Source organism: Primulina tabacum, chromosome 16 (assembly GCF_025594145.1).
Source record: "Primulina tabacum isolate GXHZ01 chromosome 16, ASM2559414v2, whole genome shotgun sequence".
Taxonomy (NCBI): Eukaryota; Viridiplantae; Streptophyta; class Magnoliopsida; order Lamiales; family Gesneriaceae; genus Primulina; species Primulina tabacum.
The window spans coordinates 8,629,224-8,701,312 of NC_134565.1; the positions used below are offsets into that span (position 1 = coordinate 8,629,224).

The 72,089-nt window shown below is 37.3% G+C and overlaps 2 protein-coding genes and 1 long non-coding RNA gene across 4 annotated transcripts; 1 reads left to right on the forward strand and 2 right to left on the reverse strand.

The window, feature by feature from the left end:
- Window positions 1–25,574: 25,574 nt before the first annotated feature.
- LOC142529840 (protein NRT1/ PTR FAMILY 2.11-like) lies at window positions 25,575–28,157 on the forward strand. The gene is given in 5 exon segments (XM_075635497.1): window positions 25,575–25,824; window positions 26,001–26,218; window positions 26,498–27,057; window positions 27,128–27,653; window positions 27,655–28,157. Coding segments are annotated over 5 exon segments (1,755 nt in total). The 5' UTR covers window positions 25,575–25,748; the 3' UTR covers window positions 28,030–28,157.
- A 780-nt stretch (window positions 28,158–28,937) lies between these two features.
- On the reverse strand, window positions 28,938–32,022 carry LOC142530173 (uncharacterized). Of its 2 annotated transcripts, none has more exons than XR_012816048.1 (3): window positions 31,827–32,022; window positions 30,527–31,675; window positions 28,938–30,378 (listed from the first exon to the last, which is right to left on the reverse strand). It is a non-coding gene; the product is annotated as an uncharacterized LOC142530173 (long non-coding RNA). The 2 variants fall into 2 exon arrangements; XR_012816047.1 differs by having other exon boundaries at window positions 28,939–30,913; window positions 31,291–31,675.
- Window positions 32,023–50,757: 18,735 nt separating this feature from the next.
- Window positions 50,758–51,279, reverse strand: LOC142528332 (uncharacterized). Its single transcript, XM_075633375.1, has one exon. The coding sequence runs from the start codon at window positions 51,277–51,279 to the stop codon at window positions 50,758–50,760; it is 522 nt and encodes a 173-aa protein (XP_075489490.1).
- Between the last annotated feature and the right edge of the window lie 20,810 nt (window positions 51,280–72,089).

Genomic DNA, 72,089 nt, shown 5'->3' on the forward strand with positions numbered 1-72,089 from the left:
TACAATGAGCTTCTTTAAGGATGGCTGTACGCAATTCAGGAATATCTGGGACAACCAATCTATCATTCAACCGAAGAGAATCATCTGAGTGAATTGAGAAACCAGATTGGTGTCCTTGAGATACTAACTCATAAGATTTCAGAACTCGATCATCAGTTTTCTGAGCTGACTTTACAATCTGAATCAACTTTGGCTCAACAGAAATCTGAGATACACAAACAGCATTACCTTGGATTTGAAAATCCAACCCAGAGGTGCAAATATCCTCTCGTAACTTAGAAACATGAATCGAGGATAAATTAACGTCAACAACCTTACGACTCAAAGCATCGGCAATGACATTCACTTTTCCCGGATGATACTGGATCTCACAATCATAATCTTTCAAAAGATCCATCCAACGTCTCTGTCTCATATTCAGATCTGACTGAGAGAACAGATACTTCAAACTCTTGTGATCAGAATAGATTACAAATTGCTCCCCAAACAAATAATGTCTCCAAATCTTGAGAGCAAAAACGATAGAAGCTAACTCCAAGTCATGAACAGGATACTTAGACTCAGGCGGTTTCAACTGACGAGAACCATAGGCCACAACTCTGCCATGCTGCATCATAACACAACCTAGACCACGATTAGATGCATCCGTGCAAACCACAAATCCTCCAGAACCACTTGGAATGGTAAGAACTGGTGCAGAAGTCAATCTCTTCTTCAACTCGACAAAACTTGACTCACATTCATCAGACCAAATGAACCTCTGATTTTTCTGAGTCAGTTGAGTGATAGGTCTAGCAATCTTTGAGAAATTTTCGATAAATCTCCGGTAATAACCAGCTAAACCCATGAAACTACGAATCTCTGGCACATTGGTCGGTCGTGCCCAGTTCAGAACTGCTTCCACTTTACTTGGATCGACAGAAATACCATGTTGAGATATGACATGGCCTAGAAACACAACTCTATCTAACCAAAACTCACACTTGGATAGCTTGGCGTACAACTGCTTCTTTTGAAGAATTCGAAGAACTAATCTCAAGTGTTTGGCATGCTCTTCCTCGGACTTGGAATAAACAAGAATATCATCGATGAATACAATCACAAAATGATCGAGATATTTACGAAATACTCAATTTATCAAGTCCATAAATACAGCAGGAGCATTGGTCAAACCAAAAAGGCATAACCAAAAATTCGAAGTGTCCGTATCTCGTGCGAAAAGCTGTTTTCGGCACATCTTCTTGTCTAACTCTCACTTGATGGTACCCTGAACGAAGATCAATCTTAGAATACACCAAAGTACCTTGCAACTGATCAAATAAGTCATCAATCCTAGGGAGTGGATATTTATTCTTGACAGTAAACTTATTCAGTTGCCGATAATCAATACACATCCTCATCGTTCCATCTTTCTTCTTGACAAATAGAATCGGTGCACTCCATGGTGAAGAACTCGGACGAATATAACCTTTACTCAACAAATCCTGCAATTGTTCTTTCAGTTCTTTCAGCTCAACAGGGGCTAAACGATATGGTGCTCGAGATATGGGTTCAGTTCCTGGCATTAATTCAATACTGAACTCAACTTTTCGTTCTGGTGGAAAACCAGGAATCTCTTCTGGAAACACATCAGGAAACTCACGGACTACAGGAATATCAGAAATTCGTCGCTCATCTTGCGATAGATCCACAGCATAAACCAGAAAACCTTCATGACCAGAATCTAACAATCGATTTATTTCAATGGCAGAAACTAGAGGAATCTTGGCTTGAGAACCACGACCATAGAAATTCCATTTAGGAGCAAAGCTAGGTCTGAAACGAACTATTCCTCGATAACAGTCAACAGTGGCACGATTTGCAGTCAAAACATCCATACCAACGATGCAATCAAAGTCATGCATAGGTAGAACTATGAGATTCAGATATAGAACATTTTCATCGTGAAACACCGCATTGAACACCACATTATCAGTGATAATCCTTTTGCCCATCGGAGTAACAACAGATAGATTGGAATTCATACTAGTGGTGCGAAGATCATGCGAAACAAAGAATGCATGAGAAACAAAGGAATGAGATGCTCCAGTATCAAATAACACTCGTGCTATAAAACCACATAGAGTACAATTACCCGTAATGACAGTACCTGGAGCTGCCTGAGCCTCATCCTCAGTCAAGGCAAATACATGAACAGATGACTGATTTTGTTGACCACCTTGCCCTCTGCTCTGATGCGAAGGGCGACTAGGCTGATGAGAGGACTGGGACACTGTTGGAATTCTATTACTTTGAGCTCCACTACTTGCCTGAGCTGATTTCCCCGTCTTACTAGGACAGACTCTAGCAAAATGGCCAGGCCGACCACAAACATTACAAAACCCTTGAACTCCAACACACTGATTACTGGAATGCTTGCCTCCACAGTGATCACAGTAAGGTCCACTATAGCAATATCCCCCACGGTTCCCCGAACTCCCTGAACTCGAAGAACTAGAACCAGGCTTCTTAAATTGTTTCCCACGTGGACGAAGAGATACAGAACCAGATGAACTGAATTGTTGTGTCCCCGACTGATAATGTTGGGTAGGAGCTCGATTGCCACTCCTCTTAAAACTAGCTTCAGCCCTTTTTACTATTTCCACTGCTTCAAGATAATTCAGTGGCTTACCGGTAGAAACAAAAAGGTGCAGATGATCGTTCAATCCTTCAATAAAACTCTCAACAACAGCAACCTGACTTGCAGCAACATGAGGAGCATATCTCAGCATAGCATAAAAAGAATCTGCATACTCCGCAACTGACATATCGCCTTGTTTCAAGTTATGAAACTCAGAAGCCTTAGAACTGTAGAATGATGGAGGACAATAACTCTCCTTAAACTTCAGCTTGAATATATCCCATGATGGAATGATCCTCTGAGCATCTAAAGTCATCAATGTAGTAGACCACCACATTTTTGCACGATCTTTCAACTGATGCACAGCTAATCTCAATCGACACTCTGGAGGATACTCAATCAAATCGAACAATTCCTCAATCTCAGAAATCCATAACTAAGCTTTCTCAGCTCCCTCCGAACCACTGAATCGAGGAGGATGCATAGAATGGAAACGCGCGACTAACTCATCCATCCTAAGATGCTCTAACTGATCAGCAGCTTGCTCCACAAAAGTATCATCAACAACCCGGACACGAGGTCTACCACGCCCACGACCTCGACCTCGAGCTAGAGGAATCTCATCAACAGGAATTTATCCACCTCCCTCCATTCGATACGATAAAACACCAAAACAATTAGAATGGAAGTAAACAGATCATATAATCACATAAAAATTCTGTCAAGTAGCATACACAGGCGCAACAACCATTTTAGTGCCAAGACTCGAGTGTCCTAGACTCTAGCTCGAGCGTATTCCAGTTTACGCTCTGATACCAAGATGTGAGGCTCAGTTACTCTAATGACAATTAATGATCAAACAATAATGGTTTGATTTAGATTTGCAGCGGAAGAGTGGTGGGCCCATAACCCACAGGTCCCAGGATCGAAACCTGGCTCTGATACCAAGATGTGAGGCTCAGTTACTCTAATGACAATTAATGATCAAACAATAATGGTTTGATTTAGATTTGCAGTGGAAATGGTTTAAAATAATTTAAAACGGACCTCAGGGCCTAGAAAAAATTTCGGCATGACCTCCCCGTAAGTAGGACATCCCAAAAACTCAAGCAGCATTTTATATCAAAATATACTCCAACTAGAGTCATTAAAACAAAACCAAAGTCAACAACCTATAGCCGCACTGGTCAGGACTAAACAGAATTTAAAACTTACCAAATACTCGCCAGATCATTAAAATCACAGAGTCGCCTCAGAACATAACCAGAACAACCAAATATCAACACAGATACACGGGGCATCTCCCCGGCAAATAAACTACAATACAAGACTGAACAAACTCAAGACATACATATAGACCAACTGGGAGACTCCACTGAACAGAACCAAGCAATCCAACCTCAATCCCGAGCTCCACTGGCGGAACCTCGGCCTGATGCTGCAAAACGACTCGGGAGATCTGCCATGGTGCCCAATAGCAACCACATCAGCCCCCCCAGTAAACAACTGAGGTTAGGATTCTGGTATGAAACAGTTCAACAATAACAACAATAAACATAAATCATGCATAATCATATAATAAAATGTAATATGCAATGCATGAAAGGCTCAACGAATAACCACGATAACAGGAACGATAACAACTGGAATAATGCTCGAGCAACAACATAGGGGAGCTACATCGTCATGCAGCTAAACCGCCCTGCCTAGTATGCGAGGTATGCCAAGCTGTGCTGAATAACACCCCTGACTCGGCCTCCATACAGCTGATACGATATAACAGGATGGCACAACAAAACTAACTAGATGACACAATCCCAGCGCTCACCTCAAAAGGCTGCACTAACCACGGGATTGTTCAATCACATCTACGGTCTCATGTGTATAGGCCTATCAGCCACACAATGATCCCGAGATAAACAACAGTACCAGATAACAACGGATATCAACAATGGGCTAACAAGAACGATAGGGCTCAACATGAATGTCATAACAGTATGTCCGATGCTAAATGCCAATAATATGTCACAATAATAAACATATATCACAACAAAGGCATTTAACAATTTCCAACAGCCAACAAGTCATACACCCGATCAATGTAAGTGTGAATGGCAATTAAACATAATTTATGTTTTATCGTCGTATGTTAGCGAGCTGTAACATACCTATACCAACTTGACAATTCAATAACAACTTCACTTCAAGACCCTTGGCCTAAACAAAGCAAACCGATCATGAACTACATTCCATACCAATGTCCAATTTGGCACAAAAGAGCATAAAATTCGTATCTCGCTCAATATTAACTCAAATCAATATCCGCCAATTGGAAATGAAAGATAACTTGAATATCTAACTTTTTCTAGAAGAAACTATTTCCAGAATCCTAATAGATAAATCCCAGAATTATCAAGAAGACACTGCCACTCAACATATTTTCGGGCAGAATCCCGTACTGAGCAATTTCGGCAAAATGAGCATAACTTTCTCAATTCTTAATGGAATTTAACGAATCCTATATCATTACGAAGATAACACATAGCTCTACAACTTTCTTTTGAATCACAAGTCCAGAATCCTAGCGCATAATTGACAAAAACTCAAAATATAATAGGTGTCCTGCACAGCACCATTTCAGAATTCGATTTGACACATTTTGGTAGAAAAATCATAACAATTCCATTTCTTATCCAAATTCAATGATTCTAGCGGCTATAGAAAGCTAACAAACAGAGCTACAAGTTTTTTTCAAGTCATTTCTACAAATTCAAGTTGTAAAAATCGCAACAACACCAAAACTCTCACCCCATAACCAGAAGAATTCGCGCAGAAACAGAGCATCGGAAGAGCAGCTTCGATCTACCCGAATCCTTGCTCAAACTTCGTGATTTCTGACTTGAATCGAAGCCTAGGATGTTAGGAAGACACCACTTCAGACCTATTGAGATTTGGACGCCGAACGGAGGAGATATCGCGACTTTTCTGCGGCTGCTCCAAGGGTTGCGAAAATTGGTTTCCTTTTTCTTCCTTTCTCTATTTCTCTCGTTTTTTTCTTCTTTTATTTTGAAATTTATGTGTATGTATATGTATATTTATATATTGTATATTTGGTTACTCAAATAGTAATTCAAGCCCATTTATCCCGGTCTGAATTTATTTTGCTCTCGTGTGTTATTTAAACTCTATATGTATTTTTTTATATCGTTTTAACTCCGATATTCTAAAATACATTAACACACTTCTAGAATTTATTTGGCATAAATAATTATTTTAATTTACAACTCAATAATTATTCTAATTATGCCAAATTACCGGATAATTAATTACAGGGCCTTACAACAACCATATCACTCATCCACCAAACCCATCTCAGATAAGAACGATGAAGAAAAGTTAGAAGAAGAAGAGAAAATTCAATTTTGGGGCTAGTGATGAAGATCGTTGTTTTCAGTTCTGATTAATATTTTATATCCGCTGCATCTGTTCAGACATTGTATTTCTGGTTTTACATTTCCGCTGTAAAACATTATTAATTGAGTTGTATCAGACATTGAATATTCAGTATTATGAATAAAAGACTGGTTTCTGAATTCTGTACTTTTGAAACTTGTTGTTCTCGAATGTGAATTTGTGAGCAACACCGGTGTCAACCAACCCCCGTCCCGGGGCGTGACAAAAGATCTATGTCATTGATACTTCAACAAAGCCGACAAATAGTTGAAGCATATCAAAGTAATAATGTGATGCGATGAAGAAGAAGGTTCATCCAAAGAAATTGTGAAGTTGGCCATACGAGGCTCTTCAATTATTATTTCTCCACAAACTTGGTGTATCAAGATCACATATTTTGAAGACGATTTTGCATGCGAAGAGAGTTATTCTTTCGCATAGTTAATGCACTTGAGAGTTGTTCATTGTATCTTCAGCAAAGGGACGATGCTGCGAAAAGAAAAATCTTTTCACTACCACAAAATTGTATGGTTGCAATTCGTCAATTGGCTTATGTAGTCTTCACTGACCATCCTGAAGAATACCTATGCATGGGTGAATCAACTATCATCGAATGTCTTTTCAAGTTCTGTAAATATGTGGTTGAACTATTTCCTGATTTATATTTTAGAAGGACGAATGCTGATGATATTCAACATCTTCCTCAAATGCATGATGAGAGGCATGACTTCCATGGAATGTTGGGCAGCCTTGATTGTATGCATTGGAAATGCAAAAATTGCACAGTTGCTTGGAAATGCCAGTTTACAAGAGTCCATGTGTCATTGACAATCATGCTTGAAGTGGTCGCGTCTCAAGTCTTGTTGATATGACATGCATTCTTTGGTATCTCTGGATCACGTAATGATATTAACATGTTGAATGAATCTCATATATTTCAATAATGTCTTGCAATGAAATGCCCTGAAGATTAATTTCACTGAACGAAACTCAATATATGAATGATAATTCTAACATATGGAATATATCAGAATGAGCTACTTTCGTGAAGGCTTTTTCTTGTCTAGAGGATTCCATGAGGATGTTTTTTAAGGAAAGACAAGAGACTGCAAGAAAATAAGTTGAACGGTTGGGGTGTTCCAAGCTCGATAGAAAATTGTAAGAGTTCCAGCTCGTTATTGATATATAAAAAGTAAAAATATATTATGTTAGCATGCATTATTTTACAGATGATTGTTGAAGATGAGAGGGGTCAAAAGACAAATTGATACAATGATGAAGGTGGCGAACCCGCACAACCCATCCAAGGCTCAAACCGAGGATTTCATTATTATCTCCACAAAAATTCTGAAATACGTGACAGTCACGTGCATCATCAACTTCGTGCCGACTTATTTGAATATATTTGATCACAATACAACAACAATCCTTGAATTAATATTTTAAAATTTCTCTATACGTTTAATTTATGTTGTTTTTTTTTTTAAATTTTATGCAAGTGTAATTTATTTTTATATGTCGTATTCCTTCATTTCAAATCTATAATAAAATTTTAATTTTAAATAAATTACACTCATAAAATAAGATAAAATAATTTTATGTAATAAAAATATTTAAAAATAATTTTATCAATAATAATCGTTACATTGTGTAAATAAATTTGAAATTGTATTTATGTAAATTAATATAAGAATAAATATAAATGAATGGACAACGAAACCCACGACTAATGAATGTTAATGTTAAAATGAATATGAGAGAATAAATGTGTTAATATAATGTGTATGTTGCATGTGAATCCCATGATTTTTTCAAATGGATCTTTTATTAATCATATTTTATATAGTAATTGACCCCCTCAAACCATACAAAATAAATGGGGTGGGGGATCACCATTTGTTAAGATAAAAGTGGAATTAAATTGTAATTTGCAATATAACAATATAGTATAGTAGACTTTCACTTTATTTAATTGAAAAGCTATTCAAATTATATCATTTTTACGTACATGCATCTTAAATCAATGAAGCTCAACTTTACGTAAAATTTCTCATTTCGAAATATATTTTCTTTGTTACTCCTATTGTCATTTTTTCCACTCCAATACTTTTAAATATTGAAAAATAAAAACTAAAGAACTATTAAAAAAACGTGATGCCTGAGCTGTTATACGGTTTAAAATATTTGAGTTTAATCTACAGTTACCACTAGCTATAGCTTTTTTAAAAGCAGTAAATATTCGATCCTACAAAAATATATATATAAAGAGAAATTAGTTTGGTTTGCCAAAATTTGGCCTAAAAAACGAATTTATTTATTAAATGAAAAGTTATATCAGTAGTAAATAATATTTATTTATTTTTTTAAAACTATTGCATGTGCATAAGAAATGAATTAATAAAGTAAGTATTGATAAGCCTTTTGGAAAAATATAAGTAGTAAATGTTATTTTCGTATAATTTCAATTTAATAATGATCGCTACAGTTTGCTTCCTAAAATTTTAATATAACAATAACAACCATTAAATAAACATTTGTCGTGACGAAAACTACTTAGCAACCGATTGAACAATATTGTTTAATTACTTTCATGAAATAGGATATTTTATTTAAGGTTTATATCACGAGTTAACATATTTTATGCTCTAAAAGCAATGGAAATTGTCCAAAAACATCTTTAAATTTTGGGAAAATTATAAAATTTGCCGCCTTAATCTGTTATCTTTTGTAATTTTTGCAAATTTAATTATTTATCTGACGTAACGTTGATATGATATCGACATGACGCTGATGTTAGCAGTGCTATATTAACAATCTAGATGAAAAAAATATCAAAAGTAAAAAAAAATATAAGACTAAGTATTAAATTTGACAAAAATCAAACATATATTACCAAAAATAAAATTTTTCTCTAAATTCTAGTGTTGTATCCTAAATTTTTCAAACAGTTTATTTTAAAGTGTCCGTGGAGGCATAAGACATCTAATATTTGTTAAAATTATAATATAGAAATTAAAGATAAATCTTTCAATAGATGATCAACACTCCGATTCCCATATTTTCATGTGGTTCACAATCGAGTCAAAGCTCGTGACCTAATAATAATCGACTTGTCGTTAATGAAAAAAATAAAAATAAAAACAAAACAAAAAGCACTATCGCAAAAAAAAAAAAAAAGAAAAAAGAAAAAAGAAAAAAGAAGAACGTACCATGAATGTACTCGTATCGTACGCGAGTATGTATAACAAAATATTTAAAAATTATGACTAAAATATAATATATTGATTCAAAAAAAAATCCACTACATTTAAAATTAAAAAAAATTCGTTTTTTCAAAAATATATTAAAAAAATTCGAAAAAATAAACATTAAATTGTCATTATATACAAGATATTATTATTATTATTATTATCAATTAAAGAGATCGGATTATAGATCAGATTTGGAGTCCAATCAATCACCATCACCCACGTTAGGGATGACGCATAATAAAATGAAGTTGGAGCAATTCGTTATGTATATCTATATTTAAAAATATCTAATTATTTTAAATTTAATTAAATCAAAATTAATTGATATATATATATATATATATGCTGCTCACTAATTATAGCAACTTTTGTACTCACCAATGAGGTGACACTCATCCATTGAATATAATTTTATCACATCCAATAAGTAAGTTCCAACACATTGATGGACACAGTTTATAGTCAGAATAACAAAATGTATAAATATATACAGACACAATATAAATATAAATCTAAATTAACTGTTATTTTTTAATTTTATAAATTTAATTTAAATCGATATTAATTGATGTATTATTGTGGTATCGAATTAATTTTGTTAAGAAAACCAAACATGCACGCCAATTGAATTTGGATTTTCCAAATGCTTAATTAATATTAGCGATCATTGCACGCATTTCATGTATACATGTGTCTTTTTGTGTTATTTTAAATTTAATGTTTTCTAATAAGAACTTTTAATTATTAGAAAACATGAACGTTAACATCCTTTAAAAATTTAAAAGTTTAAATAAATATTAAAGAAAATATTTTAGTAGTTTTAAGAAATTTTGAAAAGTGAATATAATAGTTATAAATAAATACTAAAATTTACTAAAATAGATTTTTAGAATATTCTTTATTAAACGAAAATAAAGTACTTTTAAAATTTTAGAGTGCTGTTGTTGGTATTTTTAAAATTAACATGACAAAGAAGTTAGTTATTTTGGGTGCCTCAAACTTATATATATATATTATGTAAAACAAGGTTATCATATTGGAAATTGAATTAATTATTAAATTTGGTATAAAAATTTATATTATTTTAGGAATAACGTATGCGATAAAATAGAGTTCTTCTTAGAGATGCTAGACAAACCTATCGAAATATTTAGTTGGCAGATGGATGGTTGCATCCAAATGAGAAATGACTTGTTTGGCACATTACAAATTTAACACGCTTCTAAATTATATTCTCCAGTCCAATTTTGAGTAACAAGGCGTTTTCCTATTGCCTAATCATCGTCACGAGTCCACAGCCATGGAAATATATATATAGGTTTAATTAATATGAGTGCCACTAGGCCAATAAGTCTGAGGTGAAATCGATAACTTTTTTTTTTTTTCTTTTAAATTGGGATACATGATCGTTACAATTGGATCTCGAATTCGATGTTTCATTATAAATTTAAGATTTTGGTACTAGATAAGCTAATAATTGGCGAAAGAGGACTTGTGTCTATAGATTAGAGTATTGCTCACATACTTTCATGAGAGTACATTAGAGAAAATTTAGGTAACATTCGGAGTAGTGATGATGAAACGAGAATCTCTCACTATCATTGATTTCATTGGTTAAAATAAATATATCTATACTATGTTTATAATAATAATTATATATAATTGTTGTCCATAAATCATAATTTGTAATTAAAAAATAAGCTTTAGTAGTTATTTTTGAGATGTTTGGATATGAAATTTGAAAGTAATGAATGAGAAATCTCGACGCCCTCTCACCTATTTATTTTTGGTTTCATGTCCTTGTTTGGCAGATAGACTCGAAGGATCAAGTCCTGTTGGAGAATTCATCCCACAAATTCAAGTTATCACGAACAAGAACCCCAAATGATTGTTAATTTTATGAGGGAAAATATAATTTTTAGTAGCACCGTATACAAGTTTGAATGAAAAATTGAAAAATTATATTTTTGTATGCGAATTTGGTCATCATTATTATGAAAATAGAGTTTTAGTCATATATCTTTTGATTTCTAGCAATTTTAGTTTTTTTTTTTTACAATTTTATTCATTTTTTTTAAAAAGTGCAAATGTGGTACTGCACATGTCAATATCTTATTGGCGTTACATCAGCGCCAATTGAGAAAAAGTCTAAAATTGAAAAATAAAGATAATGAATTAAAGTTGAAATTTGATAACATAGACTACAAAAATCACAAATATAAAAATATATATAACCAAAATTGCAATTTTTCACATCTTTACATATTTTCTTAACATCTCATTTCTCGATGTCGTAACTAGGAGTGCAAGTGAGTCGAGCTATTTGTGAGTACCTCGTGAACAAATCGGTCAAATTTCGGCTCGAGATTAATTTGACTGATCTCGAGCTTCAATTATTTGTACTCGAGTATAAATACATATACATATAAATATAAATAATTTTTAGAAGTATAAAAAGTAAAGGATATTTTTGTCAATATATATCCAAACCCGAGCTCATGATCTAGAATTCAGAATTTTGGATTTTTCGAGTAACTCGATATATCCACGAGTCGAGCTCGAACTAAATTTTTTTTAATTGAGTCGAGCTCAATTCGGCACGTATGCACCCCTAATATAATTCACACAAACACACAAATTATCCATTTTAGTTTCAAAGGCAGAGAAATAAATTTAACCTTTAAAAAAATTAAATATAGTTTGATGAATTTTATTACTCATCTACATTCCAAAAATCGAATAAAAAACATATTGTAACATTTTAAATTTTGGAGATTTAACGAGGCTGCTGATCCAATAGATAATTATAGAGCATGATCTAACTGAATTCAAGAAAGACAATTGAATATTCATGAGAAGAAATTTTCTAAGAAGTCAAATTGATTATAAAGCCAAACTGATAAAGTATAAGAAGGATACTGATAACCAATCTTTAAGTCGATCAATCGGTCCAAATTCAAATATTCCCTGAATAAAGGTAAAATCAGTGATAAAAAATCAAAGCCCAGCAGAAATAGAGTATCAAGTTTTCCATAACAACAATCATTGAATCTTAACAGAATGTCAGGTTCCTGTGCACTACCAGGACATATTAGAAAGGAAGATGATATGACAACAACGACATATGTATTGAAAAAAGATATATTATTTTGAAAAGATTATCATTGCAAATTAAGTTAAAAATACGTCTGTTCAACAAGCTCTGAAAGTTACATAGTCACGCAATCAATATATGAAATTTTGAAAGCCAACCGATCTTTTATGAAAAATCTCTCTACGACCCAAATTGAAAAGCCAACATAGATTGATAAGTTATTTTCTGATCATTGTAGGGATCAAAATTTGTGCTTAAAATTTTCTTGTGAAATCTGCATAATCGAGAGTAAAAAGTCTTATTACTCAACTAATTTCATATTGAAATTCATTAAAGTTAGGCAGTTTTAAGACCTGCCGAAGTTGGTGATTTCAAATTACTTGATTTTATCAAAGTTTTTTAGTGCAATCCTTCCGTGAGGAATAAGGGTGACGTAGGAGTATTGAAGTCTTCGGACATCCAAAAAAACTTTGTGGCAATTTACTTATCAATTTAACTTCCTTAAATACTATTCAGTAGAACCCAACTGATTTTATTTCTTGATAAGACATTAGTTTGAACAGTCTCAGTCAATCTATTTTTGTACAGTTCATATTTATTGACTTACTAAGAACCCAACTTACAAGAATAAAATTTCAGTGTTGCTAACCCAATCAAAATAATTTTTTGAGATGAATTTATTCACCTTCTTTTAAATTTATTCTCGATTTTAACAAATGATATCAGAGCGGGTTTGTTCCTGTATTTGAACACAATATTCAAAATGGTCTCATTCAGCAAAATCATAATGTTCTCTAAAAAAATATTTTGATGATTGGAAGATCAAGATGCATGCTTATCTAGCTGCACAAGATGATGATATGTAGTATGTCATCATAGACGGACCAACGAAGATCATGAAAGCAAACATTGCCATTGCCATTTCTGATGTTGCTCCTCGGATGACCGAGAAACCGAGAATGGAATGGATTAGAGATGACAAGAAAAAAGAAAATTTGGACAATGTTGCCAAGGACATACTATACAAGACATTGGACAAAAATACTTTCATCAAAATCAAAATGCGTCTCACTGCTAAAGATATTTGACATAAACTGATGCAATTATGAGAAGAAAATTATCAAAAAAGAAAAAGAAAAGGAAACCAATTGTTTGTGGCAATCCAAAAATTTGACAGTATCAAGATAAAGGTTGGAGAATCCATGTCGGACTTCAGTGAAAGAGTGAGCAATATTACTATTAAATTAACTACTCTTGGAAAGGAATATGACAATAGAGAAATAGTCATGAATGTTATGACGGTACTTCAAAGAGAATGTGTTATCAAAATAATTTCTATGCGAAAATCAAAGGACCTTGACAAGATTGAACTCTACGATCTATTTTCAGATCTCAAAGCATATGAATCAAATTAGAAAAAAGAACTGATGGTAAATCTTCAACCAAACTTACAAAAGCTCCGACTACAGCAACTACTGAACAAAGTGCCTTGAAAGAGAATTCAGCTGAGCAGTGATGCAATTTCGCTGTTTGTAAATAAATTTGGGAAGTTCTTAAAGAAGAATCAGGGTAACTTTCAAAGCCCAAGCAGTCGCAATCATCACAAGACAATGCGTATTTCAACTGTCGAAAATTGGGCATTTCATAGCCAACTGTCCCAAGGCAAAGAAGGATAACATGAGGTCATTTAGAAAGAAAAGAAATCAGAAAGTTCTTGTGGTTGAAGACAGCAAAGCCAAGTGGGCTGACTCTGAGACTGACTCATCCGAGTCAGACCGCTCCACCATTGAAAGTGATGAAGAGGTGGTACCGTGCCTCATGGCTGATGCTGAACTCTAATCTACTTATGATGAGGTATTTGACAATAACTCAAATTATTTTACACGAGAAGATCTCATCACTGACCTCAATGATATGGTAATAGAGTACAAGAAACTTTCTGAATCATTTGAGGAAGTGAAAGCAAAGAAAACAAGCCTAACTGACAATGATGCTGAACCTAATTGAGAATAGTCAGGAGAAGTATTATGTCTTAAGGCAGAAATTGCAAAGCTGAATACTAAGAATGCAAGAGTACTGAATGAGCATCAACAGCTTATTTCTGAGAAAAAGAAACTAGCCAAACTGATTAACATTTGGAATAAGTCATTAGTAGGTCCTGAGAAAATGCAAGAGTTGCAGAAGCACTCAGGAGACAAAACTGGTCTCAGCTTTAGCAGTAATGATAGAATCCTATTGACTTTAGTACAATCAAAACTGAACATGTGCAAAGGAAATATATTCACTTTGCAAAGTCCAGTACATATATGAACATTAGAAGCCGACAAATCAAGTTGAGAAACATGTCGAACTGATGAATAAAGGTAAAAAGTTTGGTATTCGATATACACGAGAGAGTTCATTTGTCAATTTCAACTAGTTTGATCGCATATTCAGTCAGGAAAGACACAACCCAAGAATTTCTAAGCCCTATCGATACTGTTAGTATCAAGCGCTTACCATTAGGTAAAATTCTATGGCTGTTAGCCAAGACACAACTTTATTTTCTTATAGTTATTGCAGCGCAGAGTGCACCTGCTTGGGTGCTAATAGGTCGGGTTGTTAGGCCCATGAGTTTGGGGAGGTGCCTATCTATTTGCTGATGTTGTCTCATATCCTTTAGAGATCAGTCTTACCCTTTTCCTACCGTCGGCTCATGTCCCTAGCAGAGACAATATTATACGTTAAGATTTGGTGTCACACTTTTATGGCCCACTTAGCCAACCAGATCAAGCAGCGCAACGGCAGCAGCTTGATGCATGATAACTTCCCAGAGGTCATTCATCACGGTACTATTCTTATTCATGCACATTTAACCCAACATCCCCCCCCCCTCCCCTCAAGAAGTATAGAAATATGCTTCTCGGGAGACTTGAACCACGACCTCACTCCGATACCAATTGTTAGGAGCAAATGCTTACACTAGGCCAAATGTTATAGTTGTTAACCAAGGTGCAACTATATGTTCTCATACTTGTGGCAACGCAGAGTGCACCTAATTGGGTGCTAATGGGTCGCGCTGTTAGGCGAATGAGTCCCGGGAGATGTGTGTCTATCTGCTGATGCTGTCTCATATCTCTTAGAGATCAGTCTTACCCTTTCCCTAGCGTCGGCTCTGTCCCTATCTAAGACAGTATTACCCGTTAAGATCTGGTGTCACTGTTTTACAGCCCACTTAGCCAAATAGATCAAACTGCGCAACTTCAGCAATTTGATGCATGAGAACATTTCAGGAGGTTGCCCATCTAAGTATTATTCTCACTCATGCACGCTTAGCCCAACAGATACATAAATACAAGCATGTTCAAAAGAGATAAAAGAAGACCAATGATGACAAAAAGTCTAAACAACATTTTGTTTCCAACAATTACATAGCATTACATACACACCAAGCACTGTATACACATGTTTCTGCACAACGCTTTTAGAACAAACGACGAAGTCAGGTTGTCAAACTGATCCAAATATGGGTTCCTAATGTATTAATCCCATTTGGACCCAAATATGATTGGGTACCGGTTGATTAAATTTGCAAATGCATATCAATGAACGATAAGAACTTAAGAATTTAGTTTGGTACCTAGATGGTGGATGTTCTAGGAACATGATAGATCAAGCCAAACTACTATCCGACTTAATCCAATGTGAAGAGCCCAATACCACTATAACATCCCAGATTCGACGATTGTCCTCACTGTACCAAGACGGGTCTTTTCAACGTACTTATGTCCTCACTCACATGAACCCTGGGAAACTTCACAGGGGTTCATCCATCCAAAAATTGTCCAAAGTCAAGCACACTTAACTTTGGAGTTCTTATGTGATGAGCTACCGAAAAGAAGATGCACCTTCTTGATATGAGTAGTACATATCAAATCTTTTAAGCCCTCCTCAAATGCATAGTCCCATACTTGAACAGTTTTGGAATACCTCTCCTTCCGGTGTAAGATCAGTTCATTCATGTTCCCTCCGCCTAGAAGCCTGCCAGGAGGTGCTCATTGTCCGTGCAACCTCATGGCACCGGCGATCACCCCCCACCCTCTTCGGCCCGGGCCTCACATGTCCACCAGATTCCGCTTGGTTCGTCCCCGAACCACACCGTACTCGGAGAGGTCGGCTCTGATACCAACTGTAGTACCCCAGATTTGACGATTGTCCTCATTGTATCAAGACGGGTCTTTCCAGCGTGCTTATGCCCTCACTCACACGCACCTTGGGAAACTTCTTAGGGGGTCACCCATCCCAAAATTGTCTAAAGTGAAGCACACTTAACTTTGGAGTTCTTATGTGATGAGCTACCGAAAAGAAGTTGCATCTTTTATTCGGGAGCTCATCACATAGGAACTCCAAAGTTAACCGTGCTTGACTTGGGAAAATTTTGGGATGGGTGACCCCCTGGGAAATTTCCTATGTGCATGTGAGTGAGGATATAAGTACGCTGAAAAGATCCGTCTTGGTACAGTGAGGACAGTCGTCGAATCTGGGCGTTAGATATTCATTAATCACCTAAATCGGAAATCTCATATAAGTCGGCTATAAAAAAGAATGAAGAGTAGATGAATCAGAATGATCTAAACCAAGCTGACATAAACCAGACTGATGATATCCAAGCTGATGATAATCGAGGTGATAATAGCCAAACTTTTGAAAACCTGGCTCAAGGTAACAAGACCAAATAGAACTTAACTGATCATAATCCAATTAATACTGACAACAATCCACTTGGAACAAGCTAAAATTGGAGTAAGATTTATTCACCTTCACTAGTGGTTGGTAAACCCTTGTGCACATCTCATAAACATACAAAAAGTGATTAATGAATCTTGCATGATGTCTTTATTTCACAATTAGAACATCAATGAAACTTTATTATATAACAACTGGATTGAAGTTATGCATGATGAATTAAATCAATTTGACAGAAACATGGTTTGGTACTTGGTACTGAGATCATCTCATCATACAGTAATTGGAACCCGGTGGGTTTACATGAACAAACTGGATAAAAATGGTATTGTAATCAGATACAAATCAATACTGGTCGCACAAGGTTTCATACAAGAAGATGGAATTGACTTTGATGAGTCCTTTACACCGGTAAAGAGATTAGAAGCTATTCAAAATTTTCTTGCTTATATTGCTTATACAAAATTTAGAGTGTTTCAGATGGATGTGAATAATGCCTTCCTAAATGGACTATTCCATGAATGAATATATGTGGAACAACCTCTAGGTTTTGTTAATCATATTTTTCCCGATCATATGTTTAAATTAAACAAAGCATTGTATGGATTAAAACAAGCATCACATTCTTTGTATGAAACTCTTTCACAATTTTATTTGATCATGAATTTACAATAAGCTCCGTAGATAAAAAATTCTTCACATTTATTAAAATTTAATTTAAATCCATTAATCAAAGCTCTGCGATAAATTTGCTATTATGATGTAGGATAAGTTCTAGATGAGCATGATGGGTGAACTTAATTTATTTCTCGTACTGCAAGTTAAGCAGTTGGATACTGGAATCTTTGTCAGTAAGACAAAGTAATCGAAAAAAATAATTAAGAAATTCGGAATGAAATCTTGCTCAGCAGCAGAAACCCCCATGAGCTTATCAGTTAAGCTTGATAAAGATGAAGGAGAAATATAAGTTGAAGTAACATTGTATCGAGGTTTGATAGGTTCTTTATGGTACCTAACTACCAGTCAACCTGATATCATGTTTGTAGATTGTGTGCACATTTTCAGTATGGTCCAAAACAATATCATTACCCAGCTGCAAAAAACTTCTTAAATTTCTTAAAGGAACTCAAAATGTTGGATTATGGTATGCTAAAAACTCATCGTTCAATCTAGTTGGATATTTTGATGCAGACTATGTAGTATGTAAACTTGATAGGAAGGGTAAAAGCAGATCATGTTAGTTTCTCGTAGATCGACTATTTTTTTGGTTCAGTAAAAAGCAAACATCAATTGCTACTTCTACAGCAGAAGATGAATACCTAGTTGCTGAAAGCTGCTGTGCCCAAGTGCTATGGATTCAACAACTGAAAGATAATGAAATTGATTCCAAAGAATCACAAGTGCGATAGGCATTACGTACAATTCAGTTTTGCACTCTCGGAGTAATCATATTAACATTATTCATTATTTCATTCGAGATCATGTATTGAGGAATGGCATTAGATTGGAGTACGTCTCAACTGAACAACAAACATCAAATATCTTTATCAAACCTCTTAGGGGATAAGTTTTTTTATTTCATAAATATTTTAAAAGTTATTGATCTATCATGAATTCATGATTTTATTTGGAATACCGAATCATGAAATTCTACCAATAAGACAGTTGTCAGTTAATTTGATTATTAAACTAAACAGTTAGCCTCACGACCTAATTGATGGCAATAGTCTATGTCTGATTGATATTATCATTTAGTAGTGAATTTAATGATTTATTTAAATTTATTTTATTAATCATTAAGGGCGACTAAATTACTCAATTAATATTGTTATAGCTCCAAAATCTCAACAGAAGCATGAGACGTGCGCTGTCTATTACCAGGTCAAAAGTCGCACATGTTAAATCAATGTCCCTAAATTTTTCAGTTTGTCTTTGCATCTTCTTACTCAAAGCATATCTGCTCTCAAAATTTTTTTCTCTCTTTCACTTCGAAAATTGTCTAATTTTTATCTGTAAGATCTTATTTCAAAAATGGCCGCTCCAGCAACTCTTCTTATATCATGAATGCTCTCACAATCGATTTCGAATTAATTTATTCCGTGGAAGATGCTGCTGTCTCAAAAATCTTCAAGGTTGTTGAGTCATTTGGGCTCAAAAATTTTCTTAGTTCATCCTTGGACATCTACGTGGATGAGCTAAAAGGTTTCTATACAAGAGAGATAAAAACTGTAGTCGTTAATAAATTACAGCCTTCCAAATAGGAACTGGCCAATCCATGGTCATTGAAGATGGAAAGATAACGATGCCTCTAAGAGGGGACAGTCAGTTGATCGAGCAAGATTACTTTTTATACCACGATTCAGTTTCCCATTGAAGGATTAACTGACTTTTATAAAGTGCCTCAGTAAACATTTGAGGACATGAAACTGAAGTTCTTCGCTTCCAGTGGTCCTATCAAGACGTATGTGAAGAAAAAGAAGATGAAGTTGGAGTATCAAATTCTGGCTGATATGGTGGCCAAGTCAATTCTGGCAAAGTCATGCTCATTTGATGCATACACTACATAAAACTTTTTGGTGATGATAACCATTTCCGCAAGACTCAAAATTAATCAGTCAGTCATTTTATTCCAGATTTTGAAGAAAATTATTCAAATAAGAACAATCAGTCAAATTCTCCATCCCCTTGAGCAGATTGTTTGAAGACGCAGGAGCCTTGCTGAGCAACTCCGTAACTGTGCACAAGTTCTAGACTCTCACTACACCAAAAATTCTCTCTCTTAGAAGCTAAAGACACGCATTTAATATATCTACTACTAGGATGATGGTAATCAAGAAGAAAATCGAAGATGAACTGTCTACTACAAATAAACTACAAGCAAAGAAGGGAAGCAAGGAAACTGGATCCAAGCCCAAGAGGAATCTGATTATGCAATCTAGCGACTCTGAGGTAGCAATTCTTTTTCCTCATTCGAAAAAGTCTAGAACAACAAACATCATACACGTGCCTACACCAATAAAGGCATTACTTATCTCTTAGGTGCAAGCGGTCAAGGTCACTGAAGACCAGAGCTACTGAAGAGCCAATAGAAAAACTGAAACTGTTAGCTTTAGCAGCTCCAGCCAGAAAAATCAGCATGCCAACAGCTCTCCTTCCTTCAAGACCAACAAAAGAAGTAATCATTAGAGAACCATACAATTCACTAGGTCAAGATTGGTTTCAACCTTCTCCTCAGCCTTAGGAAAAGGAAAAGAGAAGTTCACCAAAGTTCAAGTCTCGGAATCATTATCACCAGTACATACACAAATAGATCTACAAACGGATGAGGTTAATGAATTCGTTGAAAAAAATATCAATTTTTTTTATGAATGAGTGAAATTCAGAACACTCACCTTTGCTAAAAAGTTGAAGAAGAAGGATGTACTGAAAAAATACATAGCACTGGAGAAGGTTGTTCTACAACAAGTCAAAACTGTGGTTATAACTGAAGATCTTTAACGTCGAGCTTATCTTCTGGATCTTCTAAAGATTCAAAAGCTGATAATAGTTTGTGCTTAACAGAGATAAAAATATGAATCTTTATATCCAACCACATTTGATGATATAGCAGTGATAAATCAACTGAATATGAATCTAGTTTCTCTACAGATGAAGGTCAAATTCTGGGAAAATGATCACAAACTATTTGAGCTAGTAGATTCCAAAGAACATAAAGTGACTGGATCATCATCTCAGTATGTCTCTGAGCAATCAACCGAATCTGACTCAAAGGAAGGCAAACTGCTTACTCAGCCATATCTTTTCATTTCTCCTCCTTTGAGGCAGATTACTTTTGCAAATGTTGAAGAAGTACAACAACAAAATGATGTTGAAGATGACATCCTACCGAGAGAGCGAATTTCTCTCCACATCTCTTTTGCCTAAGAAGACTTATGCAATTGTCTTTAATGCTGAAGTTATCCTAACTGAAGATGTACTCATGATTGAATATGATGAAGCTGTGTTTGTTAGAGGAATCATACAAGAAGTATTTGAAATGGCTATGACTAAGCAAGACATAAACTGAAGAAAAAAATTTGTCTGACTGTAGAATAAAATACTGAGGTACCTATCAACCAAATTAAATCAAGAGTCCTAGTGATCGGATAACAGTTGCTGCATCCAAAGAACTTCCAAGAATGGAGTCATTCTTTTCTGATTTGGTCTTAACTAATGGAACAACTCTGGATCAGATTAGCTCAAGTTTCATTGTCATCTTTTCCTCTATCACAATTTTTAAATGAGAAATCTGAATTGTAAGGTCCAGGAATTTAATTCATGTAACCTGAATACATGCAATTTATGATTTTACTTAATTAGGTGTTTAATTATTTTTATGCATAATTATTGCATGATATAATTTATTTATGAAATTTTAAAAGTTCATGCATTAAGGTTTCTAAATGTATTTCACGCTCGAACGAGGAACGGAGACCGGAAATTATCAGAAAAATTATTTTTATTACACAATTAATTTTATTAATTAATATAAGATGTTTTAAATATATTTTCAAGAAATGGGCTTTGTTGGATATTTGTATCCATCAGAGCATATTTTTAAGCGGTACACGAATTTTATCGAATCGGGAGACTTTTTGAGGGTTCGGGTAATATTTTCAAAAAGTTACCAAAACGAAATATTTTTCGGGAGTGTTTTTGGACTTGATGGGCCTATTTTTGAGCTTATTGGACTCAAAGCTCTTTTAATCCCTTTTAAATTAAAGTTAGGGCCCATTAGCTTAATTTTTATCTATTTAATTAACCCCTAAACTCCCCTAAACCTAAACATAAACTAAACAGCCGACACTCCCCTCCACTCAGAAATATCCTCTCATTTTCAGCAATCCATAGAAGCTAGGTTTCGGCCAAGTGCTTTTCTTGCAAGAAAAATTCCTCCGCTGCTTCTCCGACGCTCGTTTCTTCGATCTTCTTGCGCGAAATACATCAAGGCACGCACAGTACCTTCTTTTTCTCTTCATACACGCCATTAATATGCCGATAATTATGTGTGGTTCGAAAAAATTCATGATCTATCGTGTGTGTGCACTTTTATACAAGTTTGACATGGTTATTTCATTCTTTCACTGTGATGCTCACGTTTTTATGACTGTTTGCAAGGGGGCTGCCGAATTTTGGTTTCTTAGGGGCGTTCATGTTCTGTTTAAGCTGACATGGTGGTTTGAGGCTAGGGCTTGCTCGGTTCATGTTGAAGGCCGAAGGTCGTCGCTTGGGTGGCTAGGGTTTCCGATGTCATGGTGTAGGGTTAGGGCAGGCTCGATCGGGCAAGGGCTGGACCATGATGAGGCGCGATCCAGGAGGGTCCAACCGAGGCTAGGGGAGGTCCACACCCTATTTGTCTTGCCTTTAGAGCCGTCGGTATCATGGATTAGGGGTTGGCCTCATGTATGTGTCTTTTGGTGGCTAGCGGGTATAGGGAAGTTACGGGCTGCTTGAGGCTGTGGCTGTGGGTTTCAGCAGGTCCAGAGAGGTCCTAGGGTGGTCTAGGTGAGGTGGTTTAGTAGCTGGTTCCATTTGTTGTAGGCTAGGATCGAAAATGAGGAAAGTGTGGCAACTAGGATTTTGAATGGCAACCTGCAGAATTTTCCAGAAGCTTTCGGGGTCTGTTCGAGAGGTTAGGGGGTATGGTCTTGATGGTTTTAGGGCCTTTTAGAGATTTATAAGGTGTGGTAAAAAGTTGGGAAAAATTTGGTTAAGTTTCGAGTTGATTCGGGTTAAAACCGGGACTCCGGTTCAAGTTTTAAAACAAATCGATTAAGTTTTGAAACGAGCTCGAGTTTACGTCGAAAAAATACTTTTAATATGTTTTGTGACGTTTTAAGGAGTTTGGTAAACTTCAGGTCAAATTTTAGAGGTCCATGGGTAAAATGGTAATTTTGGGTTTTCAGGAGCAAAATGGTCATTTTGCACCCGGGGTTAGATTTTGGTCCTGGCAGCGTTCTGAGCACATTTTATAATGTTTTTAAATGTATATGCATCATGATTATGATTTTTATTTAATTACGAAAAATACGGTGCATGCTTGATTTCAAGAAAAAGTTACGTATATGCATGTTTTTATTAAGTGGTGAACATGATGATATTTTTGAAAGACGGGAGTTGGTTGTGACTGACGATGTATATGTATATGATGACATGAGATATTATGAGCTGAGGCCAAGGCTCAGTGGACGGGTAATGCTGTCGATGATGTCCCCGTCGACGAGTACCACAGTTATACGTAGATGGATCCATCGATGGAGCTGATACGATAGAGCTGATACGAAAGTTACAACTAATGTATTGAATTCAATTAAAAAGAAAATGTATACGTATATGATGACATGTTGAGACATGCTTTGACATGTTTGAGTTTATACGACACGTTTATCTTCATCCTTTTAAGTTCACGAAATATATGTTGAGTATGACATTTTCATTGATGTGTGTCATGTATATGTACTTGTTATTTCTGGTACATGTGTGTTGAGTCTTTAGACTCACTAGGCATGTGTGATGCAGGTGAGCATGATATTGAGGGGACTGGAGTTGCCGAACTCTGAGTAGGCATGCCTGGTGGGGCGACACGACCCGAGGACCACATGTTTTCCGCATTATGATTTATGAGATTTGAGAGGATATGAAAACTTTTATACGTTGATGATTTTAAGACTTTTATTCGTTTATATTTACGTATAATTTTGGATGAGTTTGATTATTTTAAACTGCAATATTTTTCTATTAAATATTTACGATTATTTTCAAATGTTATATTTTTCAGTAGAGCGCATGCATGCCAAACCCTTAAATGTTATTTCGAAAATGTGAGCTTTTTTTAAATTTTGCACTTTTAAATCAGTAGACGTTACATGAATAGCAAGGAAGCTTTGGAATTATTAAAAGATAAAATGCTCTAAGAAGTTTCGGATCTATCCAGGCATGATCGACATATTTAATCGATTGGAGTAGATAAAAAAAAGACTTAGGCAGCTACTGCTACTCATTTTTGGTGGGAAAATTCAAGCCAATAACTTTCAAATCTGCACCAAGATAGAATAAGTTTAAGAAAATTTTAATGAAAATATTAACGACGTCAGTTCCCAGTTAGCTTCAGTTCTTGCCTACCTCAAGCCATCTTCTGGTGTTGACAAAAAAGGGAAAATAAGAAGTCAACTGGCTCCATTCAGCCTAAATCTATTGATGTGTAGAAGAAGCCTACTAAAATGTACTCCAGTCAGTTTAGAAGATACTTCATGATGAACAATGTCTGTATATAGTCAGTCAAATAACTCAGTTGTATTTACGGTTGAAAATAATGAATTCAACATTGACATAATTTTGTCAAACACAAAAAATAGAAGAAGTTGGAACATTTTATATTTTGGTGATTTAACAAGAGTGTTGATCCAACGGATAATTACATGGCCTAATCTAACTGAATCAAAGAAGTAAAATTGAATATTCATTAGAAGAAATTTTCTAAAGAGTCTAACTTATTTTAGAGCCAGTATGATAAAACATAAAAAGGATACTGATAGCCAAAACGAATGTTAATTGATGAAACCTAACTAAAAGTGTATCTAATTAGATAAGTCAGTGAAAATCCAAACATTCCTTGAAGAATCGGTATAATCAGTGATAAAATATCAGAGCCCAGCTGAAATAATGGATAAAGTTTTCCGCACCAACAAACACTGAATCTTAATAGAATGTCAGGTTCTTGCGCACAACCAGGACATGTTAGAAAGGAAGATGACATGACAACAACGACATCTGTACTTGGAAATAAATATATTATTTTGAAAAAATTACCGTTGCAGATCAAGCTATAAATAGATCAGTTGAACAAGCTCTAAAGGTTACATAATTACACAATCAATCTCTGAAATTTTGAAAGCCAACTGATCTTCTATGAAAAAGCTCTCTTCGAGCCAAATTGAAAAGCCAACACATATTGATAAGTTATTATATGATAATTGTAGCGATCAAATTTTTTCTTAGAATTTCCTTGTAAAATCTGTTTTAATTGAGAGTTAGAAGTCTTACTACTCGTATCATTTTAGATCGAAGTTTACTAAGAATTTCAGTTATGTATTGTGAGATAAATTTATTCACCACCTCTAGATATTCCCCGTCCTAACAAAACAATTGAATTAAACCGCGCATATATAAAATAAATATTCGTTGAGCATTAAACCGACATGAGGATATGCTCCAACTCCCAATCGTAGTGCTACTATACACTGTATTAAACCACAGTAAAAACCATATAATATAAATATAAGATAAATACCCGTGAAGCATTAAGCCGACACGATTATACATTTATATGCTCCAAATCCAATCAAATTGCTGATATATAATATTATTTTTCTTGTTGAAAAGCCAAATCGTAGTTGACTTGAGAGTATATTATTTTCTTTATATAAGTGCTTGACATCCCTTGCCACCAACATGCAATTCAAGGAGCACAACTCCCTTGGAAAAAAAAGTTCTGCTGCTAAAAAGGGAAAGCTCCCATCTCCAAATATATCTTCTTCTTCTTGTTTTCCCTTCCTGCAAGGTGAAAATGGAGAAAAATGAGGTTTCCTCCACCGGAAAAGAGCCAAATTATAGAGGGGTCAAAGCTATGCCTTTTGTTATAGGTAATATGTATGTTATGACTTTTTTCCTTGATGTGTACAATTTTTAGTTTCATTTGTGATCAATTCTCAAGTTTCTTGGAGTTTGACATGGATTTTCTTTAGTTTCGTTTGTCATGAATACTCGAGCCGAGTTTCTTGGAGTTTTTTGACAGAGATTTCTTGGCTGATTTTTGCAGGAAATGAGACATTTGAGAAGCTTGGTACAATCGGGACTTCTTCTAATCTTTTAGTGTACTTGACGACTGTGTTTCATATGAATTCAATCACAGCAGCGAATGTGGTCAATATCTTCAATGGAACTTGCAATTTCGGAACATTGGCCGGAGCATTCCTATGTGATACTTATCTTGGCAGATACAAGACGCTTGGCATCGCTTCAATCTCCTCTTTTCTGGTATTTATCAGAAACTAGAATTTGGTTGGAGTGTGACGAGTCAAATAAATAGTAGATGATTCGAACAACTATCGAGTTCGAGTTGAGTTTGAGTAACCCGAGTTCAATCTTGAATCGAATTGGGGCGTCGTTTATGCCTCAAGATGATGTTGAATCTTTGGTGTAACAAAGTAAAACTAATCCAAATAGACTGTAAAAAAGTGAATGTTTTAAGTGATCAAAAGTTGAAAGTTTGCATTAATGATGACTAGAAAATTTGATGAAATTTACTGGTTGCAGGGTATGCTGATGCTAACCTTAACAGCAGCATTTACGAACCTTCATCCCGCGGAATGTTCGACGCAACCGAACCTTAAATGCATCGGAGCTTCTTCGGGGCAGCTCGTTTTCCTGTTCACCGCATTCCTGCTCCTGGTCATCGGCGCCAGTGGGATTCGGCCCTGCAATCTCGCCTTTGGGGCGGACCAGTTCAATCCCAATACGGATTCCGGCCGAAGGGGGATCAATAGTTTCTTCAACTGGTACTATTTCACCTTCACTTTCGCCATGATGTTGTCCCTCACGGTGATCGTTTACGTGCAATCGAATATGAGTTGGGCGATCGGGTTGGGGATTCCCGCGTTTATGATGTTACTGTCGTGCTTTTTCTTCTTCGTGGGGACGAGGATTTATGTGAAAGTGCTGCCGGAAGGTAGCCCGTTTACTAGCCTCGTGCAGACGCTCGTGGTTGCGTTTAAGAAGAGGAAGCTGGAGCTACCGGAGCGACCATGGTGTTCTTTGTTTAATCATGTTGATCCCTGCTCCATGAATTCTAAGCTTCAGTATACAGATGAATTGAGGTAAAATAAATTTGTGGGCATTTTCAAGTTTAGATCTTTTGGTTAATGTGCTTAGAAAAACTGTGTTCAGGTTTTTGAACAAAGCAGCAATTATAACTCCGGATGACACAAACAATCCCGATGGATCCGTAGGCAATCCCTGGAAACTCCGCAGCGTGCAGCAAGTCGAAGAAATTAAATGCGTGATTCGAGTTATTCCCATCTGGTTAGCCGGCATGATATACTATATTATCCTAGCCTTGATGCAAACCTACCCAGTCTTCCAGTCCCTGCAATCCGATAGGCGTTTAAGCACCGGAAAGTTCAAGATTCCGGCAGCCTCGTATAATGTCTTCACCATGCTAACCGTCACTCTATGGATCCCGATATACGACAGAATCATAGTCCCGTTTCTTCGAAGAATCACAGGGAAAGAAGAAGGCATCACAATGCTGCAAAGAATCGGATTCGGACTACTTCTCGGAGTGCTCACAATGGTTATATCAGGTCTGGTGGAGGATCACAGACGGACATTGGCTGTCACTCGTCCCACATTAGGTGTTCTTGGACAGAAGGGCGCAGTCTCGTCTATGTCAGGTTACTGGCTCGTCCCTCAGCATGGTGCTGGCAGGGGTATCTGAGGCGTTTGCCGTGATCGGGGAAATCGAGTTCTTTTACAAGCAGTTCCCGGAGAACATGCGGAGTTTCGCTGCCGGGTTCTTGTTTAGCGGTTTCGCGATATCGAGTTATATCACGAGCTTCTTGATTTCTGTGGTTCATAAGGTGACAAGGGTTGGGGGAAATAGGAATTGGCTGGCGGAGGATTTGAACGAGGGGAGATTGGATTATTTTTACTACATGGTTGCTGGTATACAAGTGGTGAATATGGGGTATTTCTTGATTTGTGCCAAGTGGTATAAGTATAAGAGGGTTGAGAGTAATGATAATGATGTGGCAATGGAGAAGATTGATCATAAAAAACATGTTGTTTAGATCACAATTTTTAAGTCATTTTAGCTTAAACAAGTAGCAATTAATCTATATAGATATATTAAGCAAATATATCTTCTTTTCTTGTCTCGTGATCTTATAATTAATTATATTATTTCAATTTCACATTATATATGCGTATATGCAGTAAATATGCAATCGATTTCGTTACAAATAATAGGACTTGATAATTTTTAAAAATGGTCTCCTGTAGTATTTGGTTAACTATTTTTGAAAATCGACGACGAATATGTCTTGACAATTGGTATCAGAAGATGGAAAAACGGACACATTGTTTTTTTATCACACGCATTATCAAAAATTTGGAAAGAAAGACATGTGCAACATAACGTAGAAGTGCTGTTCGAGTAGCACACGTTCTTGTTGTATCTTTTGGGTTTGGAGCGTGGCTCCTACTAGGACATGTCTTGTTGATAAGTTCTATATAACAATGTATGTTTTCGTAAAAATAAAACATGATAAATTAAGGAGAGAACATTCTATCTGAAACAAAAGAACCAATTGGTGTGTGTTATATTATATTCTGATCATAGTAAATATTATATATTATACATAAAAAATACACGAGATGTTGAATGTCGTGCCTAGTACATGATAATTAATATCACATCCAATGAATTGAGATTATTTTATAAACCAACCTTCACATTTGTTGGGATTCGAAATGTCAGGTTAAATGAATTTAATGTACTTTCCCTAACGAGATTATTTTATAAACCAACCTTCACATTTGTTGGGATTCGAAATGTCAGGTTAAATGGATTTAATGTACTTTCCCTAACGAGTAATTCTCCATATTCTTGTTTTTGGACAGGAAACGCTTGTGATCTTTGTTACAATATTTTTTAATCAAATCATAAAATTTTCATGTTAATATATGGCATAAGAGTGGGAAAGAAAAACAAATTGAGCAATAGTATGTGCAATTTTATTTTGTTGATTTACGCATGTGAAACAACTTAATTTCTCGAAAGTGACTCAATAAGTATCTAAATTCTGTGACAATCGCACTATTGTAACTACGATCTTCCTCCGAAGAAGTGATTGCTTGCACCGCCAAGACTGAGTCGATAAAGATTTGTTAAATTGTTAATCCTCGTTCTTGCACCAATCTAAGGCCCTCCCGTATCGCGACTAATTCTGCATAAAAAATCGTAGGATGCCTGGTCGATTGCATAGTGTTTAATGTTATTATTGTACGCCGCATCAGCGTTCACTTTTAAAAGGTTAGGTGGAGGAGCAGACCACCTTGTCGATGAGCCAATGGTACTGTCTCGAGGGGCTGTGAGTACAGATTCCCGGCCTTCTGGAATTCCTAGAGCAGCGAGACACTTCAATCTACCGAAATACATATCACATTGCTCTCCTTCCCATGCACAATTCTGGTCCTCTCATGCCACATAGCCCAGGACCTCATTACGAAGACTTCAAAGGCCTTCCTATCTACTGCCCCTTTCATGCAAAGAAATATATCAACAATATCAAGAGGTCTTGTCTTATTGAGAATTTTCCAATCACCAAAACAGTGCATGCTCGGTTGAACCATCGCCACAGCTACACAGTGAGCAAGCATCAATCAGTAGAACATGGTGAACGAGCGGATTTCTTGCTGTTGGGATAATGTTTATAGAACTCGCCACCAAAAAATTCCGACTTTAGGGGAAGTAGATAAACCCCCAAATGTAGCTCCACTGTTTGGATTGAACTGACTAACAATGGCTTGGAGATTCATAAAATCCAATCTCTACTTTATATCCATATATAACCGAATATTTCTCCTTGGAGTCATATGACCAAAATCTCGAATCCTTTTGTTGTATTTTGGGCTGTGGGATGGTTAAGATTTCATGTGCAATATATGAAGCAAAGGTTGTTTGCATCAAAGGTTTGTTCTATGCACCATTTACCATATGCTGACGACTATCAGTGATAAATTTTTTTTGCATATGTGACCGAAGATCAAGAATCTAACAATGCACCCTCATTTAAAATTCGTAGGGCCTATTACATTTCAAAATTTCTGAAAAAAGAAAGCAGGCATACCATCCGGGCCAGGAGCTTTGTCGGGTGCATATGGAATAATGCTTTTCCTAACTTCGTCTGCTGAGAACAGCGCACATAAATATGAGTTCGACGTCTGGTCAATAATTGGCTCGATACAGTCCATCACTTGACTCATATCATTATCTGAAGAGTCTTGCGATATGAATTGATGATGACCGGGCGAATTGGGCTTGAAAAGGGTAGGCAATTGCACAAGGTCGGACTACTTCCTAACTTGATATATTGGATCTTGGATGGGTGATATCCGGGCTCTGATATATCTGCACTCTGAAGATACCAGAAATCGTTAGTAGGGCGTCGGAAGGTTTTTTGGCGTAGCCACTCCGACGTTCAAGTCAACCAAATGATTTATGGTAAGATAATGTATATTTGTTGCACAAGAATATATATCTGAATGAAATAATATCAAATAAACCTGGTATATATAGGAGAGAAGTCAATGGTGACCTTGTTTTCAGTGTCCAGCTACTACTCATGTCGAGATGGTTGCCCATGCTTTGTTCACTAACATTGTTAAGTCTGACAACCTATACTTACTTCGATCTAGTCACATCATCCATACATACGCCGAAAGACCTCCTAATGATGATCTAGTCATGGTGCCCTATACCTGCGATCTTGGAGATGACACCTGTACTGGAGCGTCCCAAATAACCTTGATGTATAGCACTGTTTCCTAGTTATACTACCCGAGCTCCCACTACCCGGGCTTAGTACAACTTGGGTCCTTCTGAGCACTGGGCCGGATCTGCCCGAGTACTGGATATTTCCAAGGGACTATCAAGCTCCTTATCAAGCTAGTCTATATACACATCGAATAATAAATATATAATATATATTATTTTTCTCGTCTCTACAGTGGGAGGGCTATAATGAGAAATATATTTAATATCAATTTAGGAATGATGAATTTGACAAAAGACACGGCTCTAATCCTCTGAGCTACAGGCCCCACCCCGTCTCCACTGGATCATGTTCCCGGGAGTACCCTCAGAAAAATGAACCTTTCCTCTCCCCATCCATTACGGGTTAAGAAGATGTGAAAGAGCGTTTATCTCTATAAGAACGTGCGTTCCGAGGTGTGAAGTGGCAGAGAAGAGATGTCATAATTGGGGTTTTGAATAAGACGACCTTCTTATTTTTCATTTTTTTCGTTGAAAAAGTAATAAGAACGGCTACCTTATTTGGCACGAATCTTTTTCGAAGTTTGTGACCATTGTAGTTCGGAATATAACACTTTATCTCCAAGAAATTGGCATTATTCACCGTTACATTTTTGATCAAGCTTGCACCCTAACACTATATCATTGGATTAAACCAAAAATAAACACAAAATTAAAACAAGCCTCTGGAAAGGAAGCTTCCTGATCAAGAGCTCGGTACTCTTTTGGTACTTACGGATTTCACTACATGAGATATCAGTGTGCTTGTCAATCTTTACTCTTTACACAACAGATAGTGCTACCCGGAGGAAAGCGATAACTCACCGAAGAGCAACAGTACCAGGACGGTAAAAATGTGGCTTTTTCACTCCACCAGTGGTTGGAGCAGACTTACGGGCAGCCTGGTCCGGAAAATTATACCAAATCAAAACATAAAGATCCCGATACAAACAAAGTATCAATAACACAGATCAATACCCGTAACGCTCTTTGATCGCATTAAACCAAAAAAGAAACACAAAATTCAAACAAAAACAGGGTAAGAAAGAGTACCAGCGCTACACGAAGTCGGTGGATCTTTCTGGAGATCCTTGAGCTCCTTCAAAATCCGCTTCGAAGCCATTCAACAAATCGTAATCTCCGATCTGGTAACTGTAATTCAGACTAAAAAGAAGAGGCAACAAAGGGAAAACGAACCGGTGGATCTTCTCTTTGTTTAATAAACGCTTTGGGGCTTAGCAATTTTTTTTTAAAAATAAAACATCGGTTTTTAAACAAACTTTTGTTAAATAAATGAAAATTCTTAGTGTAATAAAAAACGGTCGTCGTAGATAAAAAAAATTAGATAGAGAACAATTTTAAAAGAAAATGTTGTCTTAATGTAAAAAAAAGACACTCATAGATAACAATTTCAACAGTCATATCATTGTCATACATAAATAATCGCTAATAGACAACAGTTTTATCGAGTCGTTGTCGTTGATGCAAAAAAATACATAAAAGACAACGTTTTTTTTCCAAAACCGATGTCTATAGCATAAAAAAGACAAGTTTTATTTAAAACCGTTGTTAAATATAAAAAGACAACATGTTTGATTTAAAACATCGTCTTTTAACCGATGTGTATGAACAAATTCTTTGTAGTGTTGACAAAGTTGAATGGAAAATATCACTTGAGGTAACTATGTATTGAGGCTTAATAGGTTTTTTTTATTGTACCTAACTGTAAGTCGACCTGCTATAGTATTTACTCTTTATGTGTGCTCGGTTTTAGTCTCGCCCTAAGCAATCTCATTAATTAGTTGTCAAACGAATTCTTAAATATCTTAAAAGCACACAAAATAAGAGTCTATGGTATGCTAAAGACTCTTTTTTTGATTTAATTGACTATTCAGATGCAGATTATGTAGGGTGCAGCCTGATCAAAAAAGTACCAGTGGATCATGCCAGTCTCTAGGAGATAAAGTGTTAGAATTGATAAGTTTTAGATTTTGACAAACTGACCAGTAACTGATCAGAAGACCTAAACGGAAAGAACGTAACTGAACTGAAAGAGACTTATCAAACTTGATGGATCAAGTAAAACTAAAGCTAACAAATTAAAATTCTCAAAGGAATTAATTGAAATGTCCCTTACTTTTTAACTTTAAAATCCTACTAATTTTTTTTGTAATCATAAAATTCGAAAGACTTATTTAAAATAACCCAACCGTTAAAAATCTCAAATGCATAAAAGTCCTTAAAGTTTCAACCACCAAAATCAAACATCAATTTTAAAAATAATCCAAAACTAAACTTCAAAATAAAATGTAAAATCTCTAAATAAATAATCCTCAAAATCTTTACGTATAAACTTTAAATACTAATAAGTGCGGAAAATAATGTTCATCGGGAGTGTACTGTCGGACTTGATCAACTCAAACGTTAGTGCCTCCCTCAAAATCGTCCACACCTGCAACCATAAAAACCTAGCGAGTCTAATGATTCAGCACTTTCTAACTATACGTAGCAAATAATATATATACAGGCACATGCATTAAAATCATATTTTTATTTAAAATAAGCTAGCATAAATCTATAAGCGTAAATAAATTATAAATCATTAAATCGTAAAGCTTTCCATCATCGTATATCATTTTGGATGAAGTTCGATCATTGAAAGTGACTAGCTGTAATCGTATCAACATGAGGTCAACTGTTCAGTCTTAGCACACAAATGTACATGGGGGCGGGGCGTCAGCAACTTTCGTCAAGCCAAAAAGTTTAAATACGATCGTTGGGTTCTCTCTGGGGGCTTCCGTAAACGGGCTACCTCAAGGGCCTTTTCCCTCACGATATCCCCAATCATATCATATCATATCATATTTGTCACAGTCAATTCAAATCTTTCAAAATATTTTCTTTTTCTTTTATTTATAAAATATCGTATCCTTCAAAACTAGAAAATTACATTTTTTTTCAGGAACAATCGTACATCCTTAGCATATATCTTAAAAATATCATATTTTCATCATAAGCATTTTAAACTATCATTTATCATGCATTATGATTCTTCGGGACACCGCCAGACCTTTCGTACAACACGAGACGTAAAATGACCATTTTACCCCTGGACTCCAAAATTTCCGATTTTGAGTTTTTCTTACTTTTATTGACTCGAGCCTATTCCAAATCATCATATAAGCTTAAAATTAACATTTAAAATTTTTTTAGACGTAAACCCGAGCCTTTCGATGTATTTATTATTAACTAAACTATAGAGCATTTTAAACCCGAACAAATTCAAAACATAATATTTTCTTCTCAAATTTTAAATATAATCATTTCATACCTAAACTACCCATGTGACCCACGAACCAACCCCCATGGACCACGGTTCGAACCCATACATTTCCCCTTAGCCAAAACCAAAAACTAGTCCTATATCGAGCCACGTTTTCCTACAAACCTGAGCCACCCTCGAGCCACCATGGACCAGACCCTACTGGACCCTACTTGAACCATACTAGACCAGCCCTAACCGAGTCGCTCACCACCTCCGTTCAGAAAACAAGCCGCACGCCCTAGCCTCTCTTCCCACGACTCGCGGGCCTCCCTTCTTCGAACCCCTAGACAACCAGCACCTAGTCCTCCCTGAGCCAACCCTTTAGCCCCTGCCTATGACCCTGGATCAAGTCTACAGCCCGCACACATCTTCTTTTACCATCAAGCCGTGCGCGGCCCCCATGGTTCCCTAGGGTTTGCACATTGCTTCTCCTCACCGAGCCATGAGTCCAGCGTGTCATGGTCTTTTCCTAGCGTCGATTCACAGCCAGTAAAGGTCCTTGCACATGCCCTGGTACAGCTGCCCCTTAACCGAGCCATCAAGCCCCTTGGAATAACCTAGAAATCTCTAGGTTCGACTTCCCTTAGCCTTGCATGTTTCCAGCCTATGTTCTTCGTGTTTCCAGCCTATGTTCTTCGCTTATTCGACTCTCTTTTACGACCCATAAACGTCTCTCATGGGCAGCATGTCCTTAGGATTCATAATACATAACATACATGCATTGAAACATCGAATCTTTGAAAAATACACGTCTAGTGTTAAATAATTTTGATCTAAATATTTTTCGTGCTTCAAATATAAATCATGCATATTATGGATTGAATGGTGCAAAAAGAAGGTTTTAAAGCGTGCCTTAACGTTAAAAACACTCGAATATTCGATCGTTGTTGTGGGTTGCGAAGAAGGACAAACTGGGACGAAATCCCGTGAACTTTGCTCTCAAATTTTCGAATTTAGTGTGTGTGGTGTGTGCAAAATTTCGGCTGCTAGGAGTCCCAAGAACCCTAGTTTTTCTTTTTAGTTTTTGAAAATTAGATGTTGAATGCTAGGGTCTTTAAGGCTTTTAAGTTTAGGAATAATTAAGTTCAATAATCTTAGGTAAATTAGGCCCATTAAAATCTTTTTAATTGTAAAATAAAATTCTACAAAAATTTGTTTTCAAAAATAATAATATTTGGCCTTTAAAAATCTTTCGTTTGACTAAAACCAACTGTGAGAACCCAAGATTTTACGATTCGAATCAAATCAAGTAAGTAATATAGACATGGAATTTAACTCAAACTAAGCTCAAAAATGTTTGTTCTAACTAAATAACTTGAATGATTACTTAGATTTTCACTAAACTTAACTCGAGGAAGCAACTTCAAAGCTCGGGGATTAGCTCAACCGGAAGTCAAGCTACAAGTAACCACATCTATCGAAGTATTGTCACGGGAGGAGTAAAACCCCAGCTCAAGGATTCGATCTTTCAGCTCAAAGTAGCTCAACCAAGTTTGTCCTAAAAAGGCCAAAAAGGGAGCTATAAGTTGAGCTAAGGTTTGGACAAATTAAATATGCAAGAAATAATCAATGAAGAAGCTAAGGGTTAAGACAAACTTAATTTGCATGGGAGTTTGGATAATCATCCTAGAACTCGAAGAATGCATGGGAGTTTGGATAATCATCCTAGAGCTTGAGGAATACATGAATCTTTGAACCAAAATAATGAGCAATCAAGCCTTTCTTGTTGACCAAGATTTCGGCCATGATGGGGCTAGGTGGAAGGGTTTTTCTTGCCTATAAATACTACATGCTAGACTTCAAAACTTACACCAAAATTTCCCCTCAAAACACCAAAATTTCGGCCCACTCCCCTTCATCAAACCTCTCCAAAATTTCGGCCAAGCTAAGCAAGGAAGAGGAAGGAATTTTCGTGCAATCAAGTGCGGAAACTTTGCGTCAAAGTTCTGCCGGATCGAAGACAGCATTTGTCAAGGTTACATCGAAGTGCTTCCCGATTTTCGACAAGAAACTTCCTACAAAAAAATCAGTAAGTGGGCTTTTGTTTTACGTATCTTCTTTCTATTTTTAAACCTTGATATAGATAACATGACATGCATGTTGGTATGTCTTTTTCGAAAATATTGGTTTGCTCCGTTTAAAAATTCGATCGATTATGTTTTCTTGCTATGCTTCGAATTCTTTTGATTCCGCTGTACATGTCTAAAAGTCTGAACTCTGAGAAATCTGATAAGTTCTGTATGTTACCTCTGAACTCTTTGTTACACTGTTGCGAGTCAATTTGAAATGATATGAGAATTGTGATTCTGTCTGGCCCCCAATGGTGGGTGTAAAACCATTTCTGTTTGGCCCCCAATGGTGCGTATAAAACCATTTCTGTCTGGCCCCCACCGGTGGGTATAAAATCGAGTTCTGGTCTCACCCCTTAGAGGAGTAACATATTGGGGACACTTTGACCATGGAAATTAGATGAGTAACAGTGTTCTGTTGGTTATAATCTGATCTGTTTTTGAACCGTTCTAAAAAATCTGATTCGTTCAGAATTATCTGTCACATATTTGTTCATTTCGATATGATAAGTTAAAGTTATTAAGATTTGAAAGATTGTTAAAGAACTGTTTTAAAGAATTAAGTTCTATATGTATTTTTGGAATCGATCGACCCCCACTTGCTGAGTGTTTTCCCAAAAACACTCACCCCCTTACAATTTCAGATAAAAATGAAGAACAAATAAATGAGGAGGAGCAGGAAGCTTTCTGGGGTTGGTGATCGATGATCAAGAGCAAGAATCAAGTTATCCCTTTTGTTTAAGTTTTCCGCATTTCGCAACTCTGATGTATTTTATTTCATTGTCATTATAAGACAATACTTTATTTATGAAAAAGATTGGTTTGATTTGATACGAGGCTTTATTGTTTGCAATATAATTGTTAAACAATGCCGGATGTCACCGACGCTTCGGACTTGGGACGTGACATTTAAGTGGTATCAAAGCCACCAGGTTCATAATCCCGCTGGGATTTTGATAGACAAAATTTGGCGAAGTCCAATTTTGGCAAAAAGCCTAGTGTATCTCAGTTTGAGTCCAACTTTCACCTGTTCTTGAAGTCTAACCTTCTACTGTTTCCTAAATTTTGAATAGACTTCAAAGATCTATCCCTTCGATCATTCCACAAACTCTGAGCATCAAAAATTTTCCACGACAACTTTGTTTCTACTATTTGTGCCTTTCTATCCTTAATACAATTCTGATGCTTTACTTTTGATTTTTATCCTAGGAAATGGCTGCTCCACGTACTCGCGCTCAGGCTGCCCTTCGCATGCGTCAGCTTATGATTGATAATCAGACTAGGGAGATCGCGACTTTGAAAGCGCAAATAGCCAAGGAAAGATTGGAGAAACAAGAGCTTAGTGAGGTTAGACACATACTTGAGACTGATGTACAACGATTGACTCATCATCTGGACTTGGCGAAGAGCCAGCTGTTGCAGATACCGACCGATTCCGTTCGCATCACACGTTTAGTTGCACTTAACAGGGATTTATTGGAAAAGTAGAGATAGAGCGAGGACATGCTGCTCAGGCCCGTCAGCGCCAGGAGGAGTACAACGCCAGGCAGGATCGGTACATTTCGAAGCTCCACAGCGCTATGGGCAGACTTCAGGATCAGAATAACTACCTACATTTGGTGATAGAGAACATGGAGGAAGAGGAGGTAGCACCGATGGAGGTGGCCGGAGACGACAGTGCCAGCGACAGCGACGGCGGAGAGATGTTCGATTAGATTAGCATTATATTAAAGTATCTGGATTGTAATAAACTTGTGACTAAGAAAATAATATGTGTACCAAACTATTTTTAAACTTTCTATTATTGCATATTAAAGAATGGATGAGTATCTTATTTTAATGTTTTTATAGGAAACCAACATGGACTTTCAAAGCATTATAAATGAACTTCAGAAACAACTTCAGGAAAAGGAGTTAGAAATTAAAACACTGAAAGAAAAGAATGATAAACTTGAGAGAGATAACAATCAGTTGGACGGAAATAACGTGTGCATGATGGTGGATCTTCGTGAGGCCAGAGTGGAAGAGAAGAAACTACGCGAAGACGTTAGACGTTACGCGGCTTATCATCTAGAGTCGGAGCGTCAGCACGAGATCACCAAGAAAGAGTTGAAGAAAGCGCAAGATAGGATTTTTACGCTCGAAATTCGGGAAAATATTCTTCTCAAAACCCAACGTCGTCTTCAAGAGCGGATTGAAGAGCAAGAAATCGATGAAAAAGTGAGCCAATTAACAATACAAGAACTACAGGATCAAGTAAACAACCTTGATCACCACAACACACAACTGCAGAATTACATTGAGCACCTACAAAATGAGATGGTCAATATGGAAGAACTCATAGAACAACTGGAAGAGAACCCGATGGAAGAAGAAGTTAACGAGGCTGTAGGAGACGGAGAAGTTATAGACGAATAGGGAGAGAGAGTTCTAGAATAGGCTTCGATTGTATCTAGAAATATTTGATTAATCATTTGTTTTGAAAAATATTTGGTTGTATGAAATTTTTTACAATTTAATGAAATTATTCATTTGATTAAATATTGTGGCAAACAAATTAATAAAATACATGTTTATAGGAAATGGCAGGCAGACCATCCCGAAACAACCGTAACCCTCGTGGCGCCAACCAAGATGAAAACCCACCACCACCACCTCCGAGAGTAAATCTCAGTCAAGAAGATATGATGGAAATAGCTACTATCGTAGCTGCAACGTTACAAGGATTCGTGAACCCATTGGCTAACGCCATCCAACCACCACCTGAGCCGCAACCGCGTGGGATTAAGTACCATTACGAATCTCTCAGAAGGAATCGAGTTCCAACGTTCGATGGGAACCCAGACCCAGAAGTCAGCCACAACTGGCTCAAGAACGTCGAAACACAACTACATTTACTAGAAATACCTGAAGAACTGAGAGTGGAGGTTGTAACACCGTTTTTGGAAGACCGAGCTAGGAAATGGTGGGAAACTGTGTCGCCATCTTTGGCAGAAGTGGAAGAGATCACATGGAAGATTTTTAAGAGAGAATTTTTGAAACAATACTATCCCGCTGAATTTCGACTACGGAAGTTGGGTGAATTCGAAAACTTCAAACAGGCTCCGGATATGTCAGTGATGGAATACACTTCACGGTTCAACGATCTGGGAACCTATGTCCCAACAATCATGTCGGATGAAACGTTAAAAATGCATCGATTCAAGAAGGGACTCAACAGTCGAATTCAGTCGGCATTGGCAGTATTCAAGCCAAACAGCTTTGCGGATTTGATGGGCGCTGCAATGAGCGCAGAAACTGATATAAAGCGACGCGAGGAAGAGAACAAGAACAAAAGACCAATGGTCAATCAACCTACTCAGAACGGTCCCAAGTTTAAGAAACCAAATTATTCAGGTGGGCCTTCCCAAAGAAGTTCTGGTAATACTGGCATCAGGGAGGGGAAGTGATGCGACACCTGTAAACAGTATCATAACGGGGAATGTTATCGAAAGTCAGGTGCATGTTTAAAGTGTGGTCAGGTGGGTCATCGAATTAAAGAATGTCCGGAGAAGAAAGAAAAAGGGGCGGGACCCAGAAAGAAAAATGAGAACAAGACCAATGCTAGGGTGTATGCAATCACCCAAGAGGAAGCTGATAACACCAACGAGGTGGTAGCAGGTATTATACTACTCCATGGCATACCTGCATATACTTTGTTTGATTGTGGTGCCACACATTCATTTGTGTCTTGAAGATTTGCTAAGAAGCTTAAACTTGAACATGATATTCTTAGTGAACCGTTAAGAGTAGCAACACCTGCCAGCAAAACAATTGAAACACACAAAGTATATCGAGACTGTAAAATTTGTATCCGCAATCAAATTTTTGAAGTGGAATTAATTCAACTCAATATGGTTGAGTTTGACATCATCCTTGGAATGGACTGGTTAGCCAAAAACCATGCCATAGTAGACTGTCAAAGGAAATATATTAGACTTCAAACTCCGACAAAAGGGGAAGTCGTATATCACGGAAAATCCAAAGAAAGAAAATTTCTACTATCGGCTTCACAAGCCTGGAAAGCTATAAAGGGAGAAGAAGAAATTTACTTGGTAGTGATCAATGAAATCAAAGAAGAAGAAGTCCCAAAGTTGGAGGATATTCCAATTGTTCAAGAATTTTCAGACGTTTTCCCCCGAAGAACTACCGGGAGAGATCCCAGATAGGGAAGTAGAATTTGAAATCAATTTGGTCCCTGGTGCTGCACCAATATCAAAGGCACCATACCGAATGGCTCCAGCTGAATTAAAGGAGCTAAAGGAGCAACTGCAGGAATTATTAGATAAGAAGCAGATTCGCCCCAGTGCATCCCCATGGGGAGCCCCGGTGCTTTTTGTAAAGAAAAAGGACGGAAGCATGAGGCTATGTATTGACTACCGGGAGTTGAACAAGATCACCATAAAGAATAAGTACCCACTCCCAAGAATAGATGATCTTTTCGATCAGTTAAAGGGAGCCAAGGTCTTCTCAAAACTAGATCTGAGATCTGGTTACCATCAGTTGAAGGTCAAAGCGGAAGACATCCCTAAAACTGCTTTTAGGACAAGATATGGACATTACGAATTCACGGTAATGCTTTTTGGCCTAACAAATGCTCCTGCAGCATTCATGGACCTGATGAATCAGGTATTCAAACTATATCTTGACAAGTTTGTGGTTGTCTTCATAGATGATATCCTTGTGTACTCACGAAGTGAAGAAGAATACAAAGAGCATCTGTGTCTCACTTTGCAGACACTTCGAGAAAAGGAACTATACGCCAAATTCAAGAAATGTGAATTTTGGTTAAAAAGTGTGGCGTTCTTAGGACATATAATTTCTGAATTAGGAGTGTCAGTAGACCCTAAGAAGGTAGAGGCAATCAAGGATTGGCCACAACCAAAGACAGTGACTAAAGTCAGGAGTTTTCTGGGTTTAGCAGGCTACTATAGAAAATTTGTGGAAGGATTTTCTTCGATAGCCATTCCACTCACCAAACTTACTCAGAAAAATTCGAAATTTATTTGGAATGAGGAATGTGAAAGAAGCTTTGAAACCCTGAAGACAAAACTCGCATCCACACCAGTACTAGTTCTTCCAGAGGATGGTAAGAATTTAACTGTATACAGTGACGCTTCAAAGGGAGGATTATGGTGTGTGCTTATGTAAGAGGGTCAGGTAATTGCTTATGCCTCACGGCAACTAAAACCATATGAGCAGAATTACCCCACTCATGACTTGGAGTTAGCCGCAGTAGTATTTGCACTTAAAATCTGGAGGCACTACTTTTATGGAGTAAAATGAGAAGTTTTTACTGATCACCAGAGCCTCAAGTACATTTTCACTCAAAAGGAATTAAATATGAGGCAAAGAAGGTGGATGGAACTTCTGAAGGACTATGATCTGTCAATCAATTATCATCCGGGTAAGGCAAATAAGGTGGTGGATGCTTTGAGCCGAAGGAATCCTGGAAAGGCGAGCTTATCTTCACTATCAGTACAATCAAGCCTCCGAGAGACCATCAAACTGAAGCAGAATCATGATGCCTTCATCCTTAAAATTAAAGAACAGATCCAAGAAGGAAAAGTTCCAGAATTTCAAATTGATAAAGATGGTATCCTTTGGATGAAAGGACGATTGTATGTGCCAAATGTCGATGGAATTCGAGAAGAGGTAATGGCCGAGGCGCATAAATCAAGATTTTCGGTGCATCCAGGGAGTACCAAAATGTACAGGGACTTAAAGAATAATTACTGGTGGAACGGGATGAAGAAAGACGTAGCCGTTTTTGTTGCAAAGTGTTTAGTCTGTCAACAAGTCAAGGCGGAACATCAAAGGCCTGGAGGACTGTTACAGCCATTGGAGATACCAGATTGGAAGTGGAATAACATCTCCATGGATTTCGTAGTGGGACTACCACGTTCAAGGCAGGGTCACGATGGGATCTGGGTAATCATTGACAGATTGACCAAGTCTGCCCATTTCTTGCCAGTGCGGATGAATTATAATTTGGATAAATTAGCCACTTTATATATGGACAACATAGTGAGGCTACATGGAGTTCCGGCAAGTATACTGTCTGATAGAGACCCAAGATTTGTATCAAGATTTTGGAAGAGTTTCCAAAAGGCTATGGGAACCAAGATTACTCTCAGCACTGCCTATCATCCTGAGACTGATGGCCAAACCGAAAGGACAATTCAAACCCTTGAGGATATGCTGAGGGCATGTGTGCTGGATTTTTCTGGAAATTGGAGTGAACAGTTTCCCCTAATCGAATTCGCCTATAACAACAGATAGCACAGTAGCATCGAGATGGCTCCGTATGAGGCTTTGTATGGGAGGAAGTGTAGGTCGCCTCTATATTGGGACGAGGTCAGAGAGAAAGCTGTTGCCGGACCAAAACTTATTCAGTTAACCGTTGATAAAGTAGTCATAATCAAGGAAAGGCTTAAGGCAGCCCAAGATAGGCAAAAGAGTTGGGCTGATTTGAAGAGAAGACCGTTCGAGTTGGAGATTGGAGAAAAAGCTTACTTCAAGGTCTCCCCCATGAAAGGAGTAGTTCGGTTCAGTAAATCAGGAAAGTTAAATCCGAGATATGTAGCACCGTTTGAGATACTGGAGAAGGTAGGAATCTTAGCCTACCGATTAGCATTACAACCAGATATGTCCAGAATACATAATGTTTTCCACATCTCACAGCTGAGGAAGTATGTCCCAGACCCGAGTCATGTACTCAAGGTTACACCACTGATGATTGAAGGAAAATCAACGAAGAACTTAAATACGAAGAAGTCCCTATCCGAATAGTGGACACAAAAGACCAAGTGTTGAGACACCGGACAATACCTTATATCAAGGTACAGTGGTCAAATCATACTGAAAGAGAGGCCACCTGGGAACTCGAAGAGAGTATGCGATCACAATACCCTCATCTGTTTGAAAGATCAAGCTAATGCAAGTTTCGAGGACGAAACTTTTAATAAAGAGGGAGGGATGTGAGAACCCAAGATTTTACGATCCGAATCAAATCAAGTAAGTAATATAAACATGGAATTTAACTCAAACTAAGCTCAAAAATGTTTGTTCTAACTAAATAACTTGAATGATTACTTAGATTTTCACTAAACTTAACTCGAGGAAGCAACTTCAAAGCTCGGGGATTAGCTCAACCGGAAGTCAAGCTACAAGTAACCACATCCATCGAAGTATTGTCACGGGAGGAGTAAAACCCCAGCTCAAGGACTCGATCTTTCAGCTCAAAGTAGCTCAACCAAGTTTGTCCTAAAAAGGCAAAAAAGGGAGCTATAAGTTGAGCTAAGGTTTGGACAAATTAAATATGCAAGAAATAATCAATGAAGAAGCTAAGGGTTAAGACAAACTTAATTTGCATGGGAGTTTGGATAATCATCCTAGAACTTGAAGAATGCATGGGAGTTTGGATAATCATCCTAGAGCTTGAGGAACACATGAATCTTTGAACCAAAATAATGAGCAATCAAGCCTTTCTTGTTGATCCAAGATTTCGGCCATGATGGGGCTAGGTGGAAGGGTTTTTCTTGCCTATAAATACTACATGCCAGACTTCAAAACTTACACCAAAATTTCCCCTCAAAACACCAAAATTTCGGCCCACTCCCCTTCATCAAACCTCTCCAAAATTTCGGCCAAGCTAAGCAAGGAAGAGGAAGGAATTTTCGTGCAATCAAGTGCGGAAACTTTGCGTCAAAGTTCTGCCGGATCGAAGACAGCATTTGTCAAGGTTACATCGAAGTGCTTCCCGATTTTCGACAAGAAACTTCCTACAAAAAAATCAGTAAGTGGGCTTTTGTTTTACGTATCTTCTTTCTATTTTTAAACCTTGATATAGATAACATGACATGCATGTTGGTATGTCTTTTTCGAAAATATTGGTTTGCTCCGTTTAAAAATTCGATCGATTATGTTTTCTTGCTATGCTTCGAATTCTTTTGATTCCACTGTACATGTCTAAAAGTCTGAACTCTGAGAAATCTGATAAGTTCTGTATGTTACCTCTGAACTCTTTGTTACACTGTTGCGAGTCAATTTGAAATGATTCGAGAATTGTGATTCTGTCTGGCCCCTAATGGTGGGTGTAAAACCATTTCTGTTTGGCCCCCAATGGTGCGTATAAAACCATTTCTGTCTGGCCCCCACCGGTGAGTATAAAATCGAGTTCTGGTCTCACCCCTTAGAGGAGTAACATATTGGGGACAATTTGACCATGGAAATTAGATGAGTAACAGTGTTCTGTTGGTTATAATCTGATCTGTTTTTGAACCGTTCTAAAAAATCTGATTCGTTCAGAATTATCTGTCACATATTTGTTCATTTCGATATGATAAGTTAAAGGTATTAAGATTTGAAAGATTGTTAAAGAACTGTTTTAAAGAATTAAGTTCTATATGTATTTTTGGAATCGATCGACCCCCACTTGCTGAGTGTTTTCCCAAAAACACTCACCCCCTTACAATTTCAGATAAAAATGAAGAACAAATAAATGAGGAGGAGCAGGAAGCTTTCTGGGGTTGGTGATCGATGATCAAGAGCAAGAATCAAGTTATCCCTTTTGTTTAAGTTTTCCGCATTTCGCAACCCTGATGTATTTTATTTCATTGTCATTGTAAGACAATACTTTATTTATGAAAAAGACTGGTTTGATTTGATACGAGACTTTATTGTTTGCAATATAATTGTTAAACAATGCCGGATGTCACCGACGCTTCGGACTTGGGGCGTGACACCAACTTCCCGGATAAATTAGAGTTTGACTCGTAAAATAATTTGGAATCCAGCATTTTTAGAAATTTAATCATACTTGTTGGAATATTTCTTGTTCGTAATCTTGATTTTGATGTTAACAAAACTTGTTGTTTTTGTTTCTAACGAATTTTTACCTAAGTGCGATAAAGATGAAACTGATCAGGCTTCGAACTGATTAGCTACCGAGCAAAAAGGAAGCTATCGAGACACAAACTGAAAGTTCCAACTGATTCTTAAAACTGAACCAGTGCAACTGAAATATCAAAGAACAGTTCAACTGATTGTTCAGTTGTTAGGTGGTTCAGCAGAAAACCTTCAGAAGCCCGACCAGCTGATGAAGAGTTCAACTAATGAAGAGCCTAGCTGACCAGTTCAACTAAATCAGTGAAATCAGTTCAGCTGACAAGCCAACTTGTTAGGATCGATTTGATGGGCGAAAGTGTTTAGAAGGGGGGTAGAATAAACACTTTAAGATTTTCAAATATCTTTCGATAGAATGAATTAGTTTAGTGATAAAATGAATTCAAGAATCTTGTTATCAATGTCAATCAGTTAAATAATGTAGTGCGGAAATAAACTGACTGACAGATTGAATACTCAAAGAATAATTTAAACAATGAACACGAAGATTTTATGGATGTTCGGAGACTTCAAATGCTCCTACTTCACCTCTTCATAACAAGGATATGATTTTTACTAAAAGACTTTGATTGATTACAAAAACTGTAATAACCCACTTCAATTTTGTCTTAAACATTGTCAAACTGAAATTCTTAGTATCTTTACAATTTATCAGTATACAACTGATTTTCTTTTCTTAGCACAACTGATCTTAAGAGATCAAAAACAAAAATGTAATGTGCTAGTGCTTTTGCTAAGATGATAGCCTGAAAGCTATGAGTACCTCTGTTAAGTGTGAGTTCTTCTGTATGAATATCGAGATTGAACTTGTAAGCTTGAATTCAAAATTCACTCAGAATAATTGTGCAAAACTTCTTTTCTCAGCTGAACTCCACGGCTATTTATAGGCCATACTTCCAACGGTAACATTGAATGCGTTTAAATGATTTATATTCGTTAATTTGTCCTTTCTGAACATGTCAACATTCTTCTGACAATAGTACACTGTGGCGTTCTGATATGCGGCACTCCCACTACAAGTTACAGTCTGCTTTTGTACAAATTGTCGGTTGTTGGCTACGCTCTTAACATGTGACCTGTCAAACTGATTATTAGTTAACTATATACCCTATCAGTTGAGCTGACTGTATAACTGACCAGTCTTAACTGACATTTCAGTTAACTATACAGATTCATTCAGCTTCGATCAGTTCGATTGCCTTTGATTATTTGGCGCATTAATTATCAATTTGGGCAATTTTCAGTTCGAATAAGTTCAGTTGAACCGATCAGTTTTACAATCTTCAATCAGAGCATCTGTTAGGAGCCGATCAATTTGCAGAACAAGACAAGCTTATCTAAGTGGAATTCAGCTTTTCACAAGGGTACAAAATAAATTGTCCAATCATAGGACAATAATGAAAGTTGCAGCAGAGCTTAAAGTCGAGACGTTCCAGAATGTCTGTCAGAAAGGACAAGAAAAAAATTTTGAGGAACAGATTCAAATTACAACGAACATATTTGATGAGTCTTGATGTACGGATACATAGCCCATATATATATACAAGATCAAGATCACGAACATACATACAACAAGATAGAACACAGATAAGAGAGGGCATGGATAATGCATATCAGCTTACAAGAAGCAACCAACCTAGATTTTTGGGAACACTTCAACGTGTTATCAGCTTATATTAGAAGCACAATTCTCTCAGTGTGTGAGAACACCTTCGTGTTGTATTCATAGATTAGTTCTCACACACGCACACACAATAACTCATACATATAAAAGAGTGTTGAACTTCAAATATCAGTTGAGTGAGTCTTTCACAAAGACATTAAACTTGTATATGTAGTTTTTAACACATAGACATTAAACAAGTGTTGGCTGGAAGGTGTTGCCTTCAGTCTAGGATATGACTTCAGTTAGGCAGTAGCGTAAGCCTTAAGCTGAGTGGACTTGTACAAGGTGTTGTATAAATAAAGGTCTTCCAGTGGAATCTAACCAAGGTGGTAAAATGGGTGACGTAAGAGCAATTGAAGTCTCCGAACATCCATAAACATATCTTGTGTTTCTAACTGTTTAACTGTTGCTTTAAAAATGATTTGATAAGTTCAGCTTACATAAGTTCCGTTCTCATCATAACTGAACTGATACAAGCTTGAACTGATCCCCTTTAGTTCGGTTATTAAGTTTACACAAGCTAAAAGATTTAAACTGACCAGCTTTCTTAACGAAGGATTACTTCGGGTATTTCTCGCTTGGTTTACAACCAAACTTGATTTAATTCATCGGTGTTTACATTCTTAGAACACTAGATATTGAAGTTCATTGAGAATATCGAGCCTTAAAAACATTTATCGAAAAATATTTTCATCTTGGTCGTCCCCAATCTCCTTTCCCCAGCCTATTATCGAATATCCAGATAAAATCTTTAATTTTTATGAAATCATGCAATTAAACCTTCAATCATATAATATGCATCATTTAAGCATTTAAAATCAATTAAATAAAGTAATTAAACAATTTAAATAATTTGAATGCATGTGGTTTACGTGGGTTATTTTTGGACGTTACATTAATAAAGTCTCAAACTGATGAATCGAAGATTGAAAAACTGAGCGATACCAGATCTGAAAAACTAAACGTGTTATTTTCAGAATTGGTATAGCACAATTGAAAACTGCATTGAAGTGTTCAAGCTCAAAGGACATCAGTTAGAACTGATATAGACAGCTGAACTGATCAGTCGACCAGTTTGACTCCTGATCAGTTAGCCACGTCATCAGTTGAAATTTGAATCTCAGCAGACAAATTGATAGTCCATAACAAAGCATAACGTATGAAGCATAACAGTCTGATACATCGTATCTCTTTCAGAAAAAAAAGGTTGTCTACATGGATTAAAAGACGACTCAACGGATATCATTAATTAATTCATTCAATGTGACCGTTGCAATCGAAGACTATATATAGATGATGAGTTTAGTTGAGAAAGGGGATAACGATTGCGAATCAGTTGCGATTTACTTTCAATTTGCATTCAGTTTGCAAATAGCAAATTCTAGCTTACACTTCATTCATTTATTCGTAGCATTAAAGCTATTTATTTGAGCTATTTAGTTATCAACTGATAAGTGAAAAGAAAAGCTAAGAGTTTCAGTTTGATATTGTTTAAGTCCAACTGAAGTGGGTTATTACATTCCATTGACATGTACTTGCAGAGCATCGATAAGTGGAAGACACTTTGAATTCCTGCGAGATTAGGAGGCAACGCCACTTGATATGCTAATGCTCCCACTCTATTGAGTATCTCGAATGGTCCGATGAATCTTGGACTGAGTGCCTTTCTTGCCATATCTCATAACTCCTTTATAGGTGCTATTTTATAAATACGTGGTCATTGACTGAAACTCGAGATCTCGTTTTCTTTTATCTGCGTAGCATTTCTGTATACTCTGGGTGGTCTTCATCCTGTCTCTAACCTTGGCGACTATATCTGCGGTGTACTGAACTATCTCAGGTCCCATTTTAGCTCTTTTTCCTACCTTGTCCCAATGGATGGACGATATACACTTCCTTCCGTAGAGTGTCTCGTATGGAGCCATCCCTATGGATGACTGATAACTGTTGTTGTAAGAGAACTCCACTAGAGGTAACTTAGGTTCCCAACTCCCTTGGAAATCAATCACACATGCTCGAAGTAGATCCTCTAAAATCTGTATGAATCTCTCAGGCTGACTGTCTGTCTAAGGATGAAATGCGGTTCTGAATAATTGATTGGTTCCCAAGGCTGCATGCAAACTCTTCTAGAATGATGAAGCGAATCATATGTCTTTGTCCGACACTATAGAAACTGGAATTCCATGCAGTCTGATTATCTCTCGAATATTCAGCTCCACGTAATGCGTCATGGAAAGAGTTGTATTTACTGGTAGGAAATGTGCTAACTTAGTAAGACGGTCCACTATTATCCAAATGATGTTGAATCCTTTCACTGTCTTTGGCAAACCTACTACGAAGTCCATAGTAATGTTCTCCCACTTCCACTCGGGAATGAGAAGTGGTCGGAATATTCCTGCTAGTCTTTGATGCTCTGCCTTCACTTGTGGACACGTCAACATTCGGATATGTAGTGCATGATATCTCGTTTCATACCCGGCCACAAATATAAGAGCTGCAAGTCCTTGTGCATTTTTGTACTTCCGGGGTGTATAGAATAAGGGCTACTGTGGGCTTATGTCATAATATCGACTCTAAGTCAATCTCAACTAGAAACCCATAGTCACCCTAGATACTTGACAATGACGTCATAGACTAAATATAACATTCTGCCTTTTGATTCATCTCGATGTCTCCATTTCTGCATTTGTTCATCGTTAGACTGTCCGGCTCGAATTCTATCTCGCAGAGTAGGTTGTACTGTTAAAATAACGAGATTAGGGGTCTTTCCCATAGCATAAACATCAAGATCAGACCTCTGAATTTACATTTGTAGAGGTTTATGCACTCATAATTGGGCCAAGGCTGTCCATTTTCTGCTCCAAGCGTCCGCAACTACATTAATTTTACCGGGATGATAGCTAATGTCACAGTTGTAGTCTTTTACAAGATCTAGCCATCTTATTAGTCTCATGTTCAGCTATTTTTAGGTGAAGAAATATTTTAGACTTTTGTGATCCGTAAAGATCTTGCATTTCTCACCATATAGATAGTCTCTCCTAATTTTAAGCACGAATACGACTGCTGCAAGTTCAAGGTCATGCGTCAGATAATGTTTCTTATGGAATTTCAATTGTCTAGATGCATACGCAATGACTCGATCATGTTGCATGAGAACTGCGCCCAATCCTAGCTTAGAAGCATCTGTATATAACACAAATTCCCCTTGTTCTGTCGGCATAGATAGAACTGGCGCGGTAGTGAGTGCTTGCTTCAACTGATCAAAACTGTTTTGACACTCCTGTCCCCATACAAATTTTGCATTCTTCTTCGTCAAGATGTCAATGGTACTGTAATGGACGAAAAATCCTTGATGAACTTGCGATAGTATCCAGGTAAACCCAAGAAGCTGTGGATTTCTGTTACACTTTTAGGCACTAACCACTCTTTAACTGTTTCGACCTTAGATGAGCCGACTTCTATTCCATCACTCAAAATGATGAGGCCAAAGAATGCGACATTCTCTAGCCAAAACTCGCACTTGCTGAACTTTACATGTAATTTTTTATCTCGTAATACTTTAAAGATTGTATTCAAGTGTTGATCATGCTCCTCTCGGCTCTTGGAGTAGATCAAAATATCATTGATGAAGACAATAATAAACTGATCGAGGTACAGATGGAATACACCATGAGATCCTTGAAGATCGTTGGGGTATTAGTCAGTCCAAAAGGCATCACCAAAAATTTATAATGCCCATAGCGCGTTTTGAAAGCCATCTTATGTACATCTGCCTCCTTTACTCTCAGCTGGTGATATCCCGACCGAAGATCTATCTTTGAAATGCCAAAGCTCCTTGCAGTTGATCAAACAAATCCTTGATTCGGGGTAATTGATACTTATTCTTCACTGTCACTCTATTCAGCTCTCTATAATTGATACACAGTACTCATATCTTTTTTCTTCACAAACAGTACCGACGCGCCCTATGGAGAGAAACTAAGGGCGAATGAATCCCTTGTCTAGCAGCTCTTGAATTTGATCTTTCAATTCTTTCATCTCAGCAGGTGCTAGAATATATGGTGCCTTAAAGATCGGCACAGTACCAGGCATCAACTCAATAGCAAATTCCACCTCTCTCTCAGGTGGGATACCAACAACATCTTTGGGGAAGAGATCCCGAAAGTTCTTGACAACTTCCACATCTTCTATCGATCGATTGCCAGTGTTGGGTATGGATATAATACTAGCAAGAAAACCTTGGCAGCCTCTCCGGATAAGCTTCTTCGCACAAATACATGAAATAATGTGCAACATTTGTTTGTTCTGCGCAGCTTCAAAGATGAATGCTTTCCCATTGAGTGTTCTAATAGATACTGACCTTTGCTGGAAATCAAGAGTAGCTCCGTTCAGTGTGAGCCAATCCATGCCCAAAATAATGTCGAACTCGGGCATTGGCAATACAATAAGGTATGCTCGAACGATACTCCTCTGTAATTTGAGCTCCACATCTTTAACCATGCTTGTAGAGATCATATGCTCGCCCGAAGGGACTGTGACTTTGAATCCCGACTACACGTCCTTCGGTAAGATTTCCAGTCATTTCATGAAGGATTCAGATATGAAAGAATGCGTAGCTCCAGAATCTAGCAAAGTGTAGGTATTCTGCCTGTGATAATATTTGCATTATACTCAAACAAAGCCATAAAAATTCAGAAATTTCCTATCATTTAGGCCCTTCTATTTTCCCATATTAATAAATTTGTCCCTTGATTTTTCATAAATTTCCAAATAGCTCCCCTGATTTTTCGATATTGCAATTTATCCAAACGTTCTAGAATTCTTCGAACTCAACCCACGTTTTTGCCATTAAACCCCTCAAAATTTCGAATTTATGCAATTAAACCCCAAGGATTTTGAATTATGCCAAATTTTTCCTCAATAATTTTCATAAATTACTAGCTAGCCCATTAACTTTCTAGGTTGACATAATTCAATCCTCAAGTTCTCAATCCTCCACACTTCGATCCCCATAGCTAATATTTTAGAAATTCAATTCCTAAGCCTTAGAAGTTGAAACATGCAATTCTAAATCATTAAGTTCAATGCACCTTGATTGAATTCTAGCATTCATGCTTATAAATTCAAGTAATAAAGCAATATAAAATGCTTAAATGGCTTTAATACCTGTAATAAGAGTAGTGTCTGGCTTCGCTTACTCAGCATGCATCACATAAGCACTTCCAATGGTGGGCTGCTTCTATTTCGGGCAATCAGCACCCTTATTCCCGCTTCGTCCGCACCTAGGAACTTGTAGGTGCCCCACATGAACTTGCCAAAGTGATGACGATTGCACTTCTTGAAGAACGGCTTCTCATCAGTCTTCGGGACGGCATCCCTCGGTTGCTGCCCCTGTGGTTTTTGCTGCCCTGGCAGCTCAGTGGTCTCGTAAACAGCTTCTTGCTCTGCTGTGACTGCTGCTGTGGAGCAGGCCTCTTTCTTTGCATCTCCCACTCAATAACTTTCAACGACTGCTCTGCCCTGAAGGCCCTCGTAACAGCATCATTATAGCTTGTCGAGTCTCCCAACAGCACATCCCGACGCACAGTAGGCCTAAGACCATCTAGAAAATGTCTCAACTTCTCAGTAGCATCATTTGCGATTAGGGGCATAAAGTGACAACCCCTATCGAACTTCTTGACAAACTCAACAACAGACGAATTTCCCTGACGAAGACTCGTAAACTCTGTTTTCAACCTCGAACGGACATCGGTGGCGAAATAATTCTCAAAGAATACCCTCTTGAAGCCCTCCCAAGTTAATGTCGTCAGATTCACTCCTCTCTCCGCTCTCTCCCACCTTAAGAAAGCGTCGCCCTTCAGCAAATAAATGGTACAATGAACCCGGTTAGCGTCCGCCATATCCATGTACCTAAAAATCACCTCCAGATTCCTAATCCATCCCTCAGCCACGAATGGATCAATAGTGCCAGAAAAGTCCTCAGGATCCATCCTCCTAAACCACTCATAAACTGCCTCTGGTCGGACCCTCGCAGCATTCACTGTTCCAGTAATCGAGCTATACCAGCTAGCACACGAGCACGAGCATGAGCATCCTGATTAGGAGGAGGTGGTAGAATCTTCCCCTTCCTGCCTATCCTCACTATCTCTGCGAAGAACTCTTCTAGGAGGCATCTCTGTATATGTTGTCTAAAACACGTAACCAACATGCATTTAAATTTAAAATTACGTCTAGCTTCTTAATTCATGCATCATATAATAATTTAAAACTTATCATATAAATCTTAAAGCAGTAAAATTCACGTACTTGAGCCGTGACCTCTTGAGCTTCTCGGAGTGCCAGTAACACACTTTCGAGATCCTTTACTCTGATACCAACTGAAACACCCCTTACTTTTAAATTTAAAATCATACTATTTTTTTTGTAATCATAAAATTCGAAACACTCATTTAAAAACACTCAATCTTTAAAATCTTAAATGCATAAAAGTCCTTAAAACACTAACCACCAAAATCATACGTTAATTTTCAAAATAATCCAAAACTAGACTTTAAAAAAAGCGTAAAATCTCTAAATAAATAATCTTCAAAATATTTATGTAAAAACTTTAAATACTAAATAAATGCGGTAAATAAAGTCGCTCTCGAGTGTACTCATGGACTCGATCCACTCAAGCACCAGCGCCTCCCTCAAAATCGTCCTAACCTGCAACCGTCCAAACTTAGTGAGTCTAATGACTCATCACGTTCTAACCATATATATCAAATAATATATATACAGGAACATGTATTAAAATCATACTTTTATTTAAAATAAGCTGGCTTAAATCTGTAAGTGTAAATAAATCATAAATCATTAAATCGTAAAGCTTTCCATCATAGTATATCATTTTGGATGAAATTTGATACTTGAAAGTGACTAGCTATAATCGTATCATCATGCAGTCGGCTGATCAGTATTTGTTCACCATTGTATTTGGGGGCGGGGTGTCAGCAAATTTCGTCACTGGGCCTCGGCCAAAAAGTTGAAATACGATCATTGGGCTCCTTCTAGGTCATTTTCCCGTAAACAGGCTCCCTCTAAGCCTTTTTCTCTCACGATATCCCAATCATATCATATCATATCATATCATATTTGTCACAGTCAATTCACATCCTTCAAAATATTTTCCTTTCCTTTTATTTATAAAATATCGTACCCTTCAAAACTTGTAAAATAGCATTTTTGCAAAAACAATCGTACAACTTTAGCATATATCGTAAGAATATCATATTTTTATCATAAGCATTTTAAACTATCATTTAGAATTTATTATGATTCTTCGGGACACCACCAGACCTTTCGTACTACATGGGACGTAAAATGACCATTTTACCCATGGACTCCAAAATTCATGATTTTGACTTTTTCTCACTTTTATTGACTCTGAGCCTATCCCAAATCATCATATAAGCTTAAATTTAACATCTAACATTTTTCTTAGACATAAAACCGAGCCTTTCTATTTATTTACTTATGAACCAAACTATAGAGTGTTTTAAATCTGAAGAAATTCAAAACTTGATATTTTTTTCACAAATTTTAAATATAAGCTTTTCATACCTAAAATACCCCCGTGACCCACTGAACCAACCCCCGTGGACCACGGTTCGAGCCCATACCTTTCCCTTTAGCAAAAATCAAAACCTAGTACTATATTGAGCCACGTTTCCCTACAAACCCGAGCCACCATGGACCAGACCCGCCTGGACCATACCTGAACCCTATTAGACCAGCCCTAACCGAGTCACTCACCACCTCCATTCAGAAAACAAGCCGCGCACCCAAGCCTATCTTCCCACGGCTCGTGGCTCTCCATTGGTTACCTAGGGTTTGCGCGTTGCTTCTCCTCACCGAGCCATGAGTCCAGCGTGTCATGGTCTCTTCCTAGCATTGAGTCCCTGCCCGTAAAGGTCCTTGCCCATTCCATTGTATGGCTGCCTCTTAACCGAGCCATCAAGCCCCTTGGAACGACCTAGAGAACCCTAGGTTCGACTTCCCTTAGGCTTTCACGTTTCCAGCCTATGTTCTTCACTTACTCGACTCTCTTTTACGATCTATAAACGTCTCTCATGGGCATCATGTCCTTAGGATTCATAATACATAACATACATGCATAGAAACATCGAATCTTTGAAAATTACACGTCTAGCGTTAAATAATTTTGATCTAAATATTTTTCATGCTTCAAATATAAATCATGCATATTATGGATTGAATGGTGCAAAAAGAAGGTTTATAAGCGTCCTTTGTGTTAAAAACGCTCGTATATTTGATCGTTTAGCGTGAGTTGCAAAGAAGGGACGAACGGGAGACGAAAACACTTAAACTTTGCTCTCAAATTTTCGAATTTAGTGTGTGTGGTGTGAAAAATTTCGGCTGTTAGGACTCCCAAGAACCCTAGTTTTTCTTTTTAATTTTCGAAAATTAGGTGTTGAATGTTAAGGTCTTTAAGGCTTTTAAGTTTAGGAATAATTAGGCCCGATAATATTAGGTAAATTAGGCCCATTAAGAATTTAACTGTAAATTAAAGTTTACAAAAATTTATTTTCAATAATAATAATTTTTTGCCTTTAAAAGTCCTTCTTTTCACTAAAATCGGCTTCCTGGATAATTAGTGTTCGACTCGTAAAATAATTTGGATTCCAGCTTTTTTAGAAAATTTTAATCATATTTGATCATTTTATCGAGTCTTAAAAACATTTATCCAAATGAATTTTCATCTTGGTCATCCCCGATCTCTTTTCTCAAGCCTATATCTTTAATTTTCATGAAATCATGCAATTAAACATTCAATCATATAATATGCATCATTTAAGCATTTAAAATCAATTAAATAAAGCAATTAAGCAATTTAAATAATTTAAATGTATGTGGTTTACGTGGGTTATTTTTGGACGTTACATTAATAAAGTCTCAAACTGATGAATCGAAGATTCAAAAACCTAGAACTGAATATGAGTAAAGGGAAATACATTCACTTTGTTAAATTAGTTATGGCACATGAAAAACCTAAGCCCAGTAATCCGGTTGAACAGTTGGTTGAAAATATTAAAAAGGCTAAAAGGAAGCTGGTCACCTAAGCGGTCCAGTTATAAAAAACAGAACTCTATGAAAGGCTATTACAATCACTATTATAATTGCAAGCCTATTCAAAATGATATTGGATGAAAAACAAGGCGAACAGAGTTAAAACACATATTGTATCATTTTGCACACAACACACCAAACACACACAAACTAGGTAAATCTATTTGGAACAAAGAGATTGCAAAGTCAGCTCGAATGATCTAAGTCTTGATTCCTAAAGGACTAATCTGTTCAGTACCTAAATATATTTGGATACAAAATTTATTTATTATTTTTGATTGCAGGTTACATGAAAACTAACCAAAGACTCAGTCTGGTACTTGGAAAATGGATGTTCGAGACACAAGACTCGAGACGCAAAATTAATATCACAACTGGTGCAAATAGTCAGGTCCTAAAATCAGTTTGGAGACGCCTCTCAAGGTAAAATCATGGGTATGGGTAAGCTTATCCATGGTAACATTATTATTGATAATGTCTTACTTGTTGACAATTTGAAATATAACTTGATTAGCATCAGCCAACTATGTGATAATAATCATTCAGTTGAGTTTAGTATACATACTTGCACTGTTAAGAACACAACTGGTGACATCATTGTGACATACAACAGATTTGGTAATACATATAAAGTGAGTTAGAGTAATCAACCCAATGAACCAATCTACAATGTAACTTCAAATCATTCTAAGAACTAGTTATAGAATAAGAGGTTAAACCACTTAAACTTCAAAACTAATGCACAATTGAGTAACCACGAGTTGGTAACTGGTATGCAAAAATTGATTTTCAAAAGATAAAATTTGTTTAGCTTGTCAGTTTGGGAAGCAAGTTAGATCATCTTTCGTAACAAAAGAAGTAAATCTTCTAGATGCTTACAACTGATGCAATGGACTTATTTGGTCAAATACAGGTCATGAGATTAGGGGGAATGAAATACACATTAGTGATTGTTGATAACTTCTTAAGATTTACTAGGGTAATTTTTCTTAAATCTAAAGATCAAACTGCTTCACAACTGATAAAACTTTTCAAAAGACTTTTTAATGAGAGATCAGTTGGGATTGACAGAATAAGATATGATCGGGGAACTAAATTTGTTAATCAAAATCTAACTCAGTTTCTTGAAAATTTGGGAATCAGACATGAGTTCTCAGCTGCAAGAACACCATAGCGTAGCTGAACGAAGAAATCAGGACTCATAAGGATGCAGCGAGAACTATGCTTGCTGATTCTGGTATTTTTTTAAAGGTTTTGGGCAGAAGCAGTTAACAAAAGATGTTACACTCAGAACAGATCAATGATTAATAAGAATCATTCGAAAACACCCTATGAGATCTGGCATATAAAGAAAAGTGTGGTTTCATACTTTAAAATATTTGGGTGTAAGTGTTTCATTCACAATAATGGTAAAAATCACTTAACTGCATTTGATGTTAAATCAGACAAAGGATTACTTCTTGGTTATTCATTAGTTAGTAAGGCTTATAAAATATTTAGTAAGCGTACTCTTAATTTTGAAGAATCAATACATGTTATTTTTGATGAAACTGTACTAACTGATAAGTCAATTGACCCAATTGAGATAAATAATCGCTTAACATATATAAGTTTGGAGGATGGCAGTGAAGATGAAGTCCAGGCTGTCAGAAATTTCCTTCAAACTCCAGAACTCGAAGTGGTAGATTGTCCAGTTGGACATGATGAAGTTACTGATGATCAGTTTGTAGAACACCATGATAATATTCAAACACAAACTGAAGTCATTCCAACTGAAGCAGAAGAAACTGGTCAGTTACAAACTGAACCAGTTACGCAGAGAAGTTTGACAAATCAAACCAACAAATGGAGCAAAAATCATCCTCGTGATTTGGTAATAGGTAACCCATATGATCCGATAAAGACTAGAAAATAGATGTTTAATTTATTTGTACATTCTGATTTTATATCTCAATTAGAACCTAAGAATAGAAACTAAGAAAACTGATGAAGCTCAAGCTGATCCCAGTTGGGTAGATTCTATGCAACAAGAGCTAAATTATTTTAACCATAACAATGTCTGGAATTAAGTTCTAAGTCCGATTTCAAAATCAATTATAGGTACAAAATGGGTATACATGAACAAACTGAACGAAGATGGTTCACTTGTGCACAACAAAGCGAGGCTAGTCGTATAAGGCTATAGGCAATAAGAAGGAATGGACTAGGATGAAACATATGTTCCAGTTGTTCGACTAGAAGCAATCAGAATATTTTTTTCCTACGCATCCTTCAGGAATTTCAAAGTTTATCAAATAGATATGAAAAGCGCATTCGTGAATGGTCAGTTACAGGAAGAAGTTTACGTAGAACAACCATCAGATTTTGTAAATCATTTAGTTTCTGACCATGTTTATCACATTAACAAAGTTTTATACGATTTTAAACAAGCTCCTAGTGCTTGGTATGAGACCTTATCAAGATTTCTAACAGATCATGATTTCACTGTAGGAACAGTTGACAAGACACTGTTCAAATTCACGAAGAAAGATAATACCTACTTGTCCAAATTTACGTGGATGATATTATTTTTGGGTCAACTAACCCCAAACTATGCGAAAATTTGCTAAATTAACAAATGAAAATTTTGAAATGAGTATGATTGGTAAACTGACGTTCTTTCTTGGTCTGCAACTGAAGCAATTGATAACTGGTACAACTGAAGCAACTAAAGATGAAGATGGATATCAGTTGAGATGATACTTTACAGAGATTTAATAGGTTTATTATTGTACCTAACTGCTAGCCATCCTGATATTATGTTTGTTGTATGTTTATGCGCAAGTTTTCAAGCTGATCCTAAACAATCTCATGTCTTAGCAGCCAAATGCTTATTGAAATATCTTAAAGTCACACAAAATGTGAGCTTATGGTATGTTAAAGATTCTTCTTTTAGCTTAGTTGGATGTTCAGATGCATATTATCTTAAAGGCACAAAAAATATCAGAAGATAATGATAGACAATATCTATATATGGTTCATGATCCCCAGATCGCGCGCAACATTCCCTATTCTCACCTCCATTAGAAAAATAGTTCAGAATAAAAACCTAAAGAATTTCCTCAAGGAAAAGAGCATGTAGATCTGGAAGATCAAGTCACTTTCTAAATAATTCGTGTTGGAACTTTTCAAGTTTGCAATCTTGATTTTAGTAATAACAAAACCTGTTAATTATGTTACTAATGATCTACCTTATTGTGCAGCATCTAGGATCACTTACGAGATGTTTAGATCGCAAAACTAAAGACCCAACTGATCGCACGAAATGAATCAGTCTAACTGATTACGTCAATTGAGCAGTCCAGCTGATTATCCAGTTGATAGGTGATTTAGCAGGAAAAACTCAGAAGCCTGGCCAACCGAAGGAATGTTCAACTGATGAAGAAACCTAGCTGATCAATCCAACTGAACAAGGGTGAAATCAGTTCCACTGACGTGTCAACTGATTTCACCAGCCCAACTGAAAGATAAGTTCAACTTACCAGTTCGAAGCATCAGTTAGAATCTTTCAGTTATGGATGAAGACAAACTCTTTCAAGTGGAATCCAGCTGTACGTGGAGGTACAAATCCATTACCCAGTCAAAGGACAGTAATGGACGTTGCATCAGAACATTAAAGACAAAACGTTTTAGAAGGGCAGTCGAAAAGTCGAGACACAAAGTCCAAAAAACAAATTCAAGATGCAACAGATACAATAAATGAGTCTCAGTGTACGATCATTTTTCCTGTCTATATAAAGAGAAGATCAGTGAAGACTCAAAAAACAAGATACACAACACAAGAGAGAAAATAAAGGACACGCTTCAGAGTCATATCAGCTTAAAGAGAGAAGCATTCAGCCTAATCGAGGAGAACTCTTTACAGATATATCAGCTTAGATTAGAGGCGTATTTACCTCAGTGTGTGAGAACATTCTTGTTCAGTTCTCACACACAAACATTCTCATCCACTCTAATACAGTCTTGCACAAAGACGTTAAACTTGTGTATGTAGTCTTTCTCACATAGACATAAAAGAAGTATTGACTGAAAGGTGCTGCCTTGAGTCTAAGTCTAGGAGTTCAGTTTAGGCAGTGGGTAAGTCCTATCTGAGTGGGTTTGTACAAGGTCTTGTATAAATCAAAGTCTTCTAGTGGATCCTACTCGAGGCGGTAGAAGGGGTGACGTAGGAGCAGTTGAAGTCTCCGAACATCCATAAATATATCTTGTGTATTTAACTGTTTAACTATTGTTTTTAAACTGTTTGGATCAGTTAGAGTATCCATTAGTTCAGCTGTCACCATAACTGAATTGATGAATGCAGAAACTAATCTATACCTTTTCGATTATTCAGTTTACATAAGATAAAATGCTTTCTAATGTAACAGTCTTCTTCACGAAGGATTACATCGAGTTTCTTCCGCTTGGTGTTTAACCAACTCGATTTAATTCTCCGGTGTTAATATTCTTAGAACACGAGCTATTGCAGCTCATTGTAGAATATTTGTTTGAAGCATCCGAAAGATTGCTAAGCAAACGATCCTTCAATTCGGAATTATGGATTCGAGTACGCTTCCACTTAAGTGTTTCGTCAAATTCTTAATTATTTAGCATGATAAATTCTGTGATTTATGTATTTTCTTTGATGTTCGATGCACAAAATACATGTCAAAAAAATCAAACAACCAGCAAAACATCAACCTATGTTGTGACATCGTGGGCCAAGATTATACTAAAATATTTTAACTCGTTTTGGTTGTTTATCATGTTAACAAAAAATAAATTATCAAAAGAAAATTTTAAACATTATTCAAAAAATATAGAGGTAGAAAACTTGAAACCTAATCTCCAAAAACTCTCACTAGGAAAAGACACATTTGGCTTTTTTGATCCATTCGGATAATTATTATAATAGGTTTAATCGAATTAATCTTATGCTTACTCTCCCCACTTTATTACATATATATATTTCCGTGTCATGTTGCCTCTCTGATGAAAAACACAACTTTAGTTCACATTGGTGCACTTTGTTTCATCCCTTTATTGTGAGAACCCGGGATTTTCCGATCCGAAGCCAATCATGTAAGAAATTCGAACTTGAAATTTAACTCAAACTAAGCTTAACAACTTTCATTTTAACTATAAAACTTGAATATTAACTTAGATTTTCAGTGAATTTAACTCAAGAAAATAGCTTCAAAGTTCGGGGATTAGCTCAACGAGAGGCCGAGCTGCAAATAACCGTATCCATTGAAGAGTTGCCATGGGAGGAGTAAAACCCCAGCTCAAGGACTCAATCTTTCAGCTCAAAGAAGCTCAACCAAGCTTGTCCTAACAAGACCAAAAAGGGAGCTAAAAGATGATCCAAGGAATTTGACAAACTTATTATGCAAGAAAGAACCTTTGAGGTAACCAAGGAAGAAGGTTAGGGATGAGCTAAAGGTTAAGACAAATTAAGTATGCAAGAAATGACCTTTGAGATAATCCATGAAGGAGCTAAGGGAGGAGCTAGGAGACTAGGACACATTTATGGTGCAAGGAATGACTCTTGGTGCTTGGCATATCCTTGACCACCATTATGATCACCATTAAATCATTGCTTGGGCACCAAGTGGTTGACCAAAGGGGGTAAGGAAAAGCCACACTCTCCATCTATAAATAGCACTCAAGACTTGAGAGAAAAACAAACCACCAAGAAATCAAAAATTTCGGCCCTCACCCCTACTCAAACCTCTCTAAAAATTCAGCCAAGCTAAGCAAGAAGAGGAAGGAACTCTCGTGCAGACAAGTGCTGAGATCCTACGTCGAAGTGCTGCTCAATCGAAGAAAGCATTTGCTAAGATTACGTCGAAGTGCTGCTCAATTTTGAAGAGGAAACTTTGTACAAGAATTTGCAAATTCTGTAAGTGGGCTTTTGATATATATTCGTTTGTATTTTTAAACTTGAATATGTATATGATGACATGCATATATGTGTGTCTTCATTTTCGAAAAAAAATGATGTCTGTCTGTTTAAACTTTCGATCGATTATATGTTTCTTCTATGCTTCGAAATTCGTTGATTCCGCTGAATTCGTTTGAAAATCTGATATCTGAAAATTCTGATAAGTTCTGTTCGATAAAAATCTGAAATCTTTGTTACACTGTTACGATTCAACTTGAAATGGGACGAGAATTGTTATTCTGTCTGGCCCCCAATGGTGGGTATAAAACCATTTCCGTTTGGCTCCCAAAGGTGGGTATAAAACCATTTCTGTCTGACCCCCACCGATGAGTATAAAACCGTGTTCTGGCCTCACCCCTTAGAAGACTAACATATTGGGGACAATTTGACCATGGAAATGAGATGAGTAACAATGTTGTGTCTGTTCTGTCTGAAATTATCTGATTTTCTTCTGAACTATTTCGAATCATCTGAAAAACTTTGTCTTTTGTTCGATTCGTTTCTGTTTGAGGAGTTAAAAGTAATAGGATTTGAAAGATTGTTAAAGAACTGTTTAAAGATTAAGATCTATATGTATCATTGAAAATCGATCGACCACCACTTGCTGAATGTTTCCCAAAACACTCACCCCTTACAAATTTCAGATAAAAATGAAGAACAACTGAATGAGGAGGAACAAGAAGCCTTCTGGGGATGATAGTCGACGAGCAGGATACAAGGGAATCAAGACTTTATTTCTCTTTTGTTTAGTTTCCGCAATTGCTACTCTGATGTATTTTTAATTCTATTGTCAATGTAAAGACAATATTTAATTTATGAAAAAGACTGGTTTTTGGCATTTCGATACGAGGCTTAATTGTTTTCAAGTAATTGTTAAACAATGCCGGATGTCATCGATGCTTCGGATACGGGACGTGACATTTAAGTGGTATCATAGCCGCCAGGTTCATAATCCCGCTGGGATTTTGACAGACAAAATTTGAAGAAGTCAAATTTTGGCAAAAGCCTAGTGCATCCCAATTTGAGTCCAACTTGCATCTGTTCCTGAAATCCAACTTTTATATGTTTCCTAAATTTCGAATATACTTAAATCTATCCCTTCAATCTCTTCGCAATTCTTAGTGTCAAAAAATTTCCACGACAACTTTGTTTCTATTTTTGTACCTTTCTACCTTTGATACGATTCTGATGCTTTACCTCGATTTTTATTCTAGGAAATGGCTGCTCCACGTACTCGCGCTCAGGCTGCCCTTCGCATGCGCCAGCTTACGATAGATAACAAGGATAGAGAGATTGGGACTTTGAAGGCACAACTGGCTAAGGAAAAATTGGAAAAGCAGGAGCTTAGTGAGATCAGACACATACTTGAGACAGACGTACAACGATTGACTCATCATTTGGACTTGGCTGAGAGCCAACTTCTACAAATATCGACTGATTCAGCTCGCATCCGCGCTTAGCTTCACTCAACAGGGATTTTCTGGAAATAGTAGAGATAAAGCGAGGACGTGCTACTCAGGCCCGTCAGCACCAGGAGGAGTTCAACGCCAAACAAGATCGGTACATTTCGAAGCTCCACGGCACTATGGACAGACTTCAAGATCAGAATAACTACCTACATCTGGTGATAGAGAACATGGAGGAAGAGGAGGAAGCACCGGTGGAGGTGTTCGGTGACGACACCGACAGCGACGGTGGAGATATGATAGACTAGATTAGCATCAGGATTGTAATAAAAAAAAAATTATGATGGAGAAAGTACTAAGTGTATTATCTTATTTCTAAATGAAAATTCTATTATCTTTAAATTATTGCAAATTATCTTATAAAACTATCTATAAGAAATTAATTTCTTTTAACTTTTATAGGAAAAACAAATATGGATCCTCAAAGCATTATAACTGAACTTCAAAAACAGCTCCGGGAAAAAGAGGCGGAGATTAAGACATTGAAAGAGAAAAATGAAAAACTCGAGAGAGATAACTACCAGTTGGATGAGAATAACGTATGCATGATGGAGGATCTTCGTGAGGCAAGAGTGGAAGAGAAAAGACTGCGCGACGACGTTAGGCGCTATGCTGCCTACCACCTAGAATCTGAGCGACAACACGAAATCACCAAGAAAGAATTGAACGAAGATCAGGATAGGATTTTGACTCTCCAAATCCGGGATGAGAGCCTCCTCAAAACACAGCGCCGTCTTCAGGAACGGATCGAGAAACAAGAAATCGATGAGAAAGTAAGACAATCAACGATACAAGAGCTTCAGGAGCAAGTAAACAACCTGGACCACCACAACACACAGTTGCAAAATCACATTGATCAGCTACAGAATAACATGATCAATATGGAGGAACTCGAAGATCCTATTCAAGAAGAAGAAACTGATGAGGCAGTAGGAGACGGTGAAGTTATAGACGAGTATGGAGAGAACTATAGATTAGGCATTGATTGTATTCAGAATTATTTGATTGATCATTTGTTTTGAAACTTTTGATTGAATGAATTTCAAAAATTTAATGGAATTATTTTAATTATATATTGTGGCAAACAAATTAATAAAATACATGTTTATAGGAAATGGCAGGCAGACCACCCCGAAACAACCGTAACCCCCGTGGCGCCAACCAAAATGAAAATCCACCACCACCACCGAGAGTAAATCTCAGTCAAGAAGATATGATGGCAATAGCTATTATTGTAGCCGCGACATTGCAAGGGTTCGTGAACCCATTGGCTAAAGCCATCCAACCACCCCAAGAACCACAACTGCGTGGGATTAAATACCATTATGAATCTCTGAGGAGAAATCGGGTTCCAACTTTCGATGGGAACCCAGACCCGGAAGTTAGCCACAATTGGCTCAAAATGTCGAAACACAATTACATTAACTAGAAATACCTGAAGAACTGAGAGTGGAGGTTGTGACACCGTTTTTCGAAGAACAGGCTAGGAAATGGTGGGAAACTGTGTCACCATCTCTAGCTGAAATGGAAGAGATCACATGGCAGATTTTTAAGAGAGAATTTTTGAAACAATACTACCCAGCTGAATTTCTTCTGCAGAAGTTGAGCGAGTTCGAAAACTTCAAACAGGCTCCGGACATGTTAGTGATGGAATACACTTCACGGTTCAATGATCTAGGAACCTATGTCCCAACAATCATGTCTGATGAAACGCTAAAAATGCATCGTTTTAAAAAGGGACTCAACAGCCGGATTCAGTCAGCTTTGGAAGTATTCAAGCCAAATAGTTTTGCGGATTTGATGGGCGCTGCGATGAGCACAGAAACGGATATCAAACGCCGCAAGGAAGAAAACAAGAACAAAAGACCGATGGTCAATCAATCTACTCAGAATGGTCCCAAGTTTAAGAAGCCAAATTATTCAGGTGTGCCTTTCAAAGGAAGCTCTGGCAATATTGGCAATAGAGAAGGGAAGTGGTGCGACACCTGCAAACAGTATCATACCGGAGAATGCTATCGGAAGATAGGCTGATGTTTCAAGTGTGGACAGGTGGGTCATTGAATTAAGGAATGTTCGAAAAACAAATAAAAAGGGGCGGGACCCATAAAGCAGAATGAAAACAAGACCAATGCTCGGGTGTATGCAATCACGCAGGAAGAAGCTGATAACACCAACGAGGTGATGGCAGGTACTATTCTACTCAATGACATACCTGCATATACTTTGTTTGATTGTGGTGCTACGCACTCGTTTGTGTCCAAAAGATTTGCTAAGAAGCTTAAACTTGAACATGATATTCTTAGTGAGCCGTTAAGAGTGGCAACACCGGCGAGCAAAATAATTGAGATCCACAAAGTGTATAGAAATTGTAAAATTTGTATCAGCAAACAAATTTTTGAGGCAGAATTAATTGAACTCAATATGGTTGAGTTTGAAATCATTCTTCGAATGGACTGGTTAGCTAAAAACCATGCCATAGTAGACTGTCAAAAGAAAGATAGTAGACTTCAGACTCCGACTAAAGAGGAAGTCATATATCATGGAAAATCCAAAGAAAGAAAATCTCTGTTATCGGTCTCACAAGTCTGGAAGGCCATAAAAGGAGGAGAAGAAATTTATCTGGCAATGATCGATGAGATCAAAGTAAAAGAGGTCCCAAAGTTGGAAGATATTCCAGTTGTTCAAAAATTTCTAGATGTTTTTCCCGAGGAATTACCGGGTGAGATACCCGATAGGGAAGTAGAATTTGAAATCAATTTGGTCCCTGGTGCTACGCCAATCTCAAAGGCACCATACCGAATGGCTCCAGCTGAATTAATGGAGTTAAAGGAACAACTTTAGGAATTACTGGACAAGAAGCAGGTTCGCCCTAGTGCATCTCCGTGGGAAGCCCCAGTTCTGTTCGTAAAGAAAAAAGACGGAAGCATGAGGCTATGCATTGATTACCGGGAGTTAAACAAGATCACCATAAAGAACAAGTACCCACTCCTAAGAATAGAGGATCTTTTTGATCAGCTAAAAGGAGCCAGAGTTTTCTCAAAACTTGATCTAAGATCTGGTTATCATCAGCTGAAAGTCAAAACTGAGGATATCTCTAAAACTGCTTTTAGGACGAGATATGGACATTAAGAATTTACGGGAATGCCTTTTGGTCTAATAAATGCTCCTGTAGCATTCATGGACCTTATGAATCGAGTGTTCAAACCATATCTCGACAAGTTTGTGGTTGTTTTTATAGATGATATCTTGGTATACTCACCAAGTGAGGAAGAACACAGAGAACATGTAGAACCCGTAAATCAGTAGACGTATAAGCCATGCATAATTCTAGATTTTTTAAACTTAATTGACTTCATTGCATGATTATTTTAAATGCATTTGCTTGAAGTTAATTATTTATTATTTCAGTTCAGTAGTATGATTTTTAGCATTTCAGTATTTTCAGTGAGGCCGGACCGGAGTTGGAGTTTTGAGATAGAATTTAAGATTCGAGAATTATTTCCAGAAGTTAATTTAGCTAGTAACTAAGTTCATTTAAGTTAGAAAGGGAGGTTTGAAGATTTAATTTAATTATTTGAGGTGATTAAGAAATGAATTCATTTAAGTTATTAAATTAAGGGGTTAGCTCACTAAATTATTTAAAGGATTAGTAAGGCTTTCAAGGATTATTAGTTGACTAGATAATCAACATTTCCCTTTATTTTATCATGCATTTTTCGGCCACCCTTAGTGCTAGAAGATTCATTTTCCAACTCATCAACTTTGACCAATTCTTTGCATGTAATTAGTAGGATAATTCTAGGATTTTTGGGAGCACAATTTAATTAAATAAATGGACATATCCTAGTCTAGAATCAAGATAAATTTCGGCCACCACCTCCTAGAAGCATCCACCAACTCATTTGATATCAAACCATAATTCAAAATTCAAATTCAAAGGGAGTGGACTTGGTCTTGATCCTTCCTTATATCTTGCACCCACTTCCCTCACCCTCCTAACCATTTTTCCCCCTCTCATTTCTTTCGAAATCTGAGTAAAAATAAGACCCTTTTCAGAGGTAAAAATCGTGAGCCATAGCTAGGGAGAAAGGCAAGAAAATCGAGTTCAAGGAAGGTAGACAAGAAGCGCTCCACCTCCTCCGTGCCGCGTCGTCGTTGTTTCGTTCGTTTTCTTTCGAACCGAAACCAGGCATGTCTAGATTTCTTTCAAACCTCAATCAAGTCATATTATCATTTATTTTTCAGTACATGATCATGTTGTAGCAAGCAAAAATCGAGATCCATGTCAAAATATTTTGGAACACACATGCAGAATTTTCGACTTCCCTTGACAAGCTTCACGTTTTTCTGAGTTTTGATGGTTTCAGGTATTGGATCGACTCCAGGCTCCCAAGGCGGCTTGTATACATGTAGTAGGATGCATTAGGACCATGTTGGTCCATTCAAACCAGCCCCATACTTGCTGGAAAACCGAAATGACAGCAAGTTCCCCATAAGTGCAGAAATGTGATTCGAAAATTCAGTTTGGATGTCAAGGAGGAAGGATCTGATCTTGGCTGCCCCAAGGGCCTTTAGCCATGGTTGGATCACTTCCCTAGCATGTCTAAGACGTGACTAAGTTGCCCTTTTGGTGGCTTGGTCCATGGCCCCTCGGTTTTTAATCAAAACGTGAAAACAGCCCCCTCCCCTCTCGGCCCCTTTGGTTTTGACAGCACATGTACTTCGAGTTGGTTGGCTTGGTGTGGATCTTGGTTGGCCTATGGCCCTTAGCCACGGTTCATATCATGCTCCTAGATGTCTAGATCGTGCCATGGTCAATCAAATGGCCACTGGAACGACGCAAGACATCGATCATAGCATAAACACTACACACGCACGCATGAGGGCCCTCGGTGAGAACTTACGGGTGGTTGCTGGAATGAGGCGAATTGTGGCTGGCCTAGGGCCCTTAGCCACGGTTCAAATCATTCCTTGGGACGTTGTGGAGAGGCTTTGGTCGGTGGTTCAAGCCCCAATGGCCAAAAGTCTCGCAAACGACGCGATGCAAGCTAGGTCGCAGCCGCTGGAAATTGCAGCAAGTTGCTGTGTCGGTTCAGAGGCTCGTTCGAGTTCTTGGTTGGCTTTTAGCCCATGGCCTTGGACTGGACAGTGCCTCATTGAGTTAGGAAGGTCATGTTTTTGACCGTTCATCATTTGGATCATTTTTGAGGTCGTACGAGAATTTACGGTGCAATGTGCCAAATTGACTCTTGAAAGAGCGTTTCGTGTTTTGGCCTCCATTCCACCTAGATTTCGACCCTATCATTTTAGGAACATTATTTTATGATTTTTCAGCGTATTTTAATCATGACTATACGTCAGTTCAGTGTCGGTTCAGGTTGGCTCGGAGTCATGATTAAATGCGAAGTCATTAGGCGTCATAGTCGCATCTTTTGAACGTAAATTGCATAGTTGGTCATGTTTAAACTATTGCATATTTTTCATGGCACACTTAGGTTGCAGTGAGCCTGGGAACGAACCAATCCAATCCAGTTGGTAAAATTACAGGAATTTTCATTATGCCAGTTAATTATTTTACGTGCATTAAATAGAAAATGATTATTTTTGAGATTTATGCGATATGGCTTGTGGTTCATTCACTATGTGGGAGTGTTATTTTATACGGTCGCCAGTGACCGATCAGTTCAGTATGGTATCACCCGGTCGCCAGTGACCGGCCAGCTCAGTTCAGTTTCAGCCTCCCCGGTAGCCAGTTACCGATCAGTTCAGCTTAGTGCAGTGGCCACAGGCGTAAAACATAATCTCAACAGAAAATTTTACCAGATATTTCAGTACAGGCTCCAAGGAGCAAATATTTTTACAGTGATTTCCAGTTCAGTTATGCACGTATTATAATTGCTCAGTACAGATTATTTTCAGTATGCCTCAGGACAGGATATTTTATCCCATGCATATTTTAAATTCAGATTTTTTACTCGTTACCTGCGTTTTATGCATGCTGAGTCTTTAGGCTCACTAGACTTGATTGTTGTAGGTACTGATGAGGCCAGGGCCGAGGGCGGGGACCAGTGAGCCAGCTTGGGTCGGCAGTAGTGGCACCCGAGGACCTCAGTGCAGCTGTTGTTATGTTTTTCCGCAAACAATTTTTATCAGTTGATGGATATTTTTAAATTGTGATTTTTGGAAAACCTTATTTTCTTCCGCTGCAATTATTTTGAAATATTGAACTTGTTTCACCAGTGATTTTATGAGCGAGGCCATTAAGTTCTTTAAAAAAAAAAAAAAAATTTTTAATTTTCTGCAAATTTTCAAGCAAGTAGTTCGAGGGCCTTTGCAGTTGGTGTCAGAGCGGTGGTTCTGTATAGGGTTTCACTACTACTGACCGCGAGAAGCTCACGAAGCCACGCCTTTGGTCTGTAAGTTTTTCAGTTCAGCATTTTGTTCAGCATTTCAGTTATAGCATGAATTATTTTGTCAGCATGCTTCCAGATTTTGAGTATTTCAGTAATAAATTATGGAATTATGCATGTTAGTTACGTATGGGTTATGTTGGAACAGTATGCCCCCTAGACGCATTTTAGAGCGCAACAGAGAGGAGGAGCCTCGCCGAGAAGACAGGGAGGAGCGTAGACAGGAGGGAGACCTACCACCTCCTCCACCGCCCCCACCGGACATGAGTGCCCAGATGTTAGCTGGGATGGCACAGTTCTTCGCACAGTTTGCGGGGGGCAATGCCGCAGCCGTAGCCGCAGCCGCAGCCAGGCCGACAGGGCCCGAGGCTGTGTATGAGCGATTCATGAAGATGCGCCCGAAGGAGTTCTCGGGGGCATCAGACCCCATGGTTGCCGAGGGATGGATCAAATCCCTCGAGGTTATCTTCGATTTTATGGAGCTGGGAGATGCAGACCGAGTCCGATGTGCCACCTACCTGTTCAATGGAGACGCCCACTTATGGTGGGATGAGCACAGAAACGGATATCAAACGCCGCAAGGAAGAAAACAAGAACAAAAGACCGATGGTCAATCAATCTACTCAGAATGGTCCCAAGTTTAAGAAGCCAAATTATTCAGGTGTGCCTTTCAAAGGAAGCTCTGGCAATATTGGCAATAGAGAAGGGAAGTGGTGCGACACCTGCAAACAGTATCATACCGGAGAATGCTATCGGAAGATAGGCTGATGTTTCAAGTGTGGACAGGTGGGTCATTGAATTAAGGAATGTTCGAAAAACAAATAAAAAGGGGCGGGACCCATAAAGCAGAATGAAAACAAGACCAATGCTCGGGTGTATGCAATCACGCAGGAAGAAGCTGATAACACCAACGAGGTGATGGCAGGTACTATTCTACTCAATGACATACCTGCATATACTTTGTTTGATTGTGGTGCTACGCACTCGTTTGTGTCCAAAAGATTTGCTAAGAAGCTTAAACTTGAACATGATATTCTTAGTGAGCCGTTAAGAGTGGCAACACCGGCGAGCAAAATAATTGAGATCCACAAAGTGTATAGAAATTGTAAAATTTGTATCAGCAAACAAATTTTTGAGGCAGAATTAATTGAACTCAATATGGTTGAGTTTGAAATCATTCTTCGAATGGACTGGTTAGCTAAAAACCATGCCATAGTAGACTGTCAAAAGAAAGATAGTAGACTTCAGACTCCGACTAAAGAGGAAGTCATATATCATGGAAAATCCAAAGAAAGAAAATCTCTGTTATCGGTCTCACAAGTCTGGAAGGCCATAAAAGGAGGAGAAGAAATTTATCTGGCAATGATCGATGAGATCAAAGTAAAAGAGGTCCCAAAGTTGGAAGATATTCCAGTTGTTCAAAAATTTCTAGATGTTTTTCCCGAGGAATTACCGGGTGAGATACCCGATAGGGAAGTAGAATTTGAAATCAATTTGGTCCCTGGTGCTACGCCAATCTCAAAGGCACCATACCGAATGGCTCCAGCTGAATTAATGGAGTTAAAGGAACAACTTTAGGAATTACTGGACAAGAAGCAGGTTCGCCCTAGTGCATCTCCGTGGGAAGCCCCAGTTCTGTTCGTAAAGAAAAAAGACGGAAGCATGAGGCTATGCATTGATTACCGGGAGTTAAACAAGATCACCATAAAGAACAAGTACCCACTCCTAAGAATAGAGGATCTTTTTGATCAGCTAAAAGGAGCCAGAGTTTTCTCAAAACTTGATCTAAGATCTGGTTATCATCAGCTGAAAGTCAAAACTGAGGATATCTCTAAAACTGCTTTTAGGACGAGATATGGACATTAAGAATTTACGGGAATGCCTTTTGGTCTAATAAATGCTCCTGTAGCATTCATGGACCTTATGAATCGAGTGTTCAAACCATATCTCGACAAGTTTGTGGTTGTTTTTATAGATGATATCTTGGTATACTCACCAAGTGAGGAAGAACACAGAGAACATGTAGAACCCGTAAATCAGTAGACGTATAAGCCATGCATAATTCTAGATTTTTTAAACTTAATTGACTTCATTGCATGATTATTTTAAATGCATTTGCTTGAAGTTAATTATTTATTATTTCAGTTCAGTAGTATGATTTTTAGCATTTCAGTATTTTCAGTGAGGCCGGACCGGAGTTGGAGTTTTGAGATAGAATTTAAGATTCGAGAATTATTTCCAGAAGTTAATTTAGCTAGTAACTAAGTTCATTTAAGTTAGAAAGGGAGGTTTGAAGATTTAATTTAATTATTTGAGGTGATTAAGAAATGAATTCATTTAAGT

What these genes read in the sequence shown, in the direction of transcription:
- LOC142528332 (XM_075633375.1), bottom strand. Translation starts at nt 51,279, where the DNA reads ATGGTTAAAGATGTGGAGCTCAAATTACAGAGGAGTATCGTTCGAGCA.